The sequence below is a fragment of the Camellia sinensis genome, chromosome 3 (genome assembly GCF_055761805.1).
Source record: "Camellia sinensis isolate YWXY chromosome 3, ASM5576180v1, whole genome shotgun sequence".
Taxonomy (NCBI): domain Eukaryota; kingdom Viridiplantae; phylum Streptophyta; class Magnoliopsida; order Ericales; family Theaceae; genus Camellia; species Camellia sinensis.
The window spans coordinates 80,542,945-80,615,033 of record NC_138963.1 but is presented as its reverse complement, the minus strand read 5'-3'; the positions used below and the strand labels follow the sequence as shown (position 1 = coordinate 80,615,033).

General features: G+C 39.1%; 1 long non-coding RNA gene and 2 pseudogenes across 1 annotated transcript; 2 read left to right on the top strand and 1 right to left on the bottom strand.

Annotated features, from left to right (window-relative positions):
* Window positions 1-16,116: 16,116 nt before the first annotated feature.
* Window positions 16,117-44,269, bottom strand: LOC114276741 (uncharacterized). Its single transcript, XR_003634357.2, has 3 exons — window positions 43,021-44,269; window positions 16,354-16,457; window positions 16,117-16,250 (listed from the first exon to the last, which is right to left on the bottom strand). It is a non-coding gene; the product is annotated as an uncharacterized LOC114276741 (long non-coding RNA).
* A 17,033-nt stretch (window positions 44,270-61,302) lies between these two features.
* On the top strand, window positions 61,303-63,065 carry LOC114276750 (transmembrane 9 superfamily member 3 pseudogene; annotated as a pseudogene).
* Window positions 63,066-63,844: 779 nt separating this feature from the next.
* LOC114276751 (dihydrofolate synthetase-like) lies at window positions 63,845-66,735 on the top strand (annotated as a pseudogene).
* Window positions 66,736-72,089: the final 5,354 nt, after the last annotated feature.

Sequence of the window (72,089 nt, the reverse complement as noted above, 5' to 3'; positions counted from 1 at the left end):
GGGGAATTTGGGCCTGAAGCTTTGGTAGATTCTAGAGTGGCTCATCATCATGGATTCGACATCGGCGTTGTGGATTCAACATTGTACAAGACAATTTCGAAGTGAAGACGGGGCTAGAAGAGGCACATAGGGGTCAGTTCGATTTGGGTGTGGATTCGCTAAGTAATTGAGAGTACACTTGTGTAATTCCTTTATATCTTCTTAGTGGATTGTTTTGTGGCTTTTGCCGGTGGTTTTTTTTTTATCACAATTGGCGGCACTTCAATTGTGATTTTTTCACGTAAAATTGTTGTATCAATTTGTCTTGATTGTTTGATTGGGATTGTTATTTACTGCTTAAAATTGATACATGATCACAAATCAATATCTAGGGATTTTTTTAGTTTTTTCATGTGGGATAAATATGTATGTATTGTAGGGGTCAAAGAAGTTTTGCAGGGGCCAAACATCTATAAACAGCTGCACCTCACTATATCACATACACATATACATAAAGTTGCTACAATTCTTGCAGGGGACATAACCTCCCATCTGTCTACTGTAATGAGAAAATAAACTTATACAATCAACATGGAAAGCTAGCCTTCACAACCAAAGTCAAGCTCTCCTATCCTCCTAGGTTGGAACCAATCATTGCACTTGACTTGGAATTCGTTGCAACAAGGCCAGTAGAGTTGCCCATATAGCCAGATAACTTCATATATTTTCAGCCTATGGAGCAACTTGTCTAGGTGTAGAGAAGAAGGCTCTGTTAGACAGTGGAGCTGTTTCGATAGAACAAAGAACAAGATTCTGAACAGAGGGAGCCTGAGAGATTAGAAAGAAAGAAAAAGCTACCATTGAAGAGGTCTTCGTAGCTGAAGCAATCCAAAACTTTTCCGTAAGGTGGACAACATTTCGGAGAATCGACGGGCATCGGTTTCCAGAATCCTGCCTTCGTCTGCGGAAACCTCTCTACTTGCTTCCTCTCCACTCCTTCCACCTTCCAGTTCGTTCAGGTTCAGCCCTAGAAAAAGAACAGCTCTCCAACTTTTTGCCCTCCATCTGTTCGACAAAATGCCTCAGTGAACTCTGCTACTGAGAAGTCATAAGATGATTAAGGAGAAAGAGAGAGAGAGATAGAGGGACAAAGAGAGAGACAGAGAGGGCAACAAGCTATCAATGAAGAAGGGCAAACTAGCTAAGAGCAAATTAGCGAAGAGTAAATCAAAATGTAAATCTGTTAAGTGCAAATCAACCAAGGTCTCCTTGTAAGAGTTTGATAATCAGGTGGATGCTCAAATATCTACCGATGAGATGCCTGCTGTACTCCCCCGTAGGTCTACACGCATCCGAGGAGTCCCCAAATTTCTCACATCTGGAGATTTTGTGGGACCATGGCAAGGACCCTCGAATGAAAACAAAAGGGGTTTAAGGGATGTGGAATCGGAGGATAACTCAATTGAGTGTGATTGTGTCGATCTATGTTTGTGTGGAAATCATGGTACAACACTGTTGCAATTGAATGTGGAAATGTAAGCCTCAACTGAGCAATCATCAAAGCAGCATCAAACACCTAATGCATGGAACACCCCGACTAGAGTGCTAACTGATCTTGAGTAGTAGCCAAAATTGGCCATTGTTTCCCCATTGGCGGCAAATGAAATGATAATGACAAATAAACTTGCCTCACCCAGTGTTGATCAAAGGAGAGAAGTAATTGGCACCAAGCAACATAAGAGTGTTGAAAATGTACGAGCTTGTAGAAATGAGGATTTGGTTAAACTACATATGGAAGACACACAATCTGGCAAGGGTGAATGTCTTGATGGTGATACAACTGCTATATCAGGTAAGCCTCTACAAGCTTGGAGCTCTTGACTTAAAGAAGAGATTAACAAGGTGTCAAAAATGAAATATAAAATAGGTGCCCATAAGATTGAAAACCTAGTAGATGACATGTACAATGTCCCTATAGAGATCTTAAAAAAAGGCTTTTCTCATTGGGAAAATGCCTTGGTTGGATACTTCATTGATAAAAGATTCTCTTTCCATTATGTGAAAACTTGGGCAGAGAAACTTTGGAGAAATTTGCTTGAAGATGTTGTCTCCATTGATAATGGGTTTTTTATTTTTAAAGTAAAAAGTGAAGAGGCTATAGACAAAATTTTGGAAGATGGCCCCTATTACGTTGGGGCTAGATTGATTGTTGTTAAAAAATGGCAACCTGGACTAAAACTAACAAAGTGTGAATTTTCGAGTGTGCCGTTATGGGTGAAGTTGTATAATGTTCCTTTGGAGCTTTGGACTGAAGAAGGTTTAGGTTACATTGCTAGCATCATGGGAACTCCTCTTTATTTGGATGAGCCTACGTTCAAGAGAAACAGACTTACGTTTGCAAGAATATGTATTGAAGTGTCAGCAAATAAAGAGATCCCTGAGTCTTTCAAAATAAATCTTTGTTATGGTGACCCATATGAGATTCAAGTTGAGGTTCTATGGAAGCCTCAAAGGTGTGATGTTTGTAAGACTTTTGGTCATACCACTAATTTGTGCCCTCAGAAGCCAAAGACTTTGAACCCTCCATCTTCCAAACAAGAGTGGAGAGTCAAGGAGACTAACATACAAGTTCCAACTAAGAGGGAAGTGGTGAAGAAAAAAGGGAGAGATGATGGGCAAGGTTCAACGACAGTGATAAACAAAGAGGGAGAGATGCAGCGTTTCACTCCATCAACATCTAATGCTTTTGATGTCCTTGAATCATGTGATATGGGAGAGTTAGGGAATGGAGAATTAAATCAAGAGTTGTTGTGTCAAACGAAGAGCCTAAAAAGTAGAGGGAGTCCATCTCCAAGTGATCCCATTAATGGGGAGACTACAGAGGAGGATAACAGAAGAAAACTCAAAGTGAAACTTCATTACTTGAAGAGTGCTAGAGGGAAATTTTGAATCCTTCGTTGTGTATGTTGTGTTTTTTGTCTATAGGCTTAGTTTGATTCTTTTGAGGGAGTAGTTTGTTTTTGTTTATGTTTATTCTCCCTATAAAAGATGTGTATTGAACTTCATTGTATATCTTTCTTTTTTGCTTATAATATGACTTGCTTATCCAAAAAAAAAAAAAAAACTTATACAATCAGTTCTCAACAAATAAGAAAGAAGCAAAAGATATGGTTTTATGCCCTAAATATTTTAATGCATATAATTAATCACTACAGAAATTGAATAAATTTTATTCGAGCTACATCTTCCCTCATTGTATTCTTCCAACCAACAGTAACACAATCTATTTGGTAAGTAAAGAAATTATTCTTGAATTTTTTACCAAATTGACCCCAAAAATTCATTCATAATTGAACAACAACATATAAGAACCTAAATTTCAAGGCAAGACAACTCACAAATTCTCAAAAGCGCCAACAAAAAAAAAAAGAGAAAGTAATGAAACATGTAGATATAAAACTATCAAAGGAACATATAAAATTCTCACTTCAAAATATTTAATCAACCAAAGAAAATCAATAAATACATACACCAAGATCAATCCAAGGGGTTCTATCAACCGAAACATAACAAACAGCCATTGAGCAAAATGAATGTAAAGGATTTTGTTTAAAAGTTGTGGAGTTTTGTTTTTGTTTTATAAAAGAAAATGGTGTTTTTTTGCCAAAGTAAAAGGGCCATGGCCTCTGTTAGTATCCACGGGATCCATCAATGAATCCATTAGCAAGATTGATTAGTGGTACCAACCCTTTGAACCAAATGGAAAGAGGAAAATGCAAAATCTTACCGGAATTCAATAGCACCTTTGTCTTTCCGGTGATTGTCTAAGCTTCGAAAACGTGAGGGAGTGAAGCTTACCGAAATTCTATGTCTTGAATTATGGACAGGGGCTTTGGGTGGTGTCATAGGAGGGAGTGAAATACAAGAGGCAGGGAGAAGATCGTCGGAGTGGTGTAGGACGAAAATGTAAGGGAGGGTTCTCCTAGAGGGTTGGGGAGTAAAAACATGAGGCTTTTTTCTACAGAGTTAGAGAGGAAGTCTCCTGAATTGGTTTACCGATTGAAAAGGTTCTAGGTTATGCTTCTTAAATTATTCTATGGCCTAGATTAGTTGGTAAAGATCATATGGTTATCAAGTAAGTTGCACATCATGTGCACCCTTTGAAGGGTGCACATGCTAACCGGACCCTAAAGCAATATATCTACATGGACCAATCAATAATTCAAGTCACCCGCTCCCATAATCCATTTTCTCTTCGGAGGATTCCCTTAAACTATTTATGTCAAATATGTCATATAACAAAGTTAAAGGAAAATATCCAAACACATGTCTTACTCTTTTCAATAATCCATACTTGTAGCAATGAAATAGTATTGTTCCTCTCACAAGTAATAAATGAATGCTTATAAATATCTATGATATATCTTCTCTATAAAGGACCAGATGAGATCCAAACAAAAGGGCCTCCCAATTTAGTTAGAACAAGCAACTACACCCAAAATAAATCCCAAGACATACAAATTACTTTTTTCCAGATTCCATATCATTCATTGATGAGCTGCTTATGGGGATAAATGCATCTCTGTGTCGACCCATTTGTTGTTGACTCAAATCCAAAACTTGAGGTCCATTCACAAGATGGCCGAGTTGTGAGTTCTCAGTCAACTCCTCTAATGCTTGGAAATATGCATAAGGTCCCCATATCCTGAAATCAGGAATATATATATATATATATATAACCATTAAATTTCAGTTGTGTTATAATCAATGAAAAGAAAAATTCCCCCATCAGAAAACTTTTTATTTGGTCAAGGGTTCACACAAAATGATGACACATGTAGCAATAACATTGATAGACAATTGTGTGAGTGATTTTCTGATCACACTGCCCGTTTAGTAATCAGCTAGAGAGCACCGGTAGAATAGATGGCTTCAGCTAACCTGTAACAGAAAGAGAAGGTTCCGGCGGTGGTTCTTCTACTCGGGGGCACTCCGACGATCAAGTCAGTATATCTCTCAAAGATAATCAAGTGCTAAACTCACTGCTCAAAGCATAAATTGCGTACCTTAGACCCACGGGGTTGCCTCTCTTTTTATAGTTAACTCAATCCTAGTCCCACTAGAAACTTGACTTCTAGGGACTCCAATTCTGGACATACCTTGGACTCTTCAAGAGATAAAGATAAACTCCCTAAGAGCTTTATCCTCATCTTGACTAAGTCTCCTCTTCATTCTTGGACTCTTGTCCCCTATCCGCTTATCTCGGATTCTGATATCTTCGAAGGAAACCTCGACCTAACCGAGATTACCTCGACATAACGACCAGGACACGTGGTACCTCGGCTGACACGTCGGCGTCATCTTGCCACGTGTTGGTACTTAGAAAATATATCCCCACAACTGCCCCCTAGGTTCTATTACCTCGGTATCCTGAAGTGATGGAACCTATATCGGTATTTCTTCCTGTACATCGGCTCAAGAACTCCTCAGCCGAGATCATTCATTTCAGGCCGACATGTTCTCTTCAGAGAACAAGAATTCCAGTGAACTCTTTCACATGTGTGAGCTGTCACGCATCATTTACTCAACCGTTTCATTCACGTGTCTTCACCCCATTGGACCGTGCCTATGACCCGCTTGCAAGCAGTCTTGCGTCTGTGTGCGCCGTCTGGCGTATGCGTTGTTCCAGGCGCATTCAATGCTCCGTTTTTCCTCCGTTTCAAATTTTTGACAAAACCTTTCCCCCTTTCTTCATTTTTCACTTTTGCATTCGATTTCTCTTCGCTTTTTCTCTCTCTAGCTCCTGAATACGCCATTGTTCCAGTCCTCAAGCTCTGCAACTGTTTTCCTTTCTCCCTTCCTGTGAAGCTTTCGTTCGTTTTTGTTACATCTGTAACTGTCGTCTGACTTCAGCAATCTTCATACCGGCTTCACTTTTTTCTGGTAAGCCACTGCTCCTTTCGTTTTTAATTCTGTTGATATTCTTCATTACTTGTTGCCATTATTGTTTCAAATCTTGCGAATCACATATCTGAACATATTTATTCAAATGGTTTTGATCTTGCCCATATCTTGATTACATACTGTTCACCACTTTCTTGCACTCTTGTTACTGTTCTTGACCCTTTATTTCTCGTATTCCTTATGCTCTTGATAGCCCATCCCTGTTCTTGATTCTAAAGCACGTCTTTGCCTTTCTGTCTTCCAGATCCGTGCCATCAACCCTTGCTTTCATAGATCTAGGTTTGGGATTTGTTGTGCAGAACCCATAATTTAGGAAAAAATTGAAACTAGTACTTTACCTAGATTTTTGCCGAGGTCTTATTAACCCTCTTAAAACATTTTTTCTCTGAAATCCAACCCCTCTAATTCAGGCCGATATCATGGGTATGTGGAAACATACGGTAGATACCCCGACCAAACTTGAGTACTTTAGGCAAGAGTTCTCTATCCCTGCCGATGTCCATCTGAGGCTGGCTGGAGATAATGACTGCATCATGCCCACAGATGATTCGATGCCCTTTCTCATTGTAGCTTTCACTGAGTGCGGACTTCAGCTCCCACTCAACATCCTTTTTTGTGAGATTCTTCACTATTATAAGTTGAACCCCATGCAACTGGCAATCAATTCCTACCGAGTGATCAATGGCATCATAGCCATAGCCAAACAGGAAAATGCTAGGATCACCCTAGCCAATATCCAGTATTGCTATACCATGTGTACCCTTAATTTGAAAGAAAAAGGCTACATTTATTACCTTAAGCCAAGGTCTACAGATTTCAAAATCGTAGCCAACCTCCCAGACTCCAACAAGGGGGTTGGAGACGACTATTTCATTACCTCGGGAAATTGGGAGTTTGCTCCAGATGAGGACATCCATCTCTACCTTCTTCCTCGATCAGTTTTAGAGGGCAAGGATAAGAGCCCAGTATTCAGCTTTGCCTGTTTTCTTTCAAAGTCTTAAATACTTTGTCTGTTTCTGACGTCTGTTCTTCTTGCAGCTGTTCGTAAGCCACTGAAAAATTTTCGCCAATCCTTTGTTCCCAGCAAGGATTTGAAGAAACTTATGGACTTGCCAGTCCATAAAAGAAAAGCGCTTGTGCTTCTCAATTTTATTCTAACATATAAGTCAACTTTGCCCGATGTTCCCAAAAGGAAGAAGAAAAGCCTTTCTCCACCCTCTACTACAACTCTATTGACTGCATCCACATCACGAATAGATCAAGGATCAACATCCGATCCAGTAGATCAGCCATCAACTTCGGCTCCATACCTGGTCCCAATATCAAAATGAAAATGTCGGCGACGACTTATCCTTACTGCCGAGATGGGCCGCCCAAAACCAGTTGCAAAAGACCTCTTAGCCAGCCTCCCTTCTGATGTTGAAACTCAACCAACACAAACCATGCCCCCACCGAAGCCGAAAAGAATTAAAAAGGATCAGCCAAAGGCTAAAGTAACTCAGGTTGAATCTGAGGATACTTTACCTATTTCCAAGTTGGTTGAGAGTGACAAATCTCAACCCTCTACTTGGAAGAGGCGCTCTGAAACCCAGCAATCAGAATCTCAAAAATCAAAGAAGCCGAGGTCATCCTCGGCAACGACCTCGGGGTCCAAAATACCAGACGTCCCCTGGGCGCCTGAAATTACTCTAGAAGATAAGCTTGTTATGGCTAATGATAGCGCCGATGACATCAATGTCGGCGTCGCCCTCAGTACTGCTCTACTTCTTCCAGGCGATCTTGACAGGAACGCCAAGATGAGCAAGTATGAGAACTATGCTTTCATGCTTCAACGTTCTATTCAAGTAAGTGTCTTCACTTGGTAACTTGTCCTTCTTTCCCCTATTCATACTTGCAAAAAATTTTCAAATAACTTTTGCCTTGTGTTTTTTTAGGCCATTCAGCATGCCCATTCTCTCTCCATGTAAGCCTTTGAAAATCAGGAGAAATTGGTCGACATGAAGAGGGGGTTTTCTGCCCTTCAAAAGGCCAATAAAAACCTTCAATCAAAAATGAAGAAGTTGGAGCATCAGGTTGAGGCTGCTATCAAAGCCCAGACTGAGGCCAAAGAGAAGGCTGATTCTGCCAAGGCCATATGAAAGATTGCTGAGTCCTAGAGAAAAGAGGCCGAGGAGAAAATGGCCCAGGCCGAAAAGGAGCTTCAGGAGGCCCTAGCCACCAAAGACGCCGAAATCAAAGAAGCTGATGAAAAGGCGTACACTCAAGGCATGGCCGACGTTACTGAGGCTTATGAACTTCAAGCGAAGCAGGCATGCAACAAGGGTTTCACCCTTGGTTGGATGTCTCTTCTGAAAAAACTCAATGTCCCTGATGATTCGCCTCTGAGGAATGCCGATGATATTCCTCTTCCATTCCCTCCACCTCCTCCACCAGCTCAGTCCGATGAAGATTCAGAATCTGAAGATGAGGAAGAGGATGATGCCTTGGTGAGAAAAGCAAAGGAGGCTACTGCGTCCAAGTCCCCTCCTCAAAATGAGCAAGTCCTAGACTTAAACTCAAGATGAGGAGGTTGAGGAGGTTCCCAAGGATGTGATTCCTCCAAAGGTATCATCGGATTCACTTCTTGCTGATAAGAGTATTGATGAGACCCTTGCCCAAATTGATGCCGAGATTGCGGCGGAGAAGGCGGCCGAGGTATCTTCTCAGCAGTCCTCTGACGTCCAAACCCAGCCTGCTGCCGATATTGGGGAATCTTAGTTTTGATGTCATGTCTTTTCTTTTCTTGTCTTTTGTACTTTTGTACTTCTTTGTTTCTTTAGATAATGTAAGTTTTGCATATGGCCGATGTGCCTTTTTGTGAATGCTAACTCAACTTTATTTTTCTGAATGCTTGTATCTTTGTCTGCTTCTAACTGCTCTTGCATGATTCTATACTTAGAATATTTTGCATGTCTTATGTACTCTTCTTTCTTTGTGCAATCTTCTCGGGGTGACACACCTCGATTATGCCACCTAGCGATTTACCTCGGCAAGTACTTGTCTTGTAAATTGCTTACAAATTTCAATAAGGATTAACATATACTGTTTTAATTTCTATTTTGTAAACTTTTCTTAAGTTATAACAAGTGCCAAACAATGATTTTGGTTTAGCTTTAACTTGTAAATTGCTACAAATTTCAACAAGCGTTAAGCATTACTTCGGTTTAACTTCAACTTGTAAATTGCTACAAATTTCAATAAGTGAAGATAAACAATAATCTCGGCTTAAATTCAACCTGTAAATTGCTACAAATTTCAACAAATGAAGATAAACAATAATCTCGGCTTAACTTCAATTTGTAAATTGCTAAACATTTCAACAAGCGTTATGCATTATTTCGGTTTAACTTCAACTTGTAAATTGCTACAAATTTCAACAAGTGAAGATAAACAATAATCTCGGCTTAACTTCAACTTGTAAATTGCTACAAATTTCAACAAGATAAACAATAATCTCAGCTTAACTTCAACTTGTAAATTGCTACAAATTTCAACAAGTGAAGGTAAAAAATTTTGTCTTCTCTCTGCCCCCAATGTGAACCTGAGTTCCACTTGAGTTCTCATTATTCAGAAACAACATTATGCATCTTTTATCAATTCACAAGTCTTGGAGAATTCTGCTAAGATTTTATTGATGACGTCCTCAAAAAATAACAAGGAACATCTAATGGTAAAAAAATTTCAAATTACAAGTGTTCCAGGGTCTTGGCAATGCTTTGCCCTCATTATCTTCAAGCCGGTATGCTCCATTGCCCAATACCGAAGTAATTCTGTAGGGTCCTTCCCAGTTTGGGCCAAGCTTGCCCTCTCTGGGATCCTTCTTGTTACCAACAACTTTTCTTAGGATTAGGTCGCCGACTTGAAAATCCCTTGGATTGACCTTCTTATTGTAAGCTCTAGCAAGCTGCTGATGGTATGCTGTGAGCTGAATTGCAGTTTTCTCCCTTCTTTCTTCTAAGAGATCCAGATCTCGGGCTAGAAGTATATCATTAGTCCCATTCTCTACTCCCTGGGTTCTGATCCCTGGGATGCCGATCTCCAGTGGAATGACTACTTTTGTGCCGTAAGCCATGGCAAAGGGGGTTTCCCCTGTTGATCTTCTCGGCGTAGTCCAATATGCCTAGAGTACATTGGGCAACTCGTCTACCCACTTTCCTTTTGCTGCCTCCAGCCTCTTCTTTATCCCATCCAAAATTACTTTGTTGGATGCTTCTGCTTACCCATTGCTTTGGGAAAAACTTGGTGTTGAAAAGTAATTCTTTATCTTGAATTTCGCACAGAAGTTCTTGATGAGTTTGCTGTCAAACTGCGTTCCGTTGTCGGCAACTATTGCTCTTGGAATGCCAAATCTGGTGATAATGTTTCTCCATATGAAGTTCTTGACGTCCACATCTCGGATTTTGGCAAGAGGTTCTGTTTCTATCCACTTCGTGAAGTAATCTGTTGCTACCAGCAAGTACTTCCTTTGCCCAGTTGCTTGGGACAACTACCCAACGAGATCCATGCCCCATTGGACAAATGGCCATGGACTAGATACAGGGTTCAGGTCAGCAGTTGGCTGGTGTATCAACCTTTGGCATTGTTCACACTTCTTCATGTAGGCTTCTGCATCTTTTTGCATGTAGAGCCACCAATACCCCTGGGTAATGGCCCTGTGAGCTAGTGATCTCCTCCCAGCGTGGCTTCCACAAATCCCGTCATGAATTTCATATAGAAAATCTTCAACCTGCAAAGGGTGTACGCACCTTAAAAGGGGTCCAGTGAAGGACCTTCTGTAGAGATGTCCGTCCGCTGTCAGATTGAATCTTGCTGACTTCAATCTGACCTTGCGTGCTTCCTTATGGTCTTCTGGCAGCTTTTCCTCTTTTAGGAATTCAACAATTGCATCCATCCAGCTTGGTCCCAAGTCCACACACATTGCTTCTTGTTCTGTGATCGATGGTTCTATGCTCGGGCCTGACAAATAGTCAATCATTATTGTCCTTGTTTTTCCAGTTTGCATTGAACTTGCCAAGTTGGCCAATGCGTCGGCGTGGCTGTTATCATCTCGGCTAACTTGAAGAAGTCGGCAGTTGCGAAACAAGGCTGCCAGCCTGATGACTTCCTTTGCGTATGCCAACATTCTCTCATCTCGGGTTGCAAACTCTCCTGTTGTCTGATTCACTATAAGTTGTGAATCACAAAAAATTATTATCTCATCTGCTTCTGCTGCCACTGTCAGCTTTAGTCCTGCAATCAATGCTTCATATTCTGCCTCATTGTTCGAGGCCTTGAACCCTAATTGAATGGACTGTTCCAATATCTCCCCATCAGGAGATATTAACACTACTCCAGTCCCCGCTCCTTGCCGGTTTGAGCTCCCATCGACAAACAGGCGAAAGGAGTCACTGATGTAAATGCTACAGGGTCTGAGTTTTTCCTTTCTTTGTTCTTCTACTTTTGGCTGGGTTTCTCCTTGTTTGCTTGGACATCGTTCATCTTGGCTCAACGGAGCCCGATGTTCGATGGATTCTGGCGTGAATTCGGCCACGAAGTCAGCCAAAACTTGGCCCTTAATTGCTGTTCTCGGCCTGAACTCCAGGTCGTACTGGCCCAAGGTCACTGCCCATCTTGCTATTCTTCCAGTTAAGTCTCCTTGTTGTAACAAGAACTTCAGTGGGTGCTCTGTTAGCACTATAATCTTGTGCGCTTGAAAGTAATGGTCCAGTTTCTTTGAAGCCATTACTAAGGCCAGCATTAATTTCTCTATTGGTAGGTACCTTGTTTCTGCATCGGCCAAGGTTTTGTTTACATAATAAACAGTCTTTCGCTCCCCTTTTTCCTCTCGGATTAGCACTGCACTTACTGCGTGTTCTGAAACTACTAAATATAAAAACAATTCTTCCCTAAGTTCAGGTGTTGAGAGGACTGGAGCCGTGGTCAGATATTTCTTTAGGTCGGCCAAAGCGGCCTCACATTCCTCAGTCCATAGGAAGTCCGTGGCCTTCTTCACCAGGTTGAAGAAAGGTTTACATTTGTCTGAGCTTCGGCTTATGAACCTGCTTAGGGCCGCGGCCCTTCCAGTAAGCATCTGAACCTGTTTTGCCGACGTCGGGCTTTTCAGCTCTAGGATGGCCTTAATTTGATCTGGGCTGGCCTCAATGCCCTTTCTTGTTACCAGGTACCCCAAAAACTTACCTAATCCAACTTTTAACGTGCACTTCGATGCGTTGAGTCAGAGCTGGTATGTTTTGAGTATATCAAAGACCTCTTTTAGGTCGGCAAGATGGCCCTTAGGTTCCTTGATCTTCACGACCATGTCATCGAAGTAGACCTCTACTGTTTGGCCAATCAGGTGTTTGAACATCTTGGTTACCAACCTTTGGTAAGTTGCTCCTGCATTTTTCAACCCAAAAGGCATTACCTTGTAACAGTACAACTCTTTCGGGGTGATAAACGTTGTCTTCTCCTCATCTGGAGGGTACATGGCTATCTGGTGGTATCCCCTATAAGCATCCAGGAAGCTCATCTTTCCATGTCCAGATGTGGCGTCTACCAACTGGTCAATCTTGGGTAGAGGAAAGCTGTCTTTGGGACAAGCTTTGTTCAGGCTTGTAAAATCTACGCAAACCCTCCATTTACCATTCTTTTTCTTTACTACCACAGTGTTTGATAGCCATGTCGGATAATTGACTTATCTGATGGCCCTGGCCTCCAGAAGTCTGTTTACTTCCTCCTCCACTGCTTCGACGTGCATCAACGTCGGTCTTCTGGCTCGTTGTATTACGGGTTTGGCTGTCCTGTCAATGTTCAATTTGTGGCATGTGACCTCGGGGTCAATACCAGGCATTTCATAAGGCGTCCAAGCGAACACCTCTATGTTTGCTCTCAGAAAAGTTTCTAGTTCTCTTTCTTCTTCTTCAGCTAAGCCCGAGTCGACAAGAAAGAAGCGTTCTTTATCATCCTCCTGGTCGAGGACTTTCTTCAGTGCTTCTTCACTCTTTTTGGCTGGCTCCTTGCCGACATCCTCTAGGACCTTCATGTCCTCGTCTTCAATCTCTGCCTTCTCCGGTTCTCGAATGTTGCAGGTGGATTTCATTGCTGCCATGGAGCAATTCTTTACCTGCAGTTGATCTCCTCTGACTTCTTCAATCCCATGCTCTGTTGGGAACCGTAGTAGCTGATGCAACGTTGAGGGAACTGCCCCCAGTGCATGCAACCATGGCCTTCCCAAGATGATGTTGTATGGCGAGGGCGTGTCAATCACCATGAATTCTATCTTGATCTTCTTAGTGCCGGCTTGTACTTCCAAGCTTGTTGCGCCCAGTGGCCACGTCGGCGTTCCATTGAAGCCGACCATCGGGCCATTGGATTGCTCCAAGTCATCAGGATGAAGGCCCAACTCCTTGTAACATCTAACATACATGATGTCGCAAGAGCTGCCTTGATCAATCAGGATTCGTTTCACTTGGCACTCTCGAACCTAGAGGGATACTGCCAAGGCATCATTATGTGGATGCTGGACCATCTCTAGGTCAGCTTCAGTAAAGGCTATCGTCGGTCCTGGGCATTCTTCAGGCCGCGGTCTTTTATGTCCGACCTGGTTCACGTGCTGTAGGTGTTTTACCTTCTGGGTCTCTCCTCGTATATTGTTTTCGTTCACCTTTGAGTGAATTACATTAACCACTCGTGGTCCTCCTGCCTGTGGTTGCTATGCTGGGGGAGGCGGAGCTGCTGGTACTTGAGGCAATCTTGCCTGTTCTTCCCTTGTCCTAGCCTCATCGACAAAGTCTCTCAGATGGCCTTGCCTCACCAAGTCTTCTAAGTGTGCTTTTAGGGCTCTGCAACCCTGAGTTGGGTGCCCTTCTTCATTATGGTAAGCACAACGCCTATCGACGTTTCTTCTCATAAATTCCCCTGGTACTCTTGTTAGTGCTCTGAAATAGGGTTGGTTTCGTATTTGATCCAGGACTTTGTGGACCGGGATTCGGAACACAGTCGTCACTGCCTGTTTAGCCCTCAATTCCGTTTCTTGTTTGAACGATCCATTGTTACCTCGGCTTCGCTTCGGCGAGCCATTTCCTTTCTCCTGCTTTGTCTCTTTGTTTCCCGACGTATCCTCCTCGGCTCTGGCGTACTTCTCAATTCTCGCCATGAGTTCTTCTATGCTTTTTGGCAATGTCTTTGCCAAAGACTTCCATAGTGGGCAGTCATCTTTCAGGCCATTCTTGAAAGACACAACCGCCACCTCTTGGTTGCATTCGGGTATTCGATTGAACACCTCGTAGTACCTTTTTGCGTAGGCCCTAAGGCCTTCATCCTTGGTGATTTTTAAAGCCATCAGTGCGTCGACCCTCAAGGGCTGTAGTTTGTTCGTCACAAACCTGGCAACAAACATCTCGGCCAGGCCTTCCCAAGTCTTTACGCTTCCCTTCGGTAGTTTATGAAACCAATCTGATGCAATCTCCCCGAAGGATGAGGGGAATAATTTGCAAAGCAACGACTCGTTCCCACTATATAATGCCATTAAATTTAGGTATAGTTCAACGTGAAAGTTGGGATCGGACTTACCATCATATATTTGGAACCTCGGCATACTTAATCTCTTTGGTGCTTCAAATTTGTCCAGTTCCACCGAGAATGGTGTCCTCGGCTTAACCGGGGAAGTTACCCCGGCTTCAGCATTCTGTTGCTTCCTCTTGAGGTAATCTCTCAAGTCTTCTTTACTCCTCCCTGGAGCTCGGCTATCTTTGGATTTCAATCTTTTCGGCACACTACTTTCGGCCTCGTGGTGGGCCCGTTTTGATCTTTCTCCATGGGTTGTGTCAAAGCAGAGCGCCTGCCCTTAAACATGCCGATGTTCTTTGGGCTCTGGGTCCTTCGTGTGATACGTCCTTCGAGACTCCTCTCGTCCGACTTCCTTGGAAGGTCGGTGAGAGTGCCTTCCGCTCCTAGTGTGCTGAGGGGCTTCGGGGATTGTTTTCCTTCCTCCCTTTTGGGTATTAGTTGCTAGAATCGGCGTGTCCTGCAGTGAGTACGGTGGCTGCATGACATTGTTTTGCATCATGAAGTTGATGACCGACTGCAGGTCTGCCAACTTGTTTGCCAATTCTTTTACTTCTTCGTCCCTCCGCAAGCACCTATCCCTCCATACCTGGAGGTTATCTTCGTTATAGTACTTGCTTTGGTCTGTTTTCTTCGAAGTGTCGCCCTCCTGGCCGACGTCTTTCTTTCCGTGGCCCTGGTCACGAGTTTCTGCATTGTGGTTGTCTCCTTAAATATCAAGGTCGATAGGTCTGCCACTCCCAGCAGGAGTGTCGTCCCCAATCTTTTCCTTCTGGCCGTTACTGGCCATCTATTCTTCTAATTTCCTACAGACTGTGCCAAATTGTGTGAGTGATTTTCTGATCACACTGCCCGTTTAGTAATCAGCTAGAGAGCACCGGAAAAATAGATGGCTTCAGCTAACCTGTAATAGAAAGAGAAGGCTCCGGCGGTGGTTCTTCCACCCGGGGGCACTCCCAAGATCAAGTCAGTATATCTCTCAAAGATAATCAAGTGCTAAACTCATTGCTTAAAACATAAATTGCGTACCTTAGACCCATGGGGGTGCCTCTTTTTTTATAGTTAACTCAATCCTAGTCCCACTAGAAGCCTGACTTCTAGGGACTCCAATTCTGGACTTACCTTGGACTCTTCAAGAGTTAAAGATAAACTCCCTAAGAGCTTTATCCTCATCTTGACTAAGTCTCCTCTTCATTCTTGGACTCTTGTCCCCTATCCGCTTATCTTGGATTCCGCTATCTTCGGAGGAAACCTCGGCCTAACCGAGATTACCTCGGCACAACGACCAGGACACGTAGTACCTCGGCTGACACGTCGGCGTTACCTTGCCACGTGTTAGTACTCATAAAATATATCCCCACAACAATCTTAGTAATAATTCCCATATACTTTCAATATTTGATTGTAAATGCAAAAAGAAATGTTGCTCTAGACTGTTTTAATTCTAGTTTTTGTATTAGAAAATTTATAAATTACATGAGTTACCCACAATAATTTCTAAAATAAATTTCCTACCCTGCTATTAAAAAAAGAATAGAAAATTAGAAAGAAGGAAAGAAAGTCTAGATTCATGGCAACACATACATTTATAATTTTTCCAAAGCTTTTCCAAACACAGCACATAAAAATTATAAGGTTCATTGAAAAGGAAAAGGAAGAAAAATTAAATTACTAACAAAGAGAGAACCAAGGCCTGCAATAACAAAATGTTGCGACAACAAGGCCTGCAATAATAAATTATACCGATTTTCAGTAATATAAGACATTGAATCGCAGATATGATTCAATTTGCTCAACTTTTGAATGATTAGCAGCCAAAGAACAAACCTATGAGAGCTGCAGCAACCACATTCTTCTAATGGTGCCAATAGTACGAAAGTTCAAAGAAACACTCCTCTTTTTTCTGACCCGACGCATTAAGCAATAATAATCTGTTGATTTGTTTTCTATATTATTAGAGAGATCGAATAAATAAAAGGAAGACAAGAAAAAAAAAAGCAGGAGTACAAAAATTGTAGAGAGAAAATATTGAGGAAGAAAAAGAAGAAAAAGAAACACCTAAAGGGCAATCTTAAATAGAAATTGGGGAGTTATATGTAGTTTTCTATCTCAAGTGTTACAAATTTGTGTTCTTCAATTTAGTTTTGTCAGCAAAAATGGATTGAGCAAACATATATGTTTTCATTACTTTTTCCCTGTTGAACAATCTTTTGTGTAAAAAATAAATTGAAACCAAATCAAACAAATAAAATAAATAACTTACTGAATTTATTTTACTAAACCGAATGAATAATAAAAAGATCAAGTTGAGTGTGTGACACTCTGTCCTTAAGACAGATTCGCCCCGCTACAGTGCTTACAGACAAATGGCGTCTATCTCCTAGGATACAATGATCTTCACAAATTGTAGTAGCACTCCAAATAATTTGTTCGGCGAACAAAAACATGTATTCTTACTCTCTGAATTTTTCTCTAAAATAATATGAAGATTATATCATGCAAGAGAGCAAAACTAGAAGGAAAATCAAGAATTTTGGATCTACAAAGATTGCTAAAATGGCAGGTATTTATAGGTAAATTGTGGCTATCTAGAAAATCCGAACAAGTATGAATCTGCCCAACAGATACAGATTATAATTTTGAACAGATACGCTAATTGCTGCAGTTATAAAATTGCCCAAAACTGCTGGCAATTTTCCTAATCTATTTGAACATTTGAACCTGTTGAACCTCAGGTTAAAACTATTCAAATCTGCCTGGGCAGATTTAAATCTATTCTGAGCAAAAAATGTTGTCACCTAGAACTTATATACATACACACATAAGTTCTCTTTAAGTTTCAATGTGGGACAACCCATTTCAAGAAAATCCATATTTACTTCTTTAATTGTCCATTCCACGAACCCGAAAACGACATCAACTTCCCATTCACTCATAAAGGTTTTGACGAACCGTCTTCACCGTATGACTTGCCATGCGGCAAGGAACACGTCACCTCTTCGAACCCACCCCAAAAGACGTGTGGACCCCACTCAATTTTGATGCCCTTCCATTGCATAGAATGTGCACTTTCCTATACACTTCTGTTACATGCGTGACGCGCATCGTTATGATTCATGCATAGAATATGCTTGCTTTCGATTCTGCATAGAATATGCTTTCAATATTGCATAGAATATGCTCCTGTTTCTTGCATAGAAAATGCTCGTATCTTTTGCATAGAAAATGCACTCTTCCATACTTGCATAGAAAATGCACCTCATTTGCATAGAACATGCATTCACTCGCACTGTCTTGTGCACTTACACTTTGTATCTCACTAGCACTATCTTGTGCATCTTGTGGTTATATCTCACTCGCACTATTTTGTGCATTGCATATCAATCACGCTGTTTAGCGTATCGCACTGTCTTGTGCATTTCAAATCACTCGCGTTGTTTAGCGTATCGCACTTTCTTGTGCATTTCAAAATCAATCGCGCTGTTTAGCGTATCGCACTTTCTTGTGCATTTCAAAATCAATCGCGTTGTTTAGCGTATCGCACTTTCTTGTGCATTTCAAAATCAATCGTGATGTTTAGCGTATCGCACTTTCTTGTGCATTTCAAATCACTCGCGCTGTTTAGCGTATCGCACTGTCTTGTGCATTTCAAATCACTCACTCTGTTTAGCATATCGCACTGTCTTGTGCATTTGAAAATCAATCACGCTGTTTAGCGTATCGCGCTTTCTTGTGCATTTTAAATCTCTCGCGCTGTTTAGCGTATCGCACTGTCTTGTGCATTTCAAATCACTCGCGCTGTTTAGCGTATCGCACTGTCTTGTGCATTTCAAAATCAATCGCGCTGTTTAGCATATCGCGCTTTCTTGTGCATTTCAAATCACTCGCGCTATTTAGCGTATCGCACTGTCTTGTGCATTTCAAATCACTCGCGCTTTCTTGCGCATCGCACTATTTTGTGCAGTTTTATCACTCGCTCTTTCTTGCGCATCGCACTGTTTTGTGCAGTTTATCACTCGTGCTCTCTTGCGCATCGCACAATTTTGTGAAGTTTACACTCGCGCTCTCTTGCGCATCGCACTATCTTGTTCATTTCATTACATGCTCTCTCTCATCTTGCATAGAAAATGCTTGTAGCATCTGTCAGTGCATTGCGTCGCACTATTTTGTGCACCTTACTTGCATTTTGCATGCATTCTATCACGCTTTCTTGCGCACCTAACCTGTACTTGTTAGTACGTTGCATCGCACTATTTCGTGCATCTTCTTAGCATTGTTTTGTGCATCCACTCTTTACTCGCACTATCTTGTGCACTCTTCGGTGTAAGAGACCTTAAATCCTCTAAAGGTGAAATTCTTTTGGTGTTTGTTGTGCCCGAACGACTTCCGGTGGTCTGGTATAGCCACCTGCCTGTGTTTGCGGTGAGTTCCTAGGAGACCAACTGAGACGATGGAAACTAGAGTTCGAATGGCTCATGCCTAGAACACAAAGGTTCGGGATTTTTGAGACTAAAGTCTGGTTTAAATACCCAGGGGTATATCCTCGGCTTGAAATCTGTATGGCAGCCCCATAGATTGAGATAGCATTTGTATGCACCTCAATTCAGGATATTGAACCAACCTAGTCTGTCACCCTGTTGGAGAATAGGGAAAGCTGCGGCCACAGCCAGGGAGAAAAGTAGTACCTGCAGTTTAACCAAGAAAAAGTGGAAGGTCCTCAGCAGCATGAGGTAGGTCATTGCCAATTGCCCCTGTAAGGTACCTTCACTTTCCAGCTATTACATTGCATTTTTGCGTTGCATTGCATGGCATAAATCCCCAATGTTCAAACCGGCTTCGCGTAGCGTATAAGTCCAATTTTCAGACCGGCTTCGCGTAACGTATAAGTCTAATTATGAAAGTCTTCCTGCATATCATTTGCATCCTGCCCCTTGAACTACGCTGGTTTGATTCCTTGCAAAGGGATACGTAGGCAGCCTGTGGGTTCAACCAATTACATTTGTATTTTGTTTGTTTGTCCAAGTCTTCGGTCTCGTCAAAAATGGGTCGTCTCTGGGCTTTGACATTCACTCACGTCACTTCTTGACTTTCGAGTTCTGTCAAAGAGGGGCAACTGTAGACACCCCATTTTTGACCGCCCTTAAGACTTGGGCGTTACTGATGGTTTTCTTTGGTGGTGAAAGATGTGCAGGCTATACAAAAGGTCGGTTTCTTTGGCAAGGAGAGCGTCAAATCCAAACCTCACACCCCATTGTTGGACCAAAAGATTTTGCATCTTAAAATCCTCTCTTTCCAAATATTTTTGAAATAAAGTTCCTACGATATTCCGAGGCTCACATTTTGTCAAATGATGCACTTTTCGGTAAACTGAGCAAGGACAATGTGATACCCCTGTCCCATAGTATGTTAATTGGTCCTTAATTTGAGTATGATTATGTGTTTAGCATGATTTTATGTGCCATTATATGGATATATGTGATTTTGAAGTTTTATCTGTTCATCGTAGGAATATCTGTTTGAATAATCTGCTTTGGAAATTAAATTGAGGGCCTTATCGGCCACAGAACCTGAAATTGATTACACCATTGTGATTAACGTAATTTTTAGAGCCTACGGTGAAGTTTAATTGAAAAATTGATTCGGACCAGATTAAGTTGATTAAATTAACGTATTAGTGCCCAATCACTCTATATAATATATTACGACTTAATGGGGAACTATACACTTAATACCCTCTTTGTTATTCTTCTTGGCTGAATTAAACTCAAGAGGTAGAGGAGGGAGTCGGTTAGAGAGAAGGAAAAGAGGAGAGTTGAGTGTTTTGGCTCAAATTGTGAAGAATTGAAGAATTAAACTCAAGAATTACTATAGTTGGAAGATTGAGCCTCTAGGTAAGCATTTGGTCTTGAATTCATAAGTTTGAAATTTTGATTTATAAGTTCAAGGGTTGTTTGTGATCAAGAGCATGTAATGAGTTGATTTTTGTTGAGTTTGGAGTCTTAGAACTCATGTATATAAGAATTACTTTGAAATTGCATGTTTGAGCTTGACACACATGATTCATGTAGAGTTTTGGTTAAAGCTCACGTTATAATCACCATTTGTACCATTTGAACACAAATTGGGAGCCAAAACATACATGCATGTTTGATTTTTGGAGGAATGGAGCTTATATGGAGTTTGTAATATAGGAGTTTTGTTCATACTTAAGAAATGAGAGTTGTTTGGGAATTAGATGATGATTTTGAACAAATTGATGTAATATCCTTACACTCTCGTACAATATAATGTGTTTGTATGTTTTTGGGACCAAATCATGAGTTGAAGTCTTTGAACATCGAAATTGAAGCTCAAGAACTCAATCTGGAATTTCCAGAATTTTGACTTCCGCCCGAGCGGGGGAATGGCCGCTCGAGCGGAGAAATCGTGCTCCTAGCACTTTTTGCAGAGTTGGATGTCCGCTCGAGCAGGATATCTCACGCTCGAGCGGGGAGTTTTGCATACAGGCCTTCCGCTCGAGCGCTCTATGCCATGCCCGAGCGTATTTTTCATGCAACCAATACCTTTGCAGGCCTTAACGGTCCGCTAGAGCGGGGAATTTGACGCTCGAGCGGGGACCCTGTTCTCTGAAATTTTATATGCTCGTTCTGTGTTTTGTTTTCCGTTTCCTTTCACTTGAAAGCACTCTTAGGCATGTGTTAAGCATTGTAAATGAGTTAATGAGATAAGAATAAAGCCTAAAGAGGAATATGTGAATTAAAGAATGGGTTGAATTGATAATGACCCTTTTGTGTTCATGGAATGTGTAGGGTCAAGCTCCAGGGCGAATCCACACGCTGATCACTGTGAGTAATATCGATATTCGAATAATTGTGAATGTCCAATTGTTTATTCCCTTATAAGCTTTATGAATTGCCGATTGGGATTGTGGACAAAAGTCTGACATGAAAGTAACTGGACCTAAGGTCGTTTTGATAAAAATGAATAGACTAGAGGTCGTTTGTTAGAAATGAATGGACCAGAGGTCGTTTTTATAGAAATGAATGGACCAGAGGTCGTTTTTATAGAAATGAATGGACCGAAGGTCGTTTTGACATGCATGAGTGGGCCGAAGGCCGTTTCGACATAAATGAATGGACCTAAGGTCGTTATGACATGAATGAGTGGGCTGAAGGCCATTTCGACATAAATGAATGGACCTAAGGTCGTTATGACACGAATGTATGGGCCGAAGGCCGTTTTGACATAAATGAATGGGCCGAAGGCCGTTTTGACATGAATGGAAATCTGATTGGGACCAAGGCCAGCATGTTTGGGACTATAGTCATTTGATCCGAATTTTGTATAAGTGTATATATGTTAAGCAGAAATATGCATTGGGCCCAAGACCGTTCGGAGCATGTTGTTCTTCATATTGCTTATGCAATTTATGTATTCGATATTATTCACTGGGCTATCGCTCACGCTCATTCATGTGTTTGTAGGTGAACCGAGGGAAGTCCAAACCCAACCCCAGCGAAGTCTGCCAGGAACAACATGAGATTTTGGAGAGTCAGCCTGGTGTCTCACGTACGAGACCCATCCTTGCCATTTTGTTATGTGTTTATAGTTTGTCGTGTTGGCAAGGACTTTGTGTACATTTGTATATAGTTTTGATATGGGTTGACTCAGTTTGGATGATCCTGTCTGTAAAGGATTTTGTGATACTGTACTTGTTGTGGGTTATTAACGTATATGAGTATGGTTTGTTTTGTAGTGCACATAAGCACGGCTCTATGGATAAAGTTTTTGATTATTACTTCCGTTTGGCCCCTTTACTCTGTCGAGTTATGTCTAATTTGATTTGAGGTCGTAGGTAATCTCAAGATTACTGGCCGATTACGTCCTTAACCCACAGGGACGGGTTCGGGTCGTGACAGACAAAGTGGAAATGAATGAAAGAGAGATGAAGCCTTTGAAAAATCTTTAAAAACACCTTGTTCGGAGGTTCGGAGTTGAAGAAAAGAGGAGTGGAGAGAAGAAACTTAGTTAACAAAGAAGTTGGGCATGAATCTCTAAAAGAGAGTCGAGCAGTCCTCGCTAAATCAGGTTTATCTGTCTATGCACTCTAAGTTAAGCTACGAGGCCACCACCGTTGGAAAAAAGACTTTCGGGGCTTCGTTTTTCACTTAAGAATATCCTAAGACCGAGTCCGGATGGGGGAGATATGATTGGTTGAAGTTGGGTATCATCTAGGTTGGACTGAAACTGAGCAACCTTCACCAAAACAAGCATAACATTTTGCATAGTTGGAATTTTGATGTAAGGATGGTTCCATTGGAAATCTTACTTCCGGGGCTTCAATTTGGACACAAGAATGACCTGAAAAGGAGTTCACATGAAGGAGTTATGCCCGTTTGAAGTTGGACCTGCAGAGTAGATTTTTCCTGCCGACCGACCAGAACAGATGGCCGACCGACCAAATAGATGGCCGACCAGTTAAAGTAGTCGGCTGACCAATTTTGCTAGCCAACGACCTTCCGGTGTATTCTACAGATTGAATGGATGCCAGCTGTGCCAGCTGGAGGGCACAGACTGGATCCTCCATATAGTATGGAGGATCTTTGCTCTTGGTTTGAAGCTTCTAAGAGAAGCTTTAGTCTCTTGGCTCTATAAAGGAAGGCTCCCTCTCCTTTGCCAGGGTTCTGAGTTTTCAGAGGCTCATACACACACACTCCTCCATATCTCTCTATTCCAAGCTCCAAAAAACCCTTGTTCTTGGTCCCATTGCACTACACCTCATAGCCTATCACCTCCACCACCCCTTCCAGCACCTTTAAGTTGATTTTCAGAGGTTGAGAGCTCACCATCTTGGTCCAAAAGCTGCTGCATTGCTATGCTACAAGGGTAAGTCACCATCTGCCTCTTTGTAGCCTTATCTTGCTTCATTCTTTAGCCTTATTTTCAAGCATTTATGGGCTTCGATATAAACTGTAAAGTGTCTTATTTTGAGCTCCTCTTGAAGTTTGATTAAGGACACTTTTCTTTTTGAAGTCATCTACCTCCTTGTGTCTTCCATCTCTCTTTTAGGGCTAATTTTGCATCCTAGCTTAGCCTTGCTTGAAAGCATTTTCGAGATTTTCCATGAACTAAAAAAAGTCTTATTTTGAGCCCCTCTTAAAGTTTGATTAAGGGAATTTTTCTGTTTGGGGTCATCTTCCTCTTTGCATGCTTCATTTCCTCATGATTAGGGCTATGCATTAGAGCATTTGCATTGGCCTTGGTTTGGCCTCTTAGCCACTGAAATCCGGTGGATTTTCAGTGGCCTTTTGGGCCTTCCAAAGGACCCCCTATTTGCAAGCTTCCAAGTTTTGTTTCTATCATTTTTCAGTTGGTTTTAGGACCCCCATAACTCATTTTCAGAGTTGGTTTTGCTATGCAAAGTATCCTTGATGCATGTGTAGAGTAACCCCTCTTGTAGCTTATCAAAGGAGCTCATCGTTCTTGCATGTGTAGACCTCATTTCAACGGGTATTTGGGCTTATTTTGACATGTTTTGTTCACTGTTTTTGGCTGGTTTGGTGAGATTTCATATGCTTCATATAGGTGTGGTATAAACCATGCTTACTGGCCAATCTTGCATATTGTTTTAGCCCTACATGTTAACACCTTTTGGCCATGCTTTAAACTAGTGTTGTGCATATTTTGGGACTGCCTTGGCTCTGTCTTTGTGCTTCATAGTCAAATAATGCTTGCTTTGCATAGTTATAATTCAATACATGTGCCTAATTTTGAGTTTCGGGGGCAATTTCATGCATTGGGTGGTATATTTGCATGTTTCGGGACCATTGAGCATCATACTTCAGTGCTGGAACATATGCCATTGTATGCCATAATTCATCCTTTCAATGCCTTTGTGGAGTTATGTTTTGTGCCTTAGACTCGGGGCCATTGCATTGTGCATGTTTGCATGCATCTTGGTTGCCTCATTTTCATCACATGGCCACTGATTTTGGCATGCTTGCGAGCTATCCATGTTAGTTTAAGTCCATCATCGCATGTTGTTGCATGCCATGTTTGCTTACATGTTTAGGTTGCGTGCCTAGTATACATTGCTCATTTGCACGTTCATGTTGCATACTTAGCCTCCATGCCTAGGTTGCATTTCATTGAGCATGCATCCCTTGCCTCTTGATCAATCATGATAGGGGTTGGGGCCCTTTGATGTGTTTTGTGCTTGCATTTCATTTGATACCGAAGTTGCACACTTGGCTTTTGGGCCGTCATGCATTGAAATGCGTGATTGATGGCCCGAGGGTCGAGGGCCATGCTCCCTTGAGTCCATTACATGATAGGGAGTGTGGCCATGCTCACATTTGCTTGAAAATTCCATGCCATACACTGCTTGCCCTCTGCTGCTGTCAACTGCAGGATTCTGCAGGAAGCAATGGCCGGCCGGCCACCTACAGTGCCGATCGACCATCGGTGGCTGGCCGGTGGTACAACAGTTAGCCGATAAGCCCATCCTCGTGGCCGGTGGTGTTTTGAATTGGCCGGTGATATTCCAGAGTGATCAGGAATCAGTTCAGAGGTGCCCCAAGAATTTTCACAGTCCTCAAAGGAGCAGGGCAGTGTTAACAGAGGCAACAATGCTTTCCAGACGAGACGACTCAAGCATGCATCATTCACGCATCCTGAGGCGGGGCTGGGGCCACCTTCTTTCTGTATTTAATTTTTTTAATTAGAAATTCTGTAATAATTAATTTAGTATTATTTATTCAGACTGTAATATTTATTCAGACCCTCCGAGTGAGGGCAATTGTGTAATAAGTGTGCGTGAGTGCGTATATGTCTCCCAACCCCACGTCTTTCTTCCCTTTTATTTACTAGCTTTCATTGGTTAGTCTAGGGCATGTTTCAATTAGCATACAGTATGATAGCATGTTTGCATCCATTCATTAGTATTGCATGCACGGGGCTTGGCGCATCACGCTAACTGCACAGTATTTCAAATCAAACATAAATACATGTTATCTATCGCATCTCACATGCCATTCATAGATTAGCCGAGCCTATTCTAGTGACATTTTGCATGTGTTACATTAGCCATTTCAACATGAACTAGGATCATGCATACGATTACTAACTAGTTCACTGTTTTGGCACGGAGCACAATGTAAGTATTTATGTTTTAGCATCTCGCATGAGTGTGAATGTTAACATAACAGCATGCTTACCATGTGGCTAGATGCTTATGTGATATAACTACTTGAATGCCTGTGGATGAAGGTTGAATTACCTAAGTTGGAATAATGTATTAAAACTGTGAGTTTTAAGCTCACTAGATAGTGGCAAAACCATCTTTTCTGAAGCCCACTTGAGGGTGGCAAAACCTGCATTTTAGCCTACTTGCGAGTAGCAAACCATTTTCAAAACTATCATGCAATGTTTTGTTCCAATTTAGGCGATTTGGTCTATACTTGTTTGCTGTGCGCATAACATAGTAATTCTAGGCTAATAACCGGATAAGAACACATAACGTTTTCAAAATTGGATATCATGGTTAGTAGAGGCCGATCTTTGATCGGGCGAACGGGGGTGCTCATGGATGACCTTCCCCAATCGTACCCAAGTTCTCGAGCCGAGGCAACTTTGGTGATGACGGAGACGTGGCCTTTGGCACCGAGTCAGGGTTTCCTAAATTCCTCCAAAATAAAATATTTAGGTGGCGACTCTGTATCTGGCAAAGCAGTCCATGTTTGGCACTTCTTTTCTAAAAATCTGTTTTCTCAAAACGATTTGCCGGATTTGGACTCTTTGGTTAAGATTAAGAACCGTGACAATTCAAGTCCGAACTGTAGCATGGGGCCCACGGGCGCGTCTACAGTTTTTGGCGACTCTGCTGGGGACTTTAGAGAACTTGACTCGAACGCATGATATCTTGTTTTGACTACACTTATGTGTTTCTTTGCATTGCATGTGCATTGGTGCGCCTAGGACACCGTGCTTGCCGGAGGCTTGCTTTGTCAAAGCATGCCATAAGGCTGACCGGTTACAGGCTCTGCCAGTATGGGAGCACAAACCCCGGTTTTACCGAGGCACCCTTTTTGACCATTCGACCTAGTGCATATTCGGAATCCATGTGACCATTCCAAGCTAGGACAGGTTGCTTACCCGATTGTAGGTTGTTTTAAACCGCTGCGTGCGTAATGAAACCCTAGCTCCTGACAAAATAGGACAGGGAAACCCTACCCCAACATAGGGGTGTTTTGGCTCTCACTTGTTTGCTATGTGCTCTAGAGTGTATCTCTACAGGGAGTGCATGTATCAGTTTGCAAGTTTGAGTATCAGGCCTGCGGGCATCAGTATCAATGTTTGAGAATTAGTTTTACCTGAGGGTATCAGTTTACAGGGCAGAATTCTGTAGGGAGCGCAGTCATTCAACTTCGCTCGTGATGGTTTTGGTGAAATCAGGCTGAGACGCTCTCTGTTTTCTCTTTTGCTAGGTAGTCTTGGAACCGTAGCTTCAAAAGGCTCCAACATCCCCCGAGTACATTGGACTAGTGCTGATAGACTTTGTCCAGTCAGAGACTCAGTTCAGAGCAGCCAGTGTTTTCCTTCGCTGGGGCAAGGCAGAGAAGGGCCAGTCAAGGCTCACCGGTTCATCTGATCCGTCAGTCACCAGTCACATCATCAGCAGACTATGATGGCACAAGTTTCAGAAGAATTTGTGGCCGCGATAGCAGCGTTAAATCAGGGAACTGCCATGCAGGCTGAGACCAGTATTGAAATGCAGCATCCATCTGGGGCATCTGCCTCACATCCAGCTTTGGGACCCCAGCCAAACTTTGACCCACTTCCACCAGTTGAAGATTTACAGTGTCCGAATCCTCGAGAAAGGTTGACTCAAGCTCAGGTGCTCAGACCCCTGGTGCAACCTAATGAGAGGCTTTATTCCCTTGATGTTAATGAGCTCAATCCGACTGCAGTGAAGATTGTGAACCTTGAGAAGCAATTCAAAAAGGCACAGGGCCTTAACTCCATTCCCGACATTGAGTATGAGCACACCGAGGTTGCCGTTCGGCTCCCAGACAGATTCAAAATGCCATATATTGACCGTTTCGACGGGTCTGGAGATCCAATGGTACATATCCGACTTTTCTTGGATGTCCTGAAGCCGATGGGTCTGACTACGCCACAGAAACTCTCTCTGTATGGAAGAACCCTGCCGGGTGTAGCAACCACTCGGTAGGCTAAGGTGGAAGATAAAGTGAAGCAAGACTGGGAAGAATTGGCTGAGGCCTTTGTCGATCAGTATTCCTACAATACCCAAGTTGAAATGACCATGCAAGAGCATGAAACAACCTGCCAAAACCTAACAGAGCCTTTTGTGGAATTTGTTGCAAGATGGAGAACAAAGGCAGCACAGATGACAGATCGGCCTTCTGAGAGGAATCAAGTGCAGATGATGGTGGGAAACCTCGAGCATGATATGTTGCAAAAGTTGATAGTCACTCCACTATTCACTTTCAAAGTTTGCATGAACTGGGGGTTCAGGTCGAGAATGCGTTCAACAGCGGGATCATTCCCAGAACAAGTGAATCGACAAGAAGGGCGATTGCAGGAAGCACCAATGCTGGTAGTAGCACTATTCCCAAACCCACTGAAATCAATACAGTCGCCACAGCCGACCCTTTTGCCAACCCAAGCCTACAAACCGCCGCCCCAGCCCGAGCTCAGGGCAGAACTTTGACCCCCCTCTATATGAGCCTGACTAGCGCACTAAAAGTCTTGATGGAAAGAGGGCATCTCAAACCCCTCGATCCTCAACCTCTGCCTGACCCACTCCCAGCCAGACATAACCCCTCAAAGTACGGTGTGTACCATCAGCAGCGCGGTCATGGCACCGACCGTTGCTACCGCCTTCGTCATGAGATCCAGAATCTCATCGACAACCGGACGATAGCTCCACCTTCAGACCCCAACGACCAAGTACCTCATCTACATCTCAATCTAATCCACACACTGGCCGTCCCTTATGACCCCAGCGTATACATCACCCCAGTCCATCTACCCAAGCCTAATGTGTTTATTCCAGAGAGCCTGGACTTATGCATGATGGGTGCATCTGAACCCCAATCATCTCATACCCACGAACCCACTACTTCTGAGCTGATGAAAATGATCGAAGACCTTCAGAGAACTGTGGCAGATCTGGCCTTTGGGGTTTTGGCCACATCATCGACCACATCACGTACCAGGGAGTTCATATCGAAAGGCTCCCCAACCTTGGGACGGGCTGCATTTGAAGAAGGCCAATCCCATGGCAAAGTGGAAGCCAATGGAAAGAACAAGGTAGGGGTAGACATGGATCCTCATGAACACCTTTTGTGGGCTACTGAGGCTTTGAAAGCTGAAGGGTTAGACAAACAACAAGTGATTGCAGTCGTTACAAAGGCTGTGGATGACACTTTCACCACTCAAGTTGAGAGCAGTTTGAATCAAGTGGCAAGCCGGGAGAAGGGCCGTTGTACCAGGAATGTTCCTTTCAGCTCTAAACCCTTGCTCAGAAGAGATCATCAAACCCAGTCAGCGCCTACCAATCTCTTTGCTGGTGCATCCAGCAAAACTCCACAAACCTCAAAACACCCACCTCAAGGCCAGAGGGTGTTCGCACCACTGTACATGTCTCTATCAGCGGCCTTGAGGGTCCTGATTAGAGAGGGGGATCTGAAACCCCTGGAGCCGCGACCACTGCCAGATAAACTTTCTCCCTCCCATGATCCGGCCAAGTACTATGCCTTTCGTCAACAAGTCGGCCATGTCACTGATAGTTGTTTCCGTCTTCGCCACGAAATACAAGATCTGATTGACAATAAGGTCATCGTCGCACCAACTCAGCAAAGTCTATCGTCATTGGATCAGTGAACCTAGGGGATAATGTGATGCGATCGGGGGATGAACCACCTGCGGGCGGTGCTCAGTTTACATCAGATGTGGCGTATGGAATGCACAAGTTTGAGCAATATGCGAACACTAGTTTTTGTATTTTCTGACTTGGGTATTGGGTCAGTTTTGTTGTTTTGTATATGGTCAGTCTTTTTGTACTGAGTCGGTCAGGTCTGTCTTGTTGTATCGATTCAATCCTCTCGCATTTGAGTTGGGTGATTCCGGGGGTGTTACCTCGGACATCACTTCCTTGTTTTGTGTTTGTCTTTTTGCTTTCTTTTAAGTCTGTTTCTGCCGTGGAGCCAGTTATGCTAACAGATTTGAATGAACAACAGTGATTTCCACACTCTTGTGTTTGCTTCTGCCTTGGGCTAAGTTATGCCAGAAGTTCTAAATGAGATGGCAGTATTTAACTAAGAACTCTGTCTTTTCTGTGCCTTGAAGTCATTGCATTGACCTAAGTTTTTCAAAACTTTTTGAACACTGTGGTAAAAACGAAGAGGAAGGAATTCCTTGGGATTTGTGAAAATTTGATCAATTGAGAGAAAGAGAGGCATGCTAAGCCCTTAATTAATGAAATCATGTTTATTAATGTGTGTACTGGAAAGGATCCTGGCTCGATCCAGATTGGTTCCGCACTGTCTTCAGCATGAGCGATTAGTCACTTTCTTAAAAGATTTCAAAAAAATGTTTTGCGTAGTCCTGCGAAGACCTGCGTGGAATCGCTCTTGAGGTTGTGCAGCCTAGGATCGTTCTCAGCCTCGAGACTCGACCCCTATCACTTTCAAACCTTGAACTTGGATTCAGAAGGTTCAACGATCAACCACAATGTGAGACCTGTGTGGCCGGATTTGAAGCAGCCCATGAATTAGGGTCAAGGAAGTCAGATCAAGAAGATCAGATGTCATCAAAAGAAGTTTGCAAAGCTTGATCAGAAGCACCCCTCGAACCGGGGGCAAAAGATGCCAGATTGTGCTCAAAGAGCCGAAGATGGATCATTCCACAAATCAATGAAGATCGGCAAGAATGCCAAATCCTAGAGGGAGGAAAAAAGAAAGTATTACTAAAGAAAAACTGAGTTCCGATCCACAACACTAGGGGCAAATTCAGCCCCCATTGGATGGACTCCTACATCATCAGCGAACAACAGTCGTTCTCCTGGATTCAGATGACTTCAGGATCTCAAACCATTCAACATGGACAAAGCTACACTTTTACCCTTGAGAGGCTCGTTGGGCCGAAAATCCAGAAGGGCGACCCAGGCAAAAGTTAGAGCAAGAAAAAGAAGAAGAAGAAAAAAAAAATACAAAAAATGAAAATAAAGAAAATGAAAAAAAAAGAAAAAAAAAAGATGAAAAAGAAAAAAGAAGAAAAGAAATGAAAAGAAAAGAAGAACAAAGCTCGCAAGCTTGAAAACCCAGAAAGGGAGGCCTTGGCAAAACTTAGAGCGTAAAATGAGAGGTTAATACCCGAGTGTACCTTAACCCCGAACCACGTAAGGCTTGATTCCCATCTTTGGGATACGTAGGCAACTTCATTCTGAAGTCCAGCTGTAAAACACTTCAAAATCAACTGTGTCCATGTAATGGTTTTGATCATCTTTGCGTTCTCTGTATCCGAGAGTTCGGTTGTCATCGTCACTCTGAGGACTGATTACAATGCGTTGCGATGCTATCCAAACAAGGGGCAACTTTCCGTTGCCATACAGTGTGCTGTGGTGCCATTCAAACAAGGGGCAACATTCCGTTGCCGTGCAACTCTCTTCAAGCAAGGGGCAATTTTCCTTCGAATCTGAGGTTGTGCATCTCAAGAGTAGGTTCCGTGCTTGTTGAGTATTGGCCATTTGCAAAAATAATTTTTGAGAATTTTTAAAGAGGTTGACTGATTTTCTCGAAAAGTATTCCATTTTTCAAAACCAGACCATTTCTTGGATCCAAAAAAAAGAAAATTTTAAGTGCTCATAGCCGGACTTGCATGATTTTAAATCAGAAAATTGAACAAGCATGTTAATCTAACTCTCATATTGGTCAAAATTGTTTTAGTAGAAAGCCAAAACAAAAAATGGTCAAAATGATGAACTAGGGGCACAGTTAAGTCAGTGTTTTGTCTTTTTCCCATTGTTAACATGCTTGCCAAGAAAGGCACCATACTTGCCGAAAAAAGGCACCACTGAAGCTAACAGCAAAAGGGCAGAAAGCTCTCACATCCTCCAAGCAACGAGGTATCAAGCCAAGTGCGAAGCACGAACCGGAATGGGACAAGATATCCCATTCCCTCATCTGGGCAGATCTGATCACGTCCAAACTCCCCAGCAGAGCATCGTCAACCGATGTCAGTTGCAGATTTGCTACACACCCAATTGTAGCGCAGCCCCTCTGTGGAAGAAACTCACTATTGTGAACAAGAAGAAGAATCTAGCGGAATGCTTGGGGCAAGACCCCACAACTTTCGGTTTATCCACCAACCACCCAGGGGAGGGATAAAAAATGAGAGATTGAAGAATAGAGAGATGTGCGCTGAGAGAAAAAGTGAAAAAATGACTTTTTTCATAAAAACAGAGATTGAATGCCAGAGTGATGTGAGAATCACAAATGAGAAAAGGGTGGGAAACATTACCCGGAGAAACTGGCTCCTCGCGAACTGAGAGGTCTCTTGTCTTTGTAACACGTCTGTGTGTCGTGTCTTTTGTTTTGTTTACCTCAACTTTTGTTTTGAGTATTTTTCTAGTGTTACTCGATATGTTTAGGTCGTGTACCTTTTGTTGAGTCATAGTATGCTGTGTTCAGTTATAGGCCCAATACCCAGTTGAGAACCCTTTTCTCATTTTCAAAAAAATTGTTTTGTGCTCAGAGTGCTGTGCCATTCTGCACATTTATGCAAAACAAGATTCTTTCTTTCATAAACCGCAAGGTTCAACCCAGGTCATGTGAGAACAGTAAAACAAGGACCTATCTGAAGCTATATAGGTTCCGGACTGCAAAGCAAAAGAAAAGAGGGAAAATTTGGAGCATCTTAGTCTGTTTCAACTTCGGCAAATTCCGAGACTGCACTCCAGGTGCACTTTCTCAGGCCTCACCATTTCTCTGGAGTATGAGTGTATCTCGACCCCAAGTGTAAGCCTGCTTCAAGTCAGAATGGCAGTCCAAGCAGCACCCGAGGGTTCACATGCAGATGTTATCTCTCGCCAATATAAACAGGGTGTCCCCTTTTGAGCTGAGCGTATTGCCAAGTCCTCCGAAAGGTAAATCGGAGGCACCAGAGTACATGTTTGATGCCCTTCCATTGCATAGAATGTGCACTTTCATATACACTTCTGTTACATGCGTGACGCGCATCGTTATGATTCATGCATAGAACATGCTTGCTTTCGATTCTGCATAGAATATGCTTTCAATATTGCATAGAATATGCTCCTTCTTTTTGCATAGAAAATGCTCGTATCTTTTGCATAGAAAATGCACTCTTCCATACTTGCATAGAAAATGCACCTCATTTGCATAGAACATGCATTCACTCGCACTGTCTTGTGCACTTACACTTTGTATCTCACTAGCACTATCTTGTGCATCTTGTGATTGTATCTCACTCGTACTATTTTGTGCATTGCATATCAATCGCGCTGCTTAGCGTATCGCACTGTCTTGTGCATTTCAAAATCAATCGCGCTGTTTAGCGTATCGCACTTTCTTGTGCATTTCAAAATCAATCGCGCTGTTTAGCATGTCGCGCTTTCTTGTGCATTTCAAATCACTTGCGCTGTTTAGCATATCACACTGTCTTGTGCATATCAAATCACTCACGTTGTTTAGCGTATCGCACTGTCTTGTGCATTTCAAAATCAATCGCGCTATTTAGCGTATCGCGCTTTCTTGTGTATTTCATATCACTCGCGCTGTTTAGCGTATCGCCCTATCTTGTGCATTTCAAATCACTTGCACTGTTTAGCATATCGCACTGTCATGTGCATTTCAAAATCAATCGTGCTATTTAGCGTATCGCGCTTTCTTGTGCATTTCAAATCACTCGCGCTATTTAGCGTATCGCACTGTCTTGTGCATTTCAAATCACTCGCGCTTTCTTGCGCATCGCACTATTTTGTGCAGTTTTATCACTCGCGCTTTCTTGCGCATTACACTGTTTTGTGCAGTTTATCACTCGCGCTCTCTTGCGCATCGCACTATCTTGTGCATTTCATTACATGCTCTCTCATCTTGCATAGAAAATGCTTGTAGCATCTGTCAGTGCATTGCGTTGCACTATTTTGTGCACCTTACTTGCATTTTGCATGCATTCTATCACGCTTTCTTGCGCACCTAACCTATACTTGTTAGTACGTTGCATCGCACTGTTTCGTGCATCTTCTTAGCATTGTTTTGTGCATCCACTCTTCACTTGCACTATCTTGTGCACTCTCCGGTCTAGGAGACCTTAAATCCTCTAAAGGTGCAATTCCTTTGGTGTTTGTCGTGCCCGAACGACTTCCGGTGGTCTGGTACAGCCACCTGCCTGTGTTTGTGGTGAGTTCCTAGGAGACCAACTGAGACGGTGGAAACTAGAGTTCGAATGGCTCATGCCTAGAACACAAAGGTTCGGGATTTCTGAGACTAAAATCTAGTTTAAATACCCAAGGGTATATCCTCGGCTTGAAATCTGTATAGCAGCCCCATAGATTGAGATAGTATCTGTATGCACCTCAATTCTGGATGTTGAACCAACCTAGTCTGTCACCCTGTTGGAGAAGAGGGAAAGTTGCGGCCACAGCCAGGGAGAAAAGTCGTACCTGCAGTTTAACCAAGAAGAAGCGGAAGGTCCTCAGCAACATAAGGTAGGTCATTGCCAATTGCCCCTGTAAGGTACATTCACTTTCTAGCTATTACATTGCATTTTTGCGTTGCATTGCATGGCATAAATCCCCAATGTTCAAACCGGCTTCGCGTAGCGTATAAGTCCAATTTTCAGACCAGCTTCGCGTAGCGTATAAGTCCAATTATCAAAGTCTTCCTGCATATCATTTGCATCCTGCCCCTTGAACTACACTGGTTTGATTCCTTGTAAAGGGATACATAGGCAGCCTGTGGGTTCAACCAATTACATTTGTATTTTGTTTGTTTGTCCAAGTCTTCGGCCTCGTCAAAAATAGGTTGTCTCTGGGCTTTGAAATTCACTCACGTCACTTCTTGACTTTCGAGTTCTGTCAAAGAGGGGCAACTGTAGACACCCCATTTTTGACCGCCCTTAAGACTTGGGCATTACTGATGCTTTTCTTTGGTGGTGAAAGATGTGCAGGCTATGCTATACAAAAGGTCGGTTTCTTTGGCAAGGAGAGCGTCAAATCCAAGCCTGACACCCCATTGTTGGACCAAAATATTTTGCATCTTAAAATCCTCTCTTTCAAAATATTTTTGAAATAAAGTTCCTACGATGTTCCGAGGCTCACATTTTGTCAAATGATGCGCTTTTCGGTAAACTGAGCAAGGACAAAGTGGAAATGAATGAAAGAGAGATCAAGTCTTTGAAAAATCTATCAAAACACCTTGTTCAAAGGTTCGGAGTTGAAGAAAAGAGGAGTGGAGAGAAGAAACTTAGTTGAGAAAGAAGTTGAGCATGAATCTCTAAAAGAGAGTCGGGCAGTCCTCGCTAAATCAGGTTTATCTGTCTATGCACTCTAATTTAAGCTACAAGGCCACCACCATTGGAAACAAGACTTCCGGGGCTTCGTTTTTCACTCAAGAATATCCTATGGCCGAGTCCGGATGGGGGAGATATGATTGGTTGAAGTTGGGCATCATCCAGGTTGGACCGAAACTGAGCAACCTTCCCCAAAACAAGTATAAATTTTTTCATAGTTGGAATTTTGATGTAAGTTTTGTTCCATTGGAAAGATTACTTCCGGGGCTTCAATTTGGACACAAGAATGACCTGAAAAGGAGTTCACATGAAGGAGTTATACCCGTTTGAAGTTGGACCTGCTGAGCAGATCTTTCCTGCCGACCGACCAGAACAGATGGCCGACTGACCAAATAGATGGCCGACCGACCAAATAGATGGCCGACCAACCAGTTAAAGTAGCCGGCTGACCAATTTTGCTAGCCGACGACCTTCCGGTGTATTCTATAGATTGAATGGATGCCAGCTGTGCCAGCTAGAGGGCACAGACTGGATCCTTCATACACGTGTATGGAGGATCTTTGCTCTTGGTTTGAAGCTTCTAAGAGAAGCTTTAGTCTCTTGGCTCTATAAAGGAAGGCTCCCCTCTCCTTTGCCAGGGTTCCGAATTTTCAGAGGCTCATACACACACACTCCTCCATATCTCTCTATTCCAAGCTCCAAAAAACCCTTATTCTTGGTCCCATTGCACTACACCTCATAGCCTATCACCTCCACCACCCATTCCAGCACCTTGAAGTTGATTTTCAGAGGTTGAGAGCTCACCATCTTGGTCCAAAAGCTGCTGCATTGCTGTGCTACAAGGATAAGTCACCATCTCCCTCTTTGTAGCCTTATCTTGCTTCATTCTTTAGCCTTATTTTCAAGCATTTATGGGCTCCGATATAAACTGTAAAGTGTCTTATTTTGAGCTCCTCTTAAAGTTTGATTAAGGACACTTTTCTTTTTGAGGTCATCTACCTCCTTGTGTCTTCCATCTCTCTTTTAGGGCTAATTTTGCATCCTAGCTTAGCCTTGCTTGAAAGCATTTTCGAGATTTTCCATGAACTAAAAAAAGTCTTATTTTGAGCCCCTCTTGAAGTTTTATTAAGGGAATTTTTCTATTTGGAGTCATCTTCCCCTTTGCATGCTTCATTTCCTCATGATTAGGGCTATGCATTAGAGCATTTGCATTGGCCTTGGTTTGGCCTCTTCGCCACTAAAATCCAGAGGATTTTCAGTGGCTTAGGTGTATTCTTGAGCCTTAAAATCAGAGGGGGGTGACCCCCTCTCTCCTTGTCATGTTTGGTGGCCTTTTGGGCCTTCCAAAGGACCCCCTATTTGCAAGCTTCCAAGCTTTGTTTCTATCATTTTTCAGTAGGTTTTAGGACCTCCATAACTCATTTTCAGAGTTGGTTTTGCTATGCTAAGTATCCTCGATGCATGTGTAGAGTAACCCCTCTTGTAGCTTATCAAAGGAGCTCATCGTTCTTGCATGTGTAGACCTCATTTCAGTGGGTATTTGGGCATATTTTGACATGTTTTGTTCACTATTTTTGGCTGGTTTGGTGAGATTTCATATGCTTCATATAGGTGTGGTATAAACCATGCTTACTAGCCAATCTTGCATATTGTTTTAGCCCTACATGTTAGCACCTTTTGGCCATGCTTTAAACTAGTATTGTGCATATTTTGGGACTGCGTTGGCTCTGTCTTTATGCTTCATGGTCAAATAATGCTTGCTTTGCATAGTTATAGTTCAATACATGTGCCTAGTTTTGAGTTTCGGGGGCTATTTCATGCATTGGGTGGCATATTTGCATGTTTCGGGACCATTGAGCATCATACTTCAGTGTTGGAACATATGCAATGTATGCCATAATTCATCCTTTCAATGCCTTTGTGGAGTTATGTTTTGTGCCTTAGACTCGGAGCAATTGCATTGTGCATGTTTGCATGCATCTTGGTTGCCTCATTTTCATCACATGGCCACTGATTTTGGCATGCTTGCGAGCTATCCATGTTAGTTTAAGTCCATCATCGCATGTTGTTGCATGCCATGTTTGCTTACATGTTTAGGTTGTGTGCCTAGTATACATTGCTCATTTGCATGTTCATGTTGCATACTTAGCCTCCATGACTAGGTTGCATTTCATTGAGCATGCATCCCTTGCCTCTTGATCAATCATGATAGGGGTTGGGGCCCTTTGATGTGTTTTGTGCTTACATTTCATTTGATATCGAAGTTGCACACTTGGCTTTTGGGCCGTCATGCATTGAAATGTGTGATTGATGGCCTGAAGGTCGAGGGCCATGCTCCCTTGAGTCCATTGCATGATAGGGAGTGTGGCCATGCTCACATTTGCTTGAAAATTCCATGCCATACACTGCTTGCCCTCTGCTGTTGTCAACTGCAGGATTCTGCAGGAAGCAATGGCCGGCCGGCCACCTACAGTGTCGATCGACCATCAGTGGCTGGCCGGTGGTACAACAGTTAGCCGATAAGCCCATCCTCGTGGCCGGTGGTGTTTTGAATTGGCCGGTGATATTCCAGAGTGATCAGGAATCAGTTCAGAGGTGCCCCAAGAATTTTCACAGTCCTCAGAGGAGCAGGGCAGTGTGAATAGAGGCAACAATGCTATGGCAGCGAGTTTCCGGGCGAGACGAGTCAAGCATGCATCATTCACGCATCCCGAGGCGGGGCTGTGGCCACCTTCTTTCTGCATTTAATTTTTTTAATTAGAAATTCTGTAATAATTAATTTAGTATTATTTATTCAGACTGTAATATTTATTCGGACCCTCCGAGTGAGGGCAATTTTGTAATAAGTGTGCGTGAGTGTGTGTATGTCTCCCAACCCCACGTCTTTATTCCCTTTTATTTACTAGCTTTCATTGGTTAGTCTGGGCATGTTTCAATTAGCATACAGTATGATAGCATGTTTGCATCCATTCATCAGTATTGCATGCACCAGGCTTTGCGCATCACGCTAACTGCACAGTATTTCAAATCAAACTTGAATACATGTTATCTATCGCATCTCACATGCCATTCATAGATTAGCCGAGCCTATTCTAGTGACATTTTGCATGTGTTACATTAGCCATTTCAACATGAACTAGGATCAGGCATATGATTACTAACTAGTTCACTGTTTTGGCACGGAGTACGATGTAAGTATTTATGCTTTAGCATCTCGCATGAGTGTGAATGTTAACATGACAGCATGCTTACCATGTGGCTAGATGCTTATGTGATATAACTACTTGAATGTGACTGAATGAAGGTTGAATTACCTAAGTTGGAATAATGCATTAAAACTGTGAGTTTTAAGCCCACTAGATAGTGGCAAAACCATCTTTTCTAAAGCTCACTTGAGGGTGGCAAAACCTGCATTTTAGCCTACTTGCGAGTAGCAAACCATTTTCAAAACAAACATGCAATGTTTTGTTCCAATTTAGGCGATTTGGTCTATACTTGTTTGCTGTGCGCATAACATAATAATTCTAGGCTAATAACCGGATAAGAACACATACCGTTTTCAAAATTGGATATCATGGTTAGTAGAGGCCGATCTTTGATCGGGCGAGCGGGGGTGCTCATAGCTGACCTTCCTCAATCGTACCCAAGTTCCCGAGCCGAGGCAACTTTGGTGATGACGGACACGTGGCCTTTGGCACCGAGTCCGGGTTTCCTAAATTCCCCAAAAATAAAATATTTAGGTGGCAACTCTGTATCTGGTAAAGCAGTCCATGTTTGGCACTTCTTTTTTAAAAATCTGTTTTCTCAAAACGATTTGCCGGATTTGGACTTTTTGGTTCAGATTAAGAACCGTGACAATTCGAGTCCGAACTGTAGCATGGGGCCCACGGGCACGTCTACACCAACATTCCCTTCTGTCTTTATATAACTGATGAGAAACCAAATGCAAATATGAAGAAGAGGAAATATCATTTTTGCCCCTTAAACTTTTACGCATTTTTTAATTTGACCCCATATTTCGATTAACATCAATTTTACATTCAAACTTTCGAAATTTTGATTAATTCGGCCACTGCCGTCACATTCGTCTACAATTAAACGGAATATGCTAACGTAATATCAAAGTTCATTTGAAAGTTTGGGGGCCAAAATAATATTTTCTCTATGACGAATGTTGGTGACATTTTTTTGTCTTCATATCTTTTTAATCCCTTGATTTTTTATTACCAAACAAACACATTGACTTTATGGGAGTACACAAGAACGGCTAAATTCTGTTTGGGCTTTAAGATTTAACCCATTAATCAATACAATGGACTAAAAACTTCACCACAATTGGAGTTTTTATCAGCACATCATAAAACTTTTCAATTTAGAGATTATTTCATTTTTATCCCTATACTTTGTCACGGTTTTCAATGATTCTCTCAGACTACTCTTATTTTCACGCGTATCCCTACACTATTTAAGTTATTATCAATTTTGCCCCTACCGTCAAATTTGAAACGGAAAAAGTTAAAAAAATTACATTTTGGCCCCAAATTTCAAAAGAAAGATGCAGACCCGCCCTTTTTCCTACCAGCAAACCACTACCAGCAACCACCACTTCAAGCCCTTTTATGTCATTTGTCATAACTCCGTTTCGCCTCATTTTTACGTCGTTGGATTCAACTCATGGTTTAGTTTTCATATCACATCTCACATGTCTCATTTTTTCTCTTTTTGTATGCTATCGGAGTTCCGAAAGTTGATAAAAAAAAAAATAACACTTTTCTTCAAGCCATCTTTCGGACTTCATATCTTTCTCAATTCTTGACGCTTCTACTTCATTCTTTCGCCATTCTCTTCACCTCACTTCCTACTTTGCCTTACACTACCTCACTTTCTCATTTCTTAGTGTAACGGGCAGTTTTGGTATGCCGAAAGTTGTCTAAAAACTAATTTCAAAAATTTCAAAATATTCATCTTTTGTTTCTTTCTTCTCCATCTTCCTCATTCTTCTTCTTCTTCTTCACCTATAACATGATGTGGAACACGGTTCTAGGTGGTAACGGAACTAGTGATGCTGGTGGTGGCGGTAATGGAGTTTGGTGGCAGTGAAGTTGGTGGTTAGGGTAGTGATTTTCTTCTTTTTCTTCATTTATATACATACATATCATCTTTCCTACTTGAATTTTCTCAGTCCATTTGAATGGAACACTGTATCCATTCAGACTTGGATCGTAAATGAGATGCAAACCTCAACTATTTTCCCAAGAACAAAAGAAATTTGCATTGTTAAGAAAAATCTTATAGCAAATAGCTGATTTTGTATTAGAAGAAAGGTTTTGTTGTTATAGCCATTGATGTTGAATTACAAATTAACGACCACCTATTAATTTCTCTATTTGCTATGACTGTTCTATCATGATATGAATTTAAACATGTCAAATAAGAGTTTTTCTCTCTATTGAATATCCTTAGGCTTTCTCCGGAAGTACACCTATTTTGAATGCAACACCATACACATTACAAGCACTCAACCGCCTGCCTTGTCGATTGAACTCACAAATCAAAATGTTGAAAGAAATCTTTGTGGGGACTGAACTTCCTCGACGCATTAGGACTAATACCGACAATGCCTCCTCCACTCTTTCCACGACACAAAGTGCTCGAATGACATTGTTGAAAGTGATATTCTTCGGGCATATGCAATCTCAACCATCAACTTTACCAACATCACCACCCGAACCACCAACTTCACTGCCACCAAACTCCATTACCGCCACCATGAGCATTATCATCACCACCACCTTACAACACCAAACCCACCTTTTTCACAACCAAGTTACATTACCGCCACCATGAGCATTACCATCACCACCACCTCACAACACTAAACCCATCTTTTTTACAATCAAGTTCCATTACCGCCACTATGAGCATTACCATCACCACCGCCTTACAATACCAAACCCACCGCCATCGCTGGACTGCCACCACCACCATCACCAGTTCCGTTACCACCTAGAACCATGTTCCACATCATGTTATGAGTGAAGAAGAAGAATGAGGAAGATGGAGAAGAAAGAAACAAACGATGAATGTTTTGAAAATTTTGAAATTAGCTTTCGGACAAATTTCGACATCTCAAAACCACCCATTACACAAAGAAGTGAGAAAGCAAGGCAATGTAAGGTGAAGTAGGAAGTAAGGTGAAGAGAATGGCAAAAGAATGAAGTAGAACCGTCAAGAATCGAGAAAGATATAAAGTCCGAAATATGGCTCGAAGAAAAGTCGAAAACGGGAGGAAAAGTCTTTTTTTTAAAATCAACTTCGGAGCTCCAATAGCATGCAAAAAGAGAAAAAATGAGGCGTGTGAGATGTGATATGAAAATTAGACTGTGAGTTGAATCCAACAACGTAAAAATGAGGCGAAACGGAGTTATGACGAAGGAGATAGAAGGGCTTGAAGTGGTTGTTGCTAGTGGTGGTTTGCTGGTAGGAAAAAGGTGAGTCTACATCTTTCTTTTGACATTTGAGGCCAAAATATAATTTTTTTAACTTTTTCGGTTTCAAATTTGACGGCCGGGGAAAAATTGATAGTAACTTAAATAGTATAAGGGTACGTATGAAAATAAGAGTAGTATGGGGGGTCATTGAAATTTTTGACAAAATATAAGGGTAAAAATAAAATAATATCTTCAATTTATGAATAAAAGTTCATAGTTGGGATATTAATTGCTAAACAAAATCCAGTTCGGCACTTGGCATCAAAATAATTTATTTTATTTTATTTATTTTTTTTTCTAGTAATTGATAAACTTCATAGGTCTATTTGGTCGTGTTTTTGTGTTTCATGTCTATAGAAATAGAAATAATGAAAAAATTAAAAACACCCGCCATGTAATTTTTAGTGTAAACTATCAATAGATCCTATAATTACACTTAATTCTTATCAAGTCTTATTAAAAATAAATCTTAATAAAATTGTCGCTAAAAATAATTTTTTTGTGATAATTGTTTTACATATGTTGCTAAAAATTGACTATTAATGACTTTTTTATCACAATTTTTTTAAATTGTCTCTAAAATTTACAATTAGTGACATTTTTCTGTGACGAATTTTTCAAGCTGTCGCTGAAAGTTGAAAATTAATGACGTTTTTTGTGACGATTATTTTAAACTATCGTTAAAACTTATCCTTGTGATATTTGTTGTGACAAAATTTTTAAACTGTTGCTAAAAATTAATAATTAATGATATTTTTTAATAGTATTTGATAAAAAATACTATTAATTATTATAGAACCTATTAGATAATTAGTCCATTTAGTAAGACTTATACGTAAGTTTTACTAATTTTTATTCTAAAAAGTTGATTGTCTTTTTTTTTTTTTTTTTTTTGGCACAGTTTAGAAATAGGTAGGTAAATGAGGTTTCTCTGTTTCCAAAAGATGAAAATAATACCAAGAATGCCCTAATTCAACCAATCAGTAATTGTGTCAAGGATGCAACAAGATAAAATTCTTTTATTGTGAAAATACTATATCATTCTTCTTCACTTAATTTGCCTTTGAATCGATAAATCATGGTTTTTGCCATTTCCAATCAATCTCAACCATAAAGAAACACAATAGGCATCCCAACAACAAATATATGATTATCTTCCAACAACAAAAATTCCAATAATAAGTGATGAGTAGTGAGGATCAATACGGATCCCTAGATTACTAACCAATGGAATTTTTTTTATGACAATTACCGGTTACAGTTAATGCTAATTTGTTACATTTTGCTCTATTATGAAATTTTTTATGGTTAATACATATTGGCAAATACATGGTAGGCAAATTTTAAAGAGAACCAAATATGAATAAAACAAGAGCATGAATGTGTGGTAGAAAACATAATCAAATACATCATTGAAGATAGGATGAGATAGAGAAGCCAAACATACCAAATTTTTGGGTTTGCTGCAAATGACACCTAAGTGTAGAATGAAGAGCTATATACATTGAATTTTCTACATCTGAGCATCTGATACAAAGCACATGAACACACCGCTTGTTCAATCTGGAGGTCCAACCAATTCCCACAATCTAGAATATGTATTATATGTGCAGATTTTGGGGCAAAACCATAGCCACATCTTAGAGATCAATTTTAAATTTTACCTCTTTTCTTATAATCACATGGAATACATATATATATATCTGTGCAATTTCTTTCGGACAAGGTAGAATGCAAAGAATAGGCAACAACCACATGTTGGAGCTAGAGTCTTCATCGCTTTCGTTTGTAGCACATGCAGAATACTTGGAGAAACCATTGAGCCAACAAACAGAGGCCAAGAGGTTCAATTTGTCTGTTGCAAATAAGAGTGAGCGTGGGTCGGTTGTAATCACGGAAGTTCTAATCCGCCATCCGTCCATCAGATTGGCGGATTGAAGAAAATCAATCCGCATCTGTCCGCCAATCCGGCAGATGTGGATTGAGCGGATTGGCGAATGGATGCGAATCGGTTTGGCGGTTTAAAATTTTATCAATTTTCAACATAATTCAACTTGTGTACTTCCTAAAAAATAAGTATTACAGTTAGAGACTTAAAAAAGTATTACAATTAGTGCATGTATGCCTCTGTATTGTTACATCTATATCTGTTTTTAAAAATAAAACCAACTAGCATATATCATCTTTTTTATTTATTATTTTTATAGTTAGATTTAAAAATGAAAAAATATAAATAAATAATACATTTGTCTTTTTCAATTCAAAAAATATACTAAAATTGAAAACTTTTTTTCAACAGAATATTTAAAAAAAAAATTCAATTGAAAACACAAAGTTTTAGAAATTACTAGGGGTGCTCGTGGTTTGGCGGTTCAGTTATGGGCAAAGGAATGTCAAATCCGCCATCCGTCCAAAACTAGGCAGATTGAAAAAAATCAATCCGCAACCGTCTGCTCGTCATCACGCATCCGTCCAAAATTCAGTGGATCAGTTCGATTCAGTCGATTTAGACGGATCGATACATCCGCTGCTCACCTCTAATTACAAAACGTTAAAAACACATGCCATAAAAAACAAAATCCTGCCATCATATCGGTGAGATTTGCTCTTCGAAATGGTGAAATTTGTTTTCTACTTCTATTGTGTATGTGGATGATTTGCATCCCACGTGTGTAACCAAAAAACTGCAGCAAAAATCTGCAGGGAAAAGCTTTGGAAAATAGGCAAGCAGCAAGAGTACCGATTTTCTTCTATTTTGTGTGTGGATCATTTGAAGCCAACGTGTCTATCCTCAAATCTGCAAGGAAAGAGTAAGAAACCAAGCAAGCAGCAGCAGCCTTATACCACTGTTACATACTTTTATTTATTTATTTATATATAGGTTATAGATATATGTTACAGATGTCAAGTGGTGGGTCTCATTTTTTATTTTTGAATTTGTCTCTAATTTTATGATTGACTTTTATGTTCACATACCAGAATTATTGTAATCATGTTATAACTTATGTGTCAAATTGTGATTAAAATATACTAATCTTGTGTTTGATTAGAAAATTTAAAAAGATAAAGAAAAAAAAACAAATAAAATATTAATACAATATATCTATCTTTCACTTAATATTATATATATATATATATATATATATATTTTAAATCTCTTTTTAAATCATTCAACTAAGCACATGGTAAGACAACATAGCAAGAGGCAATACTGAGGATCCCACTCCCTTAGAAGAAAGACAAGGGAAACCCGGCAAAAAGACCAGACAAGGAGGATCCTGGAAAAAATCTTTGAACGGCAAATAGATAATGACGTCATTCACGCATCATACACCAAAAGTGAAACAAATATAAAAGAATAAGATTATATTTACTAATTAATGTACTAACTAGTATACTAACCAATAATATGACATAATTTTAGAAGTTTTGGGTATTTATAATTTGTATAATGGATAAAGTCAGTAATAATGGTATAACACTAGTTGGTACACTATTGTGTACATTAATTGGTGTATTTGACACCACTAAATATAAAAATGTGTAAAATTTAAGAAGTTTGTTGCTTATAGTTAAAAAAGTTTTAAAAAAAAAAATCAATTTTTCTACTAGTAAAAAATAATTTATTATAAAAAAAATTAATGTTGTAGGGATAAATTTAAAAAACAATAATAATGGATTTAATTGTAATGAAACAAAAAAATCAGTTATGGCATATAAATTGTAAATTTTACTTAGAAATGATGCCTCCGTTTGGGAAGTGGATTGACTTTGTAACTTTTTGGCTTTTTTAATTATTTTAGCCTGGGCTAAAAAACTTAGTTTGAGAAGGATTTTTTGACTTTTTTAACTTTTTTTTGTGAGAGAATAGTATAATAATTATGGGTTGAATGTGATGTTTTGTTTGTTGTGGTTAAAATAACATATTTTGTCTTTTATGACTAAAATAGCCCCAAACCTCCTTGCCTGATCCGTTTAGGTTTCCAATAATAGGATGAGTTTGGAGTGTTTGAATAGGATAGGTTTGGATTTGAGAAAAATTTTGAACAACTCAATCTGATTTGAGGTGAGAGCAAGAGAGAGTATTTTTTTAGGATAATATTTGGTGGCCACAAATTATGTAGCTTAAATGGCCCGAAAATGTCGAAAAGGCATTGTTTTGACATTTTCAGAGTTGTTTTGTACCCAAAACGACGTCGTTTTGACATTTTCGGACCATTTGAGCCACAAAATTTGTGGCCACCAATCATTAACCATTTTTTTTTACCTAAACTCAATCCGACCAGCAGATATAATAATAAATAAATAATAATGTTGCATGTTTACTTTTACCTATCCATATATATATATATATGTATGTAATATTAGTACAATTATCCGTGCTATGCACAAGTATAAATAAATAATTAAAAATTAATTTTTAAAATTAAATAATAATCTAAAAAATTTATCTAGAATATTTAGTAAAAATAATTTAGAATGAATTAAATTTTATTCATTTTTATCACAATTACATATAACAGAATTTTTTTTATTCTTATGTCATTAATTGTGTGCTCTAAGTTCTTAATAACAAACACATGTCATAATTTAATTGGTAAAAATTAAAAAATAAATCACAAATTATATTTATGATAAAATATAAACACATTTCGTCTTATGAGTTTTGTAAATTTAATTTATCATATGATAGTGGTAAATTACATTTGTCGATATATTAATTTTTTCATATTTTGTAAAGTCTAAAAATTTTTCTAGCATCAAAATTATAATTTATCTTATGTTATAAGATTTACATAAAAATAGATTAGAATTCACTTGTGATATTAAATTTAGGCTTAACATTAGATTTACGCCAACTTGTCCTTTACCTAATCATTAAAAATTATCTTTATCTATTCCCAACTTATATGAATCATTTGACATATCTATTTATTAAATTAAATAGATATTTGTAAGTATTTTTTTATAATAATTAAAAATTTTGAACTTAGTTTAAAAAAAACTGCATATTTATGTTTAAAGCAATTAAATGAATAGTTATATATATTTATGGATGAAAAAATTATCTGAGATAGAGCCACCCTAAATTGTAGATCATATTCTAGTCCTAATAAATTTAAATTTTGTCATAGCTTATCAATTCTTGAATGAAATGAGCAAATTTGGAGGGTTTTAATATTGGATTAAACACTAAAAAGTAGTTAAAAAAATTTAGTTCAAGTTGATTTTTTTGCTAATAATTCTTGATTTAAGTCTAGTCCTTGGAGAACCGTGTAGTTCATGTCCAATCCATGAGTTAGTAGACCTACCTATTTATTTAATTTTTAATTAGTAATTATATTTTTTTAAAAAAATTATAACAAAAATTGGAATTATATACATATTTGTTTGGTATATTTATTAACAATTTTAAAATTAATTAAGAAATTATGCAGTTATTCTTAAAATAATAAATTATATTGGTAGTCCTTATATTTTAACTCTTGTGTTATTTTTGTCCTTACAATGTTAATTTGCTCGACTTTGATCATGAATTTATAATTTTGTCTCAATTTGGTCTAATTATTGTAATTGTTAGTTTTTTTTTTTTTTTTAATACACATGAGTAGCATCTGTTATAATTTTATAAATAAAATTATAAATTTGTTTAACACAGTAAGTTAATGTCAACCAACTCAATAACTATTTTATTTTAAAAACCTTAACCGACATTATCAATTGGACCAAATTGATATATAATCTAAAATTAATGGTCAAAATCAAACAAATTAAAATTACAGAGATCAAATTGACAAAAGAGACAAAATGCGGGGACTATCGATATAATTTACTCCTCTTAAAATATGTCTAATATTGATTGTATCAATATAAAGATATATTTATATCTGAAAAACTATTTAAGACCAGATCAGACTGGAACTTGAACAAAAATTGATAACTTATTAAAAATATTTAATAATTATAAATTTAAATTTGATCAATTTTTGATTTTTTTTTGGGTAATAGAATTAGGTTATTTGATAATTATAATTTATAGTTCAAATTTTTCTTTTTGTTTTTTTAAAAATATTTTTAAATTATATATAATTATAATTTCTTTTGAAACTCTCCTTTTCAATCTCAAATTAGTAATAACTTGAATTATATATAACTTATTTTTGACTTCTCATTTACAAAAACTAACAATGAACATAAATTATTTTTTGAACATTGTAAAAAATAAATAAAGAAATATATTATCAATAATAATAATAACAAAACTTGTTTTTATTTATCATGTAAGATCTCACCACTACGTTGATAGTAGACATTAATAATAAAACTCATTACAATAATACAGTAATAATATATCAGATGATAAATAACATGTGATCCCAATAATTTTTTTATAGTTATATAAAATTACCTAAAATGATATATATATATATATATATATATAAATAATATATGATCCATATTCAATTTTTATATAGTAAAATTCGCACTAAATCTCAACCCCACATTAGTTTTCTAAATCAATTCATCACCCAAACTATCTACTATTCTTTTAAGTAATATTCACCTTTTCAAAACTCACCCAAACAATACTCTGACTGAGCTCATCATCATCATTGTTATTGCCACGCTTATCACCTCCGCAAACCACTATGCAACTCCGATATAGTTTTTTATCTTTGCAAATTTAAAAAGACAATATTGAGAAATAAAAAGGCACCGTTAAAGTTTTAAAGAATAAAAATGAAAAAATGTGTGGTTTTAGTTTTTCTTATTCTATATATGGGTGATAATTTTTTTTTAAATCCATAAATTACGAAACAATGTTCATTATTTAAAATTTTATTTATTAATGGGCAAGTCAATTAAATGTTTTTAATTTTTTACAAATAAAAAAAATTGAAAATTATTTTAAGAAATTTTAAAAAATAGCCAAATCATAAAGAACAATACAAGACGTTATATTCTATTAAAAAAACTCATAATTGTATTATCAATTTACATGTATCAAAAATAATAATAACAACAATATAAAAAATACACAAACATCCACCAAAAAAATAAAAATAAAACTTCAAATTAACTCCCAAAACAAAGATAGTTAATGTAACGCCCCCAAAATAATATAACAAATCCAACTCATAAGCGAAATAATAAAAAAAATAAATTACTTTCATTTATCGGAGTTCGTATTACGAAGATAATACATGCAATATACATTCATAAATATACATCATGAATCTATAGCATGTAGTACCAGTTAATGATTAACAAAATAAATGCTCTACAGGCTTATGTCTTTCCAAGTCATTGCTTGGTTACAACAAAAGAAAGTCATAAGCTCTGTACATATAAAGCTCTAGGCTTGAACGAACATCAAAATACAAAATAACATGAAAAGAGCCTTCGGCTCCAAGGTCCTCCCAAGCTACGTCCTTGAAAGAGGCATGTCACCGGTACCTGAAAATGGTTTCCCAAAGTAGGGTGAGCCAAAATCCAGTAGAAATAATCTAACATAATATATGAGGTTTAACAAAGGTATAAGTACAGTGTGCTTATGCAATGCTTGAAACAAAACATCTTTTTTATATTACTACGAGATGCTCAAATTCATATTTAAATTCGTTTTCCTTCAGTTTATTTACAGCTGATTTATATCATCTTAATTTATAAGTCAATTTCATTTGTATTTTAACAATCCAATCGAGACTATAACTCAATGGTTCTTCAATCAATGCAACCAACACATAAACACTTCACTTTGTCATTTTTCGGAAATTTCGTCCGCGGGAATCGGCACCCATGTATATACAAGATTTTGGGACTTTCACCCTGGACACTTCGGTCAACTTAATTTCAATTGAGTCCATCCCCTATCTCCTCCCAAACAATAAAGTACATCCTTATTCTCCTCTCAATCAATCATACATATACAATGTATTTAAATATAATCATATTCAATGATAATCAACAAGAGGTTAGTTTCAACTCACCTAATCCTCATGCAATTTCTATAACAATCATGACTATCCTTTACCGATAGCCTGATACAGATATTTCTAAATAGATATTCAATCTCAAGACAGATAACTTATTTAAATTTCCATAGATATGAGATAATACATATCCAATTCCATCATTTTCTACCAATATGCATCCAATTTCATATTTGCAATGCCAATTTCATATATTTATGCAAAACAAGTATTCGAACCATTTAGGGAAAAACTCTTCCCCTTTTTAAATAGCAACCCAAGTGGCCCAAATCAAGCATTTGGCCACAATACAATCTTAAATTTAACCTCATGACCATCTATTTCACATTTACTCAAAGCCTCTCTTTTGATTTTTATATCCCAAACCCTAGGTTTGTCCATAATGCTCCTTGGACCCATTATTGTTACACAACCACAAATAACTAAGTTAAAAATCATAACAAAGTGTAGAAAGTCCCTACCTCAAAGAGAGAAGATAAGCCAAGCAAGAGTGGAACTTCAAAGATGTCCAAACAAAACTCTATTCGGATCAAAGTGTAGTTCTAGAGATGTTCTATCTTTTTAACAAAGGTGAATGGGTTGAGAAACCACTAAAACTAGGTGAAAATGTAGAGAGAGTGTGTGTTTTAGAGAGAGAGGGTCTCAACTTTAGGTTTTAGGATGAACATATCTAAAAAAGTGATGTAAAAAGTCATTTTCGCGTTTTGATATACGCATAGTCCATTCAAGCGTAAGAGTTGATGCTCGAGCATCAGATACAACAAGTTGTTCCGCTTGAGCGCAAGAAGTCCCGCTCGAGCGCAGAATACACACCTTCAGTACTTTGCAGGCGATAGAAGAGCCGCTCGAGCTCAAGAAGTGACGCTCGAGCGCCCACCCGCTCAAGCGTAGGAAACGTCACTCGTGCGTGGAAAACACCCCTTCAATACTTTTGTAGATGTGCAAAGTACTCCGAGTTTGTAAATCTTGCTCGAGCGCAAGAAGGGCCGCTCGAGCGGAGGACCAAAATTCTGGACAACACAAGGTTTGAAAACCAAGCAACCAACCTGTTCCAAACACACTCAACACGTCTAAATAACCAAATTTAAGGAGGAATAAAGAGAAAAAGACAATGAACAACATTCAGAAACCATGAACCCGAGTCCGGACTACCACAAGTGTCGGGTCAAAAACCAAGATCGCTATAACCTTCCCCCTTAAAGAATTTCGTTCCCGAAATTTCAAATCAAGCTCAGAATCGTTATTAAACCATTCACAACAATATTAGTATAGCCAATTCCACATCATGACCCACTCACTGGTCATCCATTCATACCAACTAGATACACAAGTTTTAGTATCAAGCGTGCCAATTACAATCCTCAAAACATTTACAATGTTTAAATCAAACCGAAGTTCTTTTTCCAAACTTTACTCAATATATATACAATGCTCCCAAAAGTGATACAACGCACACAATAGTCCATATTCTTAAAACATATACAATATTTATATCGAATTCATGCTCCCAAACTCCCATAACATATACAATGTTGTCATAATTTAAAACATATACTATGTCATTTATTTCATTAGAATAATCAAAATCTCAATACATGCTCAGGCACCAACAAACAAGTCCAGATATTTCTTTCGGACTTCCAATTCACGTTCTCAAGTCGCTTCCTCGACCCCGTGATGTTTCCATAATACTTTTGCTAAAAGAATTGTCTTGCCTCGCAAGACTTGGTCCTAGGTGTCCAAGACTCTCACCGGTCTCTCCCCATACAAGACATCCTTGTCTACCTCCAACTCGGTCCAATCCAATACATGCGATGTATTCGGTTTATACTTCCAAATCATGCTAATATGAAACACATCAGGACTCTGGAAAGTTGTGGTGGCAACGCCAAACGGTAAGCTACCTCTCCAATCCGTTCAAGGATCTCAAAAGGCCTGATAAATCGAGGGGACAACTTCCCACTCTTTTCAAATCTCATCAAACCCTTCCTAGATGATTTTCAAGAACACATGGTCTCCCACCTCAAAAGACAGGGGTCTCCTCCTACGGTCGGCATAACTTTTCTGATGACTCTAAACCGTAACTAACCTCTTGCGGATAAGTGTCACTTTCTCCGTTATTTCCCGAACCAACTCTGAACCCAACAAAGGTGCATTACCCAGCTCGGCCCAACACACAGGAGATCTACACGGTCAGCCATACAAGATCTCAAATGGTGCCATGCCAATACTCGATTGGAAGCTATTGTATAGGCAAACTCCACTAAGGACAGGTGCTTCTTCCATAACCCCTTGAAGTCAAGGACACAACCTCGAAGCATATCCTCAAGAATCTGAAGAGTATGCTCGGACTACCTATCAGTTTGAGGATGATACGCGGTGCTAAAGGTCAATCTAGTGCCCAAGGCACTCTGCAAGCTCTGCCACAACTGAGCTGTGAAACCTAGATCTCTATTCGAAACAATCATCACAAGCATCCCGTGTAACCTCACTATGTCCTTGATATACAAGTCCGCAAGATGGTTTACCAAATCACTCACCCGCACGCAGATCTCTATCCGAAACAATCGTCACAGGCATCCCGTGTAACCTCACTATGTCCCTGATATACTAGTCCGTAAGATGGTCTACCGAATCACTCACACGCATAGGTATGAAGTGCGTAGACTTGCTTAACCAGTCAACTACTACCCAAATGGCATCACTACCTCATTGAGTCCTCTGAAGGCCCATAACAAATCCATCGTGACATGCTCCCACTTCCACTTGGCTATAGGCAAAGGTTGCAACAAACCGTTGGCCTTTGATGCTAGGCCTTTACTTGCTGACAAGTAAGGCACTTCGACACAAACACAGCCACATCCTTCTTCATACCTCTCCACCAAAACTGGCGACTCAGGTCATGACATATCTTTGTACCTCTCGGATGCACCTCAAGGCGCGAATGGTGAAACTCTTAGAGTACTTCCTCTCAACAAGACTCCGGCATAAATAAACGATCTCGATATCTCACACTTTGATCGGGATACACATTCAAGCCCCTCTCCACTTTTTCACTGGAGATCTTCTCCCGAAGAGTTTCTACTTCATGGTCACTTTTATGCGCTTCTAACACTCGGTTCACAAGTGTAGGTTGGGCAACCACTGTAAACAAGGCCACAGATTCAACGGACTCACCAAGATCTAAGTCAAACTCCCTAAGAGTACCCAACATGTCCCACTCCCGGATGACAATGCAAGCCACACTACTAATAGATTTTCTACTCAAGGCATCAGCTACAACATTTGCCTTTCCCAGGTGATAATGTAACTCAAAATTATAACCCTCAATGAATTCCATTCACCTCTTCTACCTCAAATTCAAGTCTTTTTATGTAAACAGATATTTTAGGCTCTTATGATCAGAAAACACCTCAAATCTCTCACCATACAGATAGTGCCTCCAAATCTTTAAGGAAAAGATCACCGCCGCTAACTCTAAGTCGTGAGTAGGGTAATTCCTCTCATGTATTTTCAACTTCCGCGAGCCATAGGCTACTATCTTCCCATCTGCATCAAAACACAGCCTAAACCTTTCCGTGAGGCATCACAATATACTGAATAACCCAAACCCCTCTTCGGAATAATCAAAATTGGAGTGGTAGTCAGTCTAACTTTAAGTTCTTGGAATGATTTCTCGCAGGTCCCACTTCACACAAACTTAAGTCATTTCCTTGTTAATCTAGTCAAAGGTAAGGCTAGTCTAGAAAAATCCTTCACAAATCGGTGGTAATACGCAACTAACCCCAAGAAACTACGGATCTCAAAAGCATTCTTAGGTTGTTCCCAATCTTGAATTGCCTCTATCTTCTATGAGTGTACAGTCACCCCTTTCCCGGATACCATATGGCCTAAGAACTTAACCTCTTTCAGCCAGAACTCACATTTCTCAAATTTAGCATACAACTTGTGGGCTCTAAGTAACTCAAGTACTACCCGCAAGTGTTCCTCGTGTTCCTTCACAGAGGGTGAGTAAATCAAGATGTCGTCCACAAAGACGATCACAAAGCGGTCTAGAAGCTCACGGAAGATCCGATTCATGAAATCCATAAATACAGCCAGTGCATTGGTTAGCCCAAAAGGCATCACTAGAAACTTATAATGGCCATACCGCGTACGGAATGCCATTTTCAGGATATCCTCCACCCTTACCCTCAACTGATGATAACTCGATCTCAGGTCTATCTTACAAAAACAATAAGACCCCTTCAATTGATCAAGTAGATTATCTATACAAGGCATTTGGTACTTGTTCTTAACAGTTACCCAGTTCAACTTCTGATAATCAATACAAAGTCGCAACGCTCCATCTTTCTTTTTAGCAAAGAGAGTCGGTGCTCCCCAACCCTTATCTAATAATTCCTGGAGTTGAACCTTCAACTCACTCAACTCAGCAGGTGCAAACAGATACGGTGCCATAGAAATCGGTGTCATGCCAGGCACTAGATCAATAGAGAACACAATCTCTCGGTGAGGTAGTAAACTAGTAAGATCCTCGAGAAAGACATTTGAGTATTCCCAAACCACTCTTGGCAACTCATCCCAGACTTCATCACACTCACTACTCGAGAAGCTAACAAAGAGACAACTAAGTTCACTCCACCCACGCGGATCATATACCGGTGATAAGACTCTACCAACTCGATTCCCCTAGAAATGAAAACAGTCACCGCTCAAGGTACATACAATAACCCTTTGACAGTAGCAATCTATAACAACCTGGTATGAAAACAACCAGTCCATACCTAATATAACATCAAAATAGGACATATCCATCAATACAAATGAAAAAGGAAGTTGGCGATCGGCAACCTCTATATCATAACCCCGACTCCCTTGTTTCAGAACTATCTCACCCCCCAATAGGTGACACCACACAAATAGGAGATGCTAACTAGGCCAACTCTAACCTTAAACCTGATGAAAATGTAGACGAAATAAATGAATGGGATGCACTCGTATCAATCAACACATTAGTAACTGAATTACAAAATAAGAAAGTATCTCTCACAACAGAAGGCGCTGGTACTAAATCTGGCGTGGTAACAACATACACACGCCCTATAGGCCTCTGATCTACCTACTCACCCCTCAGAGCATAAGACTGATGCACTAATTGAGTTGAATCTCGAGGCCTGTGTTGGCTGCTGGCTTTGTGTCTGCCTCGAACCAGATGCACCAGGTGCGCCACCCAACTGTGGGCAAAATTTATTCATGTGGCCCACCTGCCCACATTGATAACAAGTAAGCGGCTGGCCTCTCTCTTGACTCTGGCTCTAAGAACGAGCCGAAGACAATGCTGCTCGCAGCTATCCTTCTCTCTGCGGGCAAGCTGGAGACTTGTGGCCCAACTAACTACATTTGAAACAAGTAAAATCTCCCTGAACACCCCTCCCAGAATCCAAACTCGACATTAGAAAAGTGGACCTCGACTAAGCTCCCTAGGATGGCTGAGGGTTAGAACCCCTCTACCTCTTGTTGTCCCCTTGATTATCCTGACTCCTCCCAGAGCCCCTCATCGTTTCTTCCTCCGTCTGTATGATAGTCTCAAAATAGGCTGCAGCCTCCACAAGGTGCCCATAGTCTCTAATCATGGATTCAGCCACTCTAAACATGAGTCCAGTCCTCAACCACTTCTCAAACTCTAGAAAATGGCGTTCCTCAGTCGCCACGAGTTTCGGTGTAAACCTTGACAAATTAGTGAATGTGGCCTCAAACTCAACCAATGGTGTATTCAGCTGCACCAACTTAGAGAACTGGTCTCTCAACTTCTCCCTAACAATGGGAGGCAAAAACTTGTCCTATAAGGCATCGATAAAAGCCTCCCAAGTCCCTCTAATGCGCCCTCGCACATACTTCCACCATTGACCCGCGTCTCCCTTTAGCTAGAAGGACACCAAGGTCACTTTCAAACCCCCATCTTCAATGTCAAGCATTTCAAACATCTTCACCATTTGCTCTAGCCACTCGTCTGCCTTTAGTGGCTTCTTGGGATTACCTAAAAACTCATTCGGACTTGACCAAAAAAACTTTCTCTTCAAGAAAAACGGCCTACCTCAGCTACTTAGGCTTAAACTTGATTTTCAGCCCTGAGAATGTCCATGGATTCTCGCAAAGCTCTGGCCATTTTGCGGGCTAAGGCACCCATGGCCTGTTGACCAATTGGTTTAGCCATATTGGCCTAACCAACCCTCTCTTCCTATGTCGGAATGTCATCCGATAGAGGCATCTCATGCCTGCTAGGCCTACCACGCCTACCACCACCATGTCTACATCCTTACATCCTAATAAAGGTAACGAAAGATATTAGCACATTTTCAAATGTGCCGAAGCTAACTCACTCACGTCCTAATGCAATGGACAATAGTAAATCACTCCATATAAGCACGTAATCACATAAACACATACAAATTTCCTTCCTAGATAATGATCGTCCCGCGGCATTGCTGGAGTTCCACTTAGAAACAATAGTGATCAAGTGCTCTTATAATAGGACTTCTAAAAACTCACAGATCCAATCAATATTTTAGGAACTAAATCTCATACCCATGTAATCATATAAGCATGTTATCACATAAGCATACAATATATACTAACGTCTCAACCAAGCAAGACAAACCCATTGTGGTACTAATCACTTCTCACATACCCAAAGTATTCAAACCTGATACCCCCTGATACCAAGTTGTAACGCCCTCAAAATAACAAAATAAATCCAACTCATAAGCGGAAAAATAACATAAATAAATTACTTTCATTCATCGGAGTTCGTATTACAAAAGATAATATATGCAATATACATTCATAATTGTATATCCTGAATCTATAGCATGTAATACCAGTCAATGATCAACAAAAAAAAATATCCTACGGGCTTACATCTTTCCAAGTCATTGCTTCGTTACAACAAAATAGACACTACAGCAAAAGTAATCTATGGTGACGAAAAGTAGTGAAGAAAATAAATTTCGACACTAAATAAGAATAATTTGTGACGAATTATAAAATTTTGTCACATATAATAAAAAAATAAAAATAATAGGTGACGAAATTTATTTTTGTCAACAAATTTTTCTTTTTAGGTGAGGAAAAATTTAGTTTTGTCACTGAAGGTTTTTCCACTATTTTTTTTTTTGGTGGCGCCAAAATTTTGAGACTTTTGGTGAGAAAAAATTTGTCACCAATTATAAAATTATTAGTGAGGAATATATTTTCGTCACCAATAATTTTGCATATATTTTTTTTGAGAAAGTTGATTTTAAATATTTTAAGACCATTTGGTGAGAAATATATTTTTGTCACTAATAATTTTTAATATTTTGAGACTTTTTAGTGAGGAAATTATTTTGTCACTAATTTTGGAGGAAAAATTTTGACATGTTGGACGGTAATGAAAAAAATAGACTACTAACTTTTTCTCCCATTTATTTTTGTTTATCAGTTTTTCTCTCCTCCCCCCTTCTCTCTCTTTCAAAACAAAACACAAGTTAATTAGCTTTCTAAGTAACCTATGGTGACGAAAAGTAATGAAGAAAATAAATTTCATCACTAAACAAAAATAATCCGTAACGAATTATAAAATTTTGTCACATATAATAAAAAAAGTAAAAATAATAGGTGACAAAATTTATTTTCGTCAATAAATACTTCTTTTTAGGTAAGAAAAAAATTAAATTTCGTCACCAAAGGTTTTCCTTCTAATATTTTTAGGTGACGCTAATATTTTGAGACTTTTAGTAAGAAATTTTTTTTTGTCACCAATTATAAAATTATTAGTGAGGAATATATTTTCGTCACTAATAATTTTAAATATTTTTTTTGAAAAAAATAATTTTAAATATTTTGAAACTATTTGATGAGGAATATATTTTTATCGTCAATAATTTTATTATTTTAAAATTTTTAGTGACAAAATTATTTTATCACCAATTTTGAAGGAAAAATTTTGAGATTTTACCGCAATGAAAAAAGAACCCTACTAATTTCCCCCACTTTTTTGTGTTTCAGTTTTTCCTTTATCCACTAGTACAAAAATGCTTAAAAATCACACTTAAAGAAATTAAAACATGAAACTTTTAAGGAATTTTTATTGATAAGTCCAATTTAGAATTGTTTTAACCTAAGAAGTTTATGAAGGAATTTTTTAACCCATTTAGTCCCATGTATGTATAGTTTTATTCCATAAAGTCCATTTTCTTGATTTACACTATTTTCTTGGACACTTATGCCCTTATATTTAATTTTGATACCTTTATAAATATTTTTTGAACGATTAGCAATTTAATGATGTGAACATTTATATTTTAAAATTCACATTGGTAGGAATGTAAAATTGGCCCGTGGGCCGCCCGAAACCCGTCCGCGAGCCGGGGCGGGCCCGGCCCGTTGACAATGTGAATATTCACATTGACATATTAACATTCACAATAATAGGAGTGTAAAATTGGCCCGCGTCCCGTGGCGGCGCGAAACCCGCTCGCGGTCCATGGGCGGTTTGAGGCGAGCCCGGTCCGGCCCATTGACAATGTGAATATTCACATTGACATGTTAACATTCACGTTGATAAGAGTATAAAATTGGCCCGCGACCCATGGGCCGCTAAAAGCCCGTCCGCGGCCCGGGGAGGGCCCGGCTCGGCCCGTTGACAATGTGAATATTCACATTGACATGTTAACATTTAAATTGATAGGAGTGTAAAATTAGCCTGCGCCTCGTGGCTGCCCGAAACCCGCCCACGGCCCGTGGGCGGCCCAGGGCGGGCCCGGCCCGGCCTGTTGACAACGTGAATATTTACATTGACATGTTAACATTTACATTGATAACAGTATAAAATTGGCCAGCAACCCAGGGCCGGCCCAACCCGTTGACAATGTGAATATTCACATTGACATGTTAACATTCACATTAATAGGAGTGTACAATTGGCCGCCGTCCCGTGGCGGCGCGAAACCCACCCGCGGCCCATGGGCGGCCCGGGGCGGGCCCGGTCCGGCCTGTTGACAATGTGAATATTCACATTGACATGTTAACATTCATATTGATAAGAGTGCAAAATTGGCCCGTAGCCCGTGGGCGGCTCGAAGCCCGACCGAAGCTTGAGGCGGGCTTGGCCCGACCCGTTGGCGATGTGAATATTCACATTGACATGTTAACATTCACATTGATAGGAGTGTAAAATTGGCCCGCAGCCCGTGGGCGACCCGAAGCCAGATCGCAGCCCGAGGCTGGCTTGGCCCGACTCGTGACAATGTGAATACTCACATTGACATGTTAACATTAACATTGACAGGATTGTAAAATTTGTCCGCTACCCGAAGCTCGCCCGCGTCCCGGGGTAGGACCGGACCTAAACCCGGGCCGCCCCGGGCCGCCCATGGGACGCGAGTCAATTTTACACCCTTATCAATGTGAATGTTAACATGTCAATGTGAATATTCACATTGTCAACAGGCCAGGCCGGGCCCGCCTCGGGCTGCTCACGGGCTGTGGGCGGGTTTCGGGCAGCCACGGGGCACGGGTTATTGTTACACTCTTATCAATGTGAATGTTAACATGTCAATGTGAATATTCACGTTATCAACGGGCCGGGCCCGCCCCTGCCCAGGGCCGGGTTTCGGGCTGCCCACGGGTCACGAGCCAATTTTACACTGTTATCTATGTTAATGTTAATATGTCAATGTGAATATTCACATTGTCAACGGGCCGGGCCGGGCCCGCCCTGGGCAGCGGGCGGGCTTCGGGCCGCCCACGGGCCACGAACCAATTTTACACTCCTATCAATGCGAATGTTAATATGTCAATGTGAATATTCACATTGTCAACGGGCCGGGCCGGGCTCGCCCCGGGCCGCCCATTGGACACGAGTCAATTTTACACCCTTATCAATGTGAATGTTAACATGTCAATGTGAATATTCACATTGTCAATAGGCCAGGCCGGGCCCGCCTCGGGCTGCCTACGGGCTGTGGGCGAGTTTCGGGCAGCCACAGGGCACGGGTTATTGTTACACTCTTATCAATGTGAATGTTAACATGCCAATGTGAATATTCACGTTGTCAACGGGCTGGGCCCGCCCCTACCCGGGGCCAAGCTTCGGGCTGCCCACGGGTCACGGGCCAATTTTACACTGTTATCAATGTTAATGTTAATATGCCAATGTGAATATTCACATTGTCAACGGGCCGGGCCGGGCCGGGCATGTCCTGGGCAGCGGGCGGGCTTCGGGCCGCCCATGGGCCACGGGCCAATTTTACACTTCTATCAATGCGAATGTTAATATGTCAATGTGAATATTCACATTGTCAACGGGCTAGGCCGGGCTCGCCCCGGGCAGCCCATGGGATGCGAGTCAATTTTACACTCTTATCAATGTGAATGTTAACATGTTAATGTAAATATTCACATTGTCAACAGGCCGGGCCGTCCACGGGCCGTGGCTGGTTTCGGGTAGCTACGGGGCGCGAGCTAATTTTATACTCTTATCAATGTGAATGTTAACATGTCAATGTAAATATTCACATTATCAACGGGTCGGACCGGGCCCACCCAGGGCAGTCCACGAGCCGCGGGTGGGTTTCGGGCCAACCACAGGCCGCGGACTAATTTTACACTCCTATCAATGTGAATGTTAACATGTCAATGTGAATATTCACATTGTCAACGGGCCGAGCCGGGCCCGGCCAGGCCCAGGCCCTGGCTTCGGACTGCCCACGGGTCATGGGCTAATTTTACACTTTTATCAATGTTAATGTTAATATGTCATTGTGAATATTCACATTATGAACTGGCCGTCCCGGGCTCGCCCCGAGCGGCGGGCTGGCTTTGGGCCACCCACGGGCCGCGGGCCAATTTTACACTCCTATCAATGTGAATGTTAACTTGTCAATGTGAATATTCACATTATCAATGGGCCAGGCCTATTTTTTTGGCCTATAGGCCGGCCCGGCCCGACTCGAATTTTTCCGGGCACCCACGAGGATTGACATGGGTCGGGCCCCTACACATTGACGATATGAACATTTACATTGACGGTGTGAATATTCACATTAGGGGTATTTTGGTAATTATGTCACCCATAAGACTTATTGAAATATAAGAAAATAATGTGAACTAAATGGAACATAAGTAGATGAAAAGGGTATTTTGGTCTTCTTATCTCAAATTAGACCTAATGGAATAGTCAAAAAGAATATGGGTTGGATGGAATAAAGCTCTTAGAAAATGGATTTATCAAAAAAGCTCCCAACTTTTAATGAAAATGTGATTAAAAAAATTAAATTAATATTTTAATTGCACCGAACAAATTTTATTTTTATAATATTACCACATTCTTATTGTGAAGCATCCTTATTTTGAATCTAAGGGAAATCGATTGTCTCACTCACTCGCTCACTCTCTCTCTCTCTCTCTCTCTCTCTCTCTCTCTCTCTCTCTCTCTCTCTCTAAACCCTAATCTCTCTCAACCGATCGATGTTAAGGATCTGAAATTATCTAAATTTTTGGTCCTAATCTCTCTCAACTGATCGATTGCAACGATCTGAAATGATCTGAATTTCTTGTTAGAAGCGGAGGTTTCGCAGTGCCTCCTCGAAGCTTCTCACTGTAACAATCTAAAAACTACGTTTGGTTGCATCTCCGATCGGTTTATCAATTTCAACTTTGTCAGCGTTGTGTGCTTGAAGGTTTGAAAGGCTCTTATGTTTGGGATTGCAGGCTATACTGCAGTCTCTTTCTATTGCCAGCTGGAAGGAATAAATTGGGTATGTGGCCTTGGATTCTACTTCTACTTTTTATTATGATTTTGTGTAGATTTATTGCCAAGACTCATGAGTTCCTGTCTCCAAGTTTTGGAGACTTTGTATAGCCTCATTTCTTGTAGTTGTTTCTTGTTTCAGTACCTTTATAATATATTGGCTTTAAAGTTTGTTGGTTCTTAAGGATTCTATTTGAATATAGAGAATAGGAAAAAAAATTGTTGTCTATCATTTGAATATATAGAACCTGTTTTGTTTTGAATTGAAGAATCAGAGAACTAGGGCTTTCATGAAATAAAAGTGCTCCCTTCTGTTCTGCCATTTGAAAATATTGTATTCTTATAAAGTATGTGCTTACATTGTGTTTTTTGACCAATCAAGTGGTTGATGTTTTTCTCTTTCACACACACCTGCAAAGAGTTTGGATTTTTGTATTGGTGTATCTAAGAGAGAAATAGAGGGAGAGAGTTTGATATCTTGAACAATGAAATTTTATTAAAAAACACTTTTGTACAACTTCAGTTGGTACCATGGCAAAGCTTATAAAAAAAATGGTTAGTAGGGAAATCTACTTTTGTATTATAGTTTGCATAACATAGATAATTGTTCTTTGATATTTTGTCTAGTTAAGAAAGATGTAAATATTTTTTTTTTTTGGGTAGATTTCTTTTAAACATTACTTGGAACGATGAAAGTAGAGTAGCCATTCCTCCTAATTTTTAAAAATGAGGTTTGGCTACTTCACGTTGGAGTGAATAATATGAAATTCATCACACGCGTATTCTGTTTTGCTAATAATAAACTCAAATTGTCGGAAATGATCAAAATTCAATTCTCTTTTCTTCTTTGGGAAGTTGTTTTGAAATGGGACAGCAATAATATATTCTTCGCCCAATCTATGTGGGTGCATGATGGCAGTACATCATGATGATCAGAGAGATGTAGACAATTGGGATTTCTGCTATTTTTTGATTTTCCCTTGTTCCACTTTTTGCATATCAAATGCTGATCTAATTTTCAATCCCTGACTTCGGAAAAATTTGTTATTGACTAGAATCCTGCTTTGTTGACCTCTACTTTTCACATTCTGCCTCATCAACACTGTTGCAATTGTTAATAGTGCCACAGTAGCACTTCCATTTGGTACCATTGTGGTGATAGTTTTCATATGGACTCTTGTCACATCACCTTTGCTAGTATTGGGTGGTATCGCAGGAAAGAATAGCAAAGCTGAGTTTCAAGCTCCTGTTTGCACCACAAAATATCCTAGAGAGATCCCACCATTGCCTTGGTATCGTGGAGCACTTCCTCAGATGGCAATGGCTGTGTTTTTACCTTTCAGTGTCTACTACATATTTGTGAATGTTTGGGGTCACAGGATTTACACTATATACAACATCTTGTTTATAGTCCTTATCATTCTCCTAATTGTTACTGCTTTCATCACTGTGGCTTTGACATATTTTCAACTTACTACTGAAGACCATGAGTGGTGGTGGAGGTATGTATGCAGTTCCCTGGTCTATATTACTTATTTATTCTGCTTAGTGAAATATTTCCCTTGCTTTGAAAGATTCTGTTAAGTGGTGATGCGTTTTTCTTGTTTGGTATATTTTTCTGATGATCATTTTTTCATAGGTGATTATATTGTAGGGACTATCATTTTTATTGAATATTTTCTGATGATTAGTTGTTAGATTTTTTTGGTAGTGCAACATGTTTAGAAATTTAAACCACCGGCATTCCAATTTCTTATTTCACCTCGTTAATGTCATGTGATCACAATTTCGTTCTTGATTTGGTTATGCCATAATTTCATTTTTAAGCTTTCTACTTCCCTTGTATAAACTCCTTTTGTGAGAGACAAGACCAATCTGCCCAACCTCGCTTTTTTTGCACTCAGTCCACTTATAGTCCATTTTAAGAATAAAAATCAATAGGCTCATGAAATCTTCGTGAAATATGAACTTGTAAAACTTTGAATCTTCTTTCCAATGCCACAAAAATCACTTCAATAGGATATTAGGATAAAAAGTTATCGCAAAAATACCAATACATTTAATAAGGTTGAAGTTAGTTTTACTGCTTACCAAGAAATACCTTGTTTGCTGTCTCAATTTCGACAAACAAATGTGGTATGCTAACGTTTTTAGTTTGTGAAGTTTATATTCTTATGTGACATCCAGCCACATTAGAATAAATGTAAACAGGTTTCTAAAAGTAGTGCTATCTCATACTTGACTTCCTTCTTTTAGACTTGTCTCTCACACACACACACACACACACACACACACACACACACACACAAAATAGATGAAGAAAGGAAGAAAGAAAAAAAGATAAGAAAGTGTCCTTGTTTTAGAGTATAAATCCTTTAAGATTATTATTCACCATTGGGTGCTTGGATTTTAGGAAATATAGAATTTTTTTTCATTATTATTATTATTATTATTTTAATTGCATTTTGGTAGAGCAAAAGCATTGCATGAATGAGGTTCGCGTTGAGTATGAAGAGTTCAAGACTAATGTCATGGGGTTGTTCCTTCCTGTTCATGTTGGAACTGTGATTCTCATCAGGAAACCAATGCCTGAAGCAGACACTTTTCAGCTGGCCTTCATCTTATGTCTGTACTGGACTCATATTTCCATTTTTTGTTGCTTGGTGCTCAAACTTGGCTCTTCTTATTGGTTAATCTTTTCAGGTGGTGCTAGGTGGGCCATTTCTTCCACATTGTGCATATTCTTCGTGATAAAGCATGTTCTATGTTTGCGACTGTAGTATCTGCATGTGATCCTGGAAATAGAAGTGCAATAAAGGGCTTAAGCAATTTATATGGCAAGCATTACTAATCTTGTGATATAGTGATTCAAATTGAAGACTTTCAACAGGTACACAATTTCTTGGACTTTATGAAGTAGTTTAATGCTTTGCTTTCTTATATGTCTAATGTTCGTTGACATATTTGGTTGTTATATGAACTATGAACTTTATATCAAATTATGCAGGTCATTGAGTTGTTTGATGTAAAACTCTCAATGCTTGGATCTCACCAACTCCAAAATGCTGCAACTGCCACTTGTGCGTCTCTCTGCCTTTGTGATCAAGGCGTGGACCTTATGTTTCTATTTCCATTTTCCCCAGAACATTAGAACAAAATTGCTATATATACTACCACAAAATTTTGTTGCATCCAACTTGTAAAACTGCTATATATATTACCACAAAATTTTGCTATATCCAACTTGTGTCAAATATGCGATTTGTGTCCATGTCCATGCAACGCGAATCATATCACATTCTTCAATAATTTCAAGTTGTAATATTTCTTGTAAGCTACACTTGTCCACCTGCTTGCTTGTTACTAGCATATTTGTTTGTCTAATTATTTCACTTTGTGCCATGCACTTATTGCCTACCTATAACTCATGCACTCATCCAAGTTACTACTGTTTTGATGACTTTGTTGCCCATGTCTTGAATCTGGTTTCACTTCTTGAGAATGATCTTTACCTTCGCATGGCATTAGTACGATATGGAAAATGGCAAAAAAGATTTCTTGTAGCCAACCTCAATTGATTGGAATAAAACATTGTTGAGTTTGATTAACCTTTGGATGATTTATTGGGAATTTCAGGTTGGACAATTTCAGATGTATCCATTTGCTCTGGTTTAGAGCAAACATATTTGCTTAGGAGAAGTCAGTTTTTAACATCAAAGGAAGCCGAGACACTAGGACTGTTTGGAGCAACTATATTAGTTGATGGGGGTTTGATTTAGATGTCTTCCTTCTTGTTAGTGCCTTTATTATAAGCTGAACCTACATCTTGTGCTTGTCACTAAAAGCATACACATCTATTGATTGGAAACTTAGCTTTCATTTTTATTTTTTTTCTTATATGTATTGTTTAGATTTGGCTTGATTCCCTCTTATGGAGATGTCTATGTGGTGTACCTAAATTTTGTGTACTGTGCATGCTACTCATGAAAAATTTGTCAAGTTACCTTCTTTTTTGACTCTTTTTTTTGTCAAGTAAAATAATGGTATGAACGAGCATCAAAGGGATGTGCCCATATAACTTTTTTTTGTCTTCCAAGATATGTTTGGATCTTGGATTTGAAGAGGAATTTATAGAACAAAAAGAAAAAGGAATATAAGATTATTTTTTTTCCACTTTTCCCTGCCTTTTTTTTTTCCCCTTCACAAATCCCTCCTCAAATCAAAGATCCAAAAACACGGTCTCAATCTTTTATAAACGAAATTTGTAAGGGTTGGTTAGAGGCTAATATCAAAGATCCAAACACAACCTCAATCTTTTATAAACGAAATTTAAGGGCTATAGCTTATATGATTTATGTTTTCCAGCACATACCAAGGAATTTGCCAAAGCTTTAGCTGATACAATTCAGATGGCATTTCCGAAGGAAAAATTGGTTCTTGTGGTTGCAATGGCAAGTGACAAAGACCATTTGGGTTTTTCTAGAGAACTATTTTCAAGTATGTTTTTATCCTTTTCTCCATCTCTTTATATGTTTGGTGTAGTTATATATATAGTTGTACTTCCTGAGTTTGGGGAATAATAAAATGGGAACATGAAACTTAGCCAGAGCTTACGTGATTTAGAGATTAGCAAATAACTTGCATTTTGTTTGTTAGGTACAAATTCATAAACAAGAAGGCAGTCTGGACCTTCAATGGTACAACCCAAAAATCTTACAAGGCTCTTGTGTTTAATTCCATTGATCAAATTTACCTCATTGAAGAAGTCATCGACCCATTGTCGCGAATCAAATGTATCTCAATGCTACATTATATTTTTGAACTATTAAATATATTATGGCATTAGTGATAGTAATATATGGTATTCTTGTAATCTTTTGACATCTTCTGTTATCCGTATTGCTTTATCATCAAGGATCACCTCAACTCTTTAAAGTTTTGGATTATTATATGCATTTATACTAAATTGGTTTATAAAATAAAATTATTTATATATGAGTTTAGATGTAATTCATAATATATTAATGTTTTCCTTGTTTATTTTCTTTGCAGATTGGTTTTTGATAACGTTTGGAAGCATACTTGCAAATCAAGATCAATTGTTGAATTTTTTTTCTTGAACTAACATATAGTTCTAGTTTTAAACCTAGTCAAGTGTTATTTATTTATTTTCATTTTTTTGTGGACTTCACATTAGTTCATTTTGGAATTTGATATGATGGTTTTTTTTATTTTATAATACTTAATGGATTATTATTAAATTTGTTTGATGGATATATTTTCATTTATAATATAAATTGTTTACTGAATTTTTTTGTGCAGTGGTGTGTGATAGCTAGTGGATTTCTTGGTATATTTAAAAGGCTATTGGGATATGAGCTGGTATATTTGTGAAAAAATAATTTAAATTGAAATATAAAATATGGAACAAGTTTAGTGACAAATTTGTTTCGTCATTTGTACTTGTTATTATGACAAAGTGATTATTTGTCGCTAATAAACAATTTTTGTGACAAAATTTATTGCAGTCTATATATGAAAGTTTTCATTGATTTTGTTGTTTGGTGACTAAAAATTCGTCACGTATATATATATATATATATTTGTGATGAAATATTACATCTTACTATGACGAAATTATTTCCTCATCAATGATCAACATGTGTGACGAAAAATTTCGTCACCTTTATATGTTACTGTGACGAAATTATTTCCTCATCAATAATCCACATGTGTGACAAATTTATTCGTCAACAAAAGTTATAAATATGGTACTGAATAACTATTTGGTGACGAAAATGAGAATTTTTAGTGACAAAATATTGTTTTATTGGTGACAAAAAATTTTGTCACTGAAGTAATTTCATTTGTGACGAAATTATTTTTCGTCACAGTGGTTTTTAGTGACAAACATTTAATGACGAAACCGGTGGCGAAAATATTTCCTCACAAATATCTATAGTGATGAAATTAGCTCTTTGGAGACAAAAAAAAATCGTCATTCAAGACCCAACTTATTGTAGTGAGAGTCCTGAGCTTTGTATATATGAAGCCCTAGACTTGAACGGACATCAAAATACAAAATTACATGAAAAGAGCCTTTGGCTCCAAGGTCCTCTCAAGCTACGTCCTTAGAGGAGGCATGTTGCCAGTACTTGAAAATGGTTTCCCAAAGTAGGGTGAGCCAAAGCCCAGTAAAAATAATCTAACAAAATATATGAAATTTAACAAAGGTATCAGTACGGTGTGTTTATGCAATGCTTAAAACAAAAAATCCTTTTTATATTACTACGAGATCCTCAAATTCATATTTCAGTCCATTTTCCTTCAGTTTATTTACAACCGATTTATATCATCTAAATTTATGAGTCAATTTCTTTTGTATTTCAACAATCCAATCGAGACTACAACTCAATGGTTCTCCAATCAATGCAACCAACACATAAACACTTCATTTTTCCATTTTACGAAAATTTCGTTCGTAGGAATCGGCACCTATGTATATACAAGATTTTGGGTCTTTCACCCTGAACACTTCGGCCAAATTAATTTCAATGGAGTCCATCCCCTATTTCCTCCCAAACATTGGATTACATCCCCTTTCTCCTCTCAATCAACCATATATATACAATGTATTTAAACATAATCATATTCAATGACAATCAACAAGAGGTTAGTTTTAATTCACCAAATCCTCATGTAATTTCTACAACAATCATGACTATCCTCCACTGATAGCCCAATACAGATATTTCTAAACAAACATTCAATCTCAAGATAGATAACTTATTTAAATTTCTATAGGTATGAGATAATACATATCCAATTCCACCATTTTCTACCAATATCCATCCAATTTCATATTTGCAATGCCAATTTCATATATTTATGCAAAATAAGTATTCGAACCACTTAGGGCAAAACTCCTCCCCTTTTTAAATAGCAACCCAAGTGGCCCAAATCAAGCATTTGGCCATAATACAACCTTACATTTAACCTCATGACCATCTATTTCACATTTACTTAAAATCCCTCTTTTGATTTTTATATCCTAAACCCTAGGTTTGTCCATAATACTCCTAGAACCCATCATTGTTACACAACCACAAATAATTAAGTTAAAAACCATAACAAAGTATAGAAAGTCCCTACCTCAAAGAGAGAAGATGAGCCAAGCAAGGGTGGAACTTCAAAGATGTCCAAACCCAACTCCATTTGGATCAAAGTGTAGATCTTGAGATGTTCTATCTTTTTAACAAAGGTGAATGGGTGGAGAAACCACTAAAACTAGGTGAAAATGTAGAGAGATAGTGTGTTTTAGAGAGAGAGAGAGAGGGTCTCAACTTTAGGTTTTAGGATGAAAAGATCTGAAAAAGTGATGTAAAAATTCATTTTCATTATCTGATATACGCACAGCCCGCTTGAGCGCAAGAGTTGACGCTCGAGCATTAGACACAACAAGTTGTTCCGCTTGAACACAGAATACAGACCTCCAGTACGTTGCAAACGATAGACAAACCGCTCGATCTCAAGAAGGGATGCTCGAGTGCCCACCTACTTGAGCGCAGGAAACGCTGCTTGAGCGTGGAAAACACCCCTCCAGTACTTTTGCAGACGTGCAAAGTACTGAGAATTTGTAAATCCTGCTCGAGCGCAAGAAGGGCCACTTGAGCGGAGGACCAAAATTCTAGGCAACACAAGATTTGAAAACCAAGCAACCAACCTGTTCCAAACACACTCAACACGTCCAAATAACCAAATTTAAGGAGGAATAAAGAGAAAAAGACAATAAACAACATTCAGAAACCATAAACCCGAGTCCGGACTACCACAAGTGTGAGGTCAAAACCAGGATCGCTATAGTTAAACATACATATATATATATATATATATATATATTATCAATTAAGCTAGGAAAAAAAGTCATATAGAGAAAAAAAATTACTTATTCGAAAATAGAAATTTACAACAAAAATAAAAATAAAAAATACAAACAAACAAACAAACTTGAAATAAATTTGGACTGTTGACAAAGAGAGAGACTAATCTTTGCATTAATACATTTGGAGAAGTGTTGGTTGGGCTGAAAAAAATGATCAAATATTAACTATTTTAAAGAGAGAATTGTATTGAGTTTTTAATTTGATTGGGTTTTTAAAATTTTAGGATTTATATTATTTTTGGAAAGGATGAGGATGACTTACCATATTATTTTTGAATTTTGAAATTTAAAATCATAGATAATTAGTGCCTTTATTGTTTCTTTATTTGAATTGTGTTGATCAATATTATTTTTGAAAAGAGTGAGGGTGACTTATCATATTGTTTTGAATTTTAAAATTCAAAATCATAGATAATTAGATTTTTTTTTTAATTTCTTTATAAATTAACAAATTAACAAAATTAGTTTAGGAGTTTAGAACTCCTACAATCAATATTATTAAAAATTCTCTTTTTCTTATATATATAGACGGGTATAATATATTATTAAGTTTCTATAGATTATATAATATATGTACAATAGATTGTTGAGTTTCTATTATGTTATGTGTATAAATTTAAGCATGATTTTATTTTTTTAATTATAAATATCACTTTCCAGTTTTTTTTTTTTTTTTTTTTTAATATTAAGTTTCAATATTATTATTAAATTTTTTATTGTATTGTGGATCTAGTAGGGTTGGGATATGGATTACATTTACAGGTTTGGAGTAGGTGCGAGGAAGGGTTTCATAAGGATCAAGTTGGGTGCAGTGGATACAGCTTTTCAATTTAGATAGATTTTTTTAGAATTTTAGTTTAATCTCGAATTTTTTTTGGACCTTTTAATTTATCAACAATGATACATAACTCTAATTCAAGAGCTTTAAATAGAGTTCTAATGAAGTGGCAATGAGAGAGAATGAAGAAAAAGATAAAATAAAAATACAAAAATACTATTTATCATTTTTTAATGTATTAGAGCTCCTTTAGAACTCTTATTTTAGAGTTACCAAATATTTTTCCAACAATGCTAGGTAGCTCTTTTGTGGCTCAAATGGCTCAAATCACTTAAAACGACGTCGTTTTGATAGATTTTGAGTGTAAAACACTACAGGAAAAATAAGTATTAGCGGCGTTTTTAAACGCTGCCAAATGTTACAGCGACGTTTAAATTTTTCGTCATTGATACGGCCGTCGCGATAGCTTTGCAACGTTTACAAAACGTCGCTGAAACTATTAGATGACGTTTTTTAAAGCGCCGCAAAATCTTTGACATCCGTCTCAGCTTCCGTCCCAAACTGACGGATGACGTCACAATGACGTTATTTAGTGGCGTTTTTAAAAAAACGCCACTCTTTTTTTTTAAAATTATTATTATGATGATGAAATGAAATATCAATTCCACCCCCACCCCACCCCCAGCTGTGCAGCACAAAAAATAGCAAAATTAGTGGCGTTTTCCTAAAAACGCCACTTTTGTTTTGTTTTTTTATTTTTACTATTATTAGTATTATTATTATTATTATTATTATTATTATTATTATTATTATTATTATTATTATTATTATTATTATTAAATGAAATATCAATTCCCCGCCCCCCACCTATGCTGCTGCTGCTGCTGGTACAAAAGAATATGAAAAAAAATACCAAAGTTGGCATTCTCTGTTCATACTACAACTTTGGAAACAAAGTCAAAGAATTTAACTAATTGCTCATTTCATACACAATACAATCCAGGTTTTCAAAAATAGAATCCCAAAACATTAAAAACAAAGTTCACTAGAACAATTACAACAAAAATACTCAAAACAATCATCAAACAAGCCTTTATCCCATGAAAATTGTGAAACTAAAAAGCATTATAGAACTAGCCGCCATAGCCTCTCTAATTGCACCTCTAGCCACCTCTTTCCTCCCCTAATGTTCCCTTCTTTCATGTTCTTCTGGCACTGCCCAATAAAACTCTTCTTGGATGGTTTCAGTAGGCTTCTCCACCACTTCTCCACTGCCACATTCTTGCTCCCCAGTTTCTTCTCCCTGTATGATATCAAATGATGCTATGCTCTATAAGTTGTGGGAATATAACATATGAAAGTGAAATGCAACTGAAATTATCATGTGACCATAACATTATTAGCAGTGTCCTTGAAGAAAAAAAATTGCATAGAAAAGAAGTATACAAAATGATATGATATGACAGAGTTGGAGCTATCACTATCAAACACAACACCTATCAGAATAATTGTTAATACACATTATTCTGATGAATGAGTCCATATAATTTTTTTTTCGGAGAATCACATAATTTGATTAATAATATGATAATATAACGCATCACTTTACACCCAAATTTGATACCCATAAAATTGTTGAGTTTCAAATACCATAATATGACCAAATTCAAATCTTCAGCCTTCAATGTAATGTAGACCCTCTGATCAATGGCTGACTCGCATCATCGCATAGTGGTTCTGTCTATACACCAACCTAGCTTCAAGATCCTCTCCACCATTGATATAATTCTCTTGCTGTCAAAAAGAACTGTTGTACACCATGGTACACTATCTTCACTTGAAGCTTTTTTACTGTCCAAGGGCTTCACAGTCCCTCCACAACTTAATGCTTTGGAATATACCATGGTAATACTAAACCAGCTCAGTAAGAGTAAACCCATTGGACCACAATCACTTCCTTCACTACCCAATGATTCTACAACTTCTCTTGCTGATAATGACAAAAGATAGA